At 35.5% G+C, this 72,089-nt stretch overlaps 2 protein-coding genes and 1 non-coding gene across 3 annotated transcripts; 2 read left to right on the forward strand and 1 right to left on the reverse strand.

Annotated features, from left to right (window-relative positions):
* Positions 1-31,201: 31,201 nt before the first annotated feature.
* Positions 31,202-45,989, reverse strand: LOC131154133 (serine carboxypeptidase-like 31). The gene is made up of 10 exons (XM_058106670.1): positions 45,974-45,989; positions 34,464-34,571; positions 34,143-34,238; positions 33,836-33,928; positions 33,673-33,773; positions 33,137-33,424; positions 32,687-32,817; positions 32,417-32,512; positions 32,224-32,329; positions 31,202-31,675 (listed from the first exon to the last, which is right to left on the reverse strand). Exons 3-10 carry the CDS (start codon positions 34,228-34,230, stop codon positions 31,532-31,534), a joined length of 1,047 nt encoding a protein of 348 aa, XP_057962653.1. The 5' UTR covers positions 34,231-34,238; positions 34,464-34,571; positions 45,974-45,989; the 3' UTR covers positions 31,202-31,531.
* Positions 45,748-47,333, forward strand: LOC131154132 (caffeoylshikimate esterase). Its single transcript, XM_058106668.1, has one exon. The coding sequence runs from the start codon at positions 46,181-46,183 to the stop codon at positions 47,126-47,128; it is 948 nt and encodes a 315-aa protein (XP_057962651.1). The 5' UTR covers positions 45,748-46,180; the 3' UTR covers positions 47,129-47,333.
* A 23,977-nt stretch (positions 47,334-71,310) lies between these two features.
* LOC131154613 (small nucleolar RNA R71) lies at positions 71,311-71,417 on the forward strand. The gene has a single exon (XR_009136531.1). It is a non-coding gene; the product is annotated as a small nucleolar RNA R71 (small nucleolar RNA).
* Positions 71,418-72,089: the final 672 nt, after the last annotated feature.

The raw sequence follows: 72,089 nt of genomic DNA on the forward strand, positions 1-72,089 counted from the left end.
GAGCGTGAATTTCTACATATGTTTTGTCCCTCACAAAGAACTCAATTTTTGCAGGAACAGATTATTCAGTTTATGCAGAAGGGTGATGAGACGTTTCAGGCTTGCTTGGAGAGATTCAAGGATCTACTAAGTACTTGTCTACATCATGGGTTTGTATCATGGAGGTTAGTTAATTGTTTTTATACTGCTCTTACCCTTGATTGCAAGCATTTTTTCTAGACCATGTGCAATGGACAACCCTTCAGCGAGGAACCAGATCAGGTACTATCATTCTTCAATTACCTAGCTAAAAGTGTCCCATAGTGGACTACACGATATAATCAGGCGCCCATGACAGTACATCCTATTAGCACAATTAGTGGTGGAGATGCATATGAGCCAACATACTACCCTGACACTCTTCCGCCTCAATATCAACCACAACAAATCCCTCAGAGCTGTGCGCTGTTAGGACTTCTTGATGATAGCATGACACAGATAGAGAATATGCTCCAGTAGTTTATGCATATTCAAGTCAGTCATTATAATGAATTTCGAGACACCATTAATGCGATGAGCACGCAGTTGGACATCTTAAAAAAAGAGAAATTTCCCATGAAACCTCAGCTTAGTCCTTAAGAATACCAGCAGCAACAACAACAAGTACATAATGTTTCTCTTAAGACAGCAGAGGCCGCCATCACTTTGAGAATCTTGAAAGAAGTTTCCCAACCTGAGATGTCCATCTCCAGACAACCAGTTGTCCCAGCACCGGAAGTTACGATTGAAACAGATGAAGTCAAAGAAAAACTAGAGGAAGTGGGCCTAGAAGTGAAGTAGTCAGTTAATGAGGAGGCTGCTACTAATAAGGAGTACCAACCTGTGGTACCTCATCCTTAGAGCTTGGCAACCGTGGAACTGTCACTCTTGAATGAATTAAATGTCAAGGAGCCCAATGCTGAAGCAAATCCTTGCAGTGGTAAGATAATTGGTACACCTGATAAAGAGAGTGAGCATAATGGTGAATGTTTAATTTTCAAGGAACCAAGTAAGACTTTTAATGCTAATGCTTCTAAAGAACTAAAGGTAACTATTCCAACAACTTTTCCTCAAACACCAATTTGTAAAGAATTAAATTTCCTAGAAAATATGCTAAATAAAGACTCTTTCTTGTTAAAACATGAGAGTCGATCTGCACACGTATTGTCTAGTATTTTAACGAGTATTAATTCATTTTGAGGCTAACTTTCGTACAGGTATAAAGACTGATTCATTGTGATGACTCAAATTTAGAGACCCACTAGGTCAATGTATAGACCTGTACCCGCCAGATGAAATTCCTCCAGAGCCTCCACCAGACAACTGTGATGTTTTTCTTTCCCTTCTTTTCATTTTTTTTTACCTTATTTTATTTTTAGTTAAATTTTAGGTACATTTTCTTGTAGTTCGTCTTTTCTTTTCCATTAATTCACTACTCAGGTATGCCCTACTTCTCTCGTGCACAGTTTTTCAAGGAATATTCAAGGACACGACACATGTTCTCTACGTATAAAGATTCTTCAATCATTTAATGCCTCAAATGTATTCACGCCAAGTTTGTGAATAAGTTTATCTAGGGTGGTCTCGGTTGGATATGGTGAGTAGGTAAGAAGATGCTTGGGTGAAGGACCCGACACCTCATAGATAGGCTAGATCCTTCTCAAACTAGTCCACTCCATATTCTTAGCGTTTGTTCCTTTTAATATGTGGGATGTTTGATCACAACACTCCTCCTTACATATGACGAGTGAACCCATTCCTTTTGAGTGTTGGGGGTAACACCACTCGATAAGCAACTAGACCTATTTTTTCTAGGATCTCAATTGGCCCAATGTACCGAGGGCTTAGTTTCCCCTTCTTCCCAAACCTCACTACTCCTTTCATCAGAGCGATCTTCAAGAATACCATATCTCTTGCCTCGAACTCTAGCTCTCTATAGTCGATGCACATCCTCATCGACCCGTCCTTTTTCTTTACAAATAGCACCGGTGCTCCCTCAAGTTGAAACACTCGGTCAAATGTACCTCTTATCTAGAAGCTCTTGAAACTACTCCTTCAACTCTCTAAATTCTACTGGAGTCATACGATATGAAGCTTTCGATATTGGCATCGTACCTAGAACCAACTCTATAACAAAATCCACCTCACGATCTAGAGGTAATCCCGGTAAGTTCTCTGGAAACACGTTTGAGAACTCGCACACTACAGGAATCTCCTTCATTTTACATTCTTCTTCTGGCGTGTCTTTCACAAAAGCCAGGTACCCTTGGCACCCCTCCAGGAGTAACTTCCTAGCCTACATAGCTGAAAGGATCCATGGTGCTAAATGCACACACGATCCTAAGAACTTGGTCTAAACACCACCTCTCTCATGTGGCAATCGATACTGGCATAATTGGTAGATAACGAGTCCATTCCAAGGATGATATCGAAGCCATGCACGTCAAATATGATAAGACTAACTAGTAGTATCCGCACAGTTTAACGAATCCTCGCAAGATAAAGGAATGTGTTGCCCCTGAATCAAATAATATAATAGCTCTATTGGAAAGCATGTAAATGATACCTGTGACTACATCTCCAGTGTTCTTGGCATCACCAGGAGTTAGGGAATACACCCTTTCCTGGGTTGTACCCCCTTGATGACCACCACGCTACGCCTGCGTACTTCCTCTATATGGTTGTTGTGGGGCTCTACTGTTCCCCAGTAGGCTACAATCTTTAATCCAATGCCCCAGGTCACCACACCGAAAGCAAACCTCTGTACTCCACCTACAATCCCCAAAGTGCTTCTTACTACATGTAGGGCAATCAAGAGTGGTTGAGGAACTCTGAAATGCACCACTGCTATTCTTGTTTTTTTACAGTTGCCCTACCTAGCACCATAAGAATAGCTGGGAGGCACTGTCCTCTTATTCGGGATATGGACCTCAGAATCCTCCAACAGACTCTCCTCTACTACAGTGGCTTTGTCTACTAGAGTAGTAAAGTCCTACAGCTGCAAAATAGTTGTCTACTTACGAATCTCCTTTTTCATACCTCTCTGAAACTTCCAGGTCTTCATTGCCTCATCTGGAATCATGAATGGAGTAAATCGGGATAGCTCCTAGAATCTAGCAGCGTACTACTAAACTATCAGCTGCCCCTAATTTAGACTCATAAATTCCTCCATCTTTGTGTTTTTGACCATGGCTGGGAAGTACCGTTCAAATAATATTTCTCTAAAATGGCCCCACGTTATCACTACTAGAATAGGTCAATGCTCCTCCAGCATCTTTACTGATTTCCACCATCTCCGTGCCTTGCCTATCAAATTGAACGTTGCAAAGGCTACCTTCTGCTTTTCAGTGTAGTTCAGAACATCTAGGATTTTCTCGATCTCTTGGATCCAATTCTCAACTCGAAGCAGATCTACAACAAGAGGCTTTAGTCGAGTGAACTGATCTAGAATAGCTCAACTCAACTATAGGACGGTCCTGCCCCCTATTCGTTCGCAAAACCTCAACCATAAGCTATTGCGCAAAGTCCCATAGTACCATAGTAGAGTCACTGCTAACTTTATAGTCAACACCCTCATTACTATTGCCTCCAACATTGGTAGCATTTTCCTTGGATTCCATCCTGAAAAGCAATTGTGAACATCGATTGGAAGCTTAATAACCTACTTATCAATTAATACCACAATACTATAAACTCACTTTTGTAAATCCACATTCCTACTACTAATGTACCCTGATAGTTCAACATTCTCATTCTAGCTCAAGTTTCGCCCCTCTACTTGGAAATGAAAATGTCAATTGATTGTCGTGATTTTCCAAACCCTCGATTGATCCAGAAAAACACAGAAGTATGTTAATGGATTTTTATCTCCAGGTATACAAAGCTAAACTCAAAGATCTTATTCTCATCCTATACTCTGGTAAAGTCTAGTCAATAGAACCTAGCAACCTAAGCTCTGAATATTCCATAACCAGGCAGTGTGAATCACATCACACTTCCGACTAGTTTAGGCGCTCTGATACCAACTTGTAACGCCCTAACCCTTTATACTGCCCCAGAGTGCTACTACACCTATATAACACACCTGCCTCTGATAAACATACATATACAACCCGCTCTGAAAGGGACATATGGGTGTTTCATACTAATTTGTATTCTCAAGCACAGTGAAAAACATAAACATTCATATGGAATCTAATAGACATACCAGAGTTCTAACTGTATCCTCACATACAATCATACGTACTTAAAACATAATATGTTCTTACAAATCTCAAAAAAAAAAAACATTCTAAACTAAGTTTGTTACATATACAAAACACTTGCATAAACTACACATAATACTATGCCCTAAGTCCCTCTAGAACCTAAGACCTGTGCCCTGTAGGACCTAAAACAAAGGTTGTATGTTGGGGTGAGACACTTCTTAGTAAGGTAGAAGATATTACATCATTGTATGACAACATATGTTTAAACCAGTAGAAATCGGTTACATACTTAGAGCATTCTCAATCCTGTAATATAGGATATATATATATAGATATAATTCTGGCAATAGATAGTTTAGGGTCGTAATGAGCAAGAGTTCTCAAGGTTAGGGTAGGGCATAAGCCCATACATTGTACAATCCCTCCGCCCGGTACTCAAACCTGTGACTTTGCCCATTTTAGTTTTTAAATCATGTATATGCATATTTAGAACACCGTCCAGCTTAGAAACAATCATAACTAATGCCAACACTACCCTTTGGTGTGGGTTGTGCGATCATAAGCCCTAAACCAGCCCTACCTTGCGCAGGCACTATCAGGCATTATACATATTATAGTCCAACTGAATCTAATCCACTTGATCCATTAATCCACCAGTTGCCACACCTATCTAGCCGACTATCTCGATACCCACACTAAAAAACAGATGTGTGGTTGCACTGTACCCAAATTACAGCAACAATACCGCGCTTAAGCTTTTTAAAGCTTCATATAACATTGAGATTTTTAAGGTTCTCATAGTAAAAAGTTGCGGTCCCAATATCATATATACAATTTACAATAAGACAATTTAACTTGTTTCCAATTCATAAATCACCTGTATTATTCCAGTATTTTCACAAACCCATTCATCCATACTGTGGTATCAACTGGCACACACACTCTCGGTTTAACCCTATTTCACATATAGAGCTCAGTATCTAATCGGAACCTGTTTTCCACATTTTCTAATAACAATTTGGAACTTCAGTTCTCATAATTTACATACGTGCTAGTCAGTTCATCACACTTTATTTCATATCATATGTCACACTCATTTGATCAAAATATGCTATATATAGTATAAGACTCAAAAATATCATTTAAACAGGAAAAAAAAGGTTCCAGCCATCTCCTAAGTTAAATTTAATACAAATAAAGTAGTTTTGTAAAGTTTGGAGATCATATGCCAAAACCTAACTTTTTACCAAAACTATAATATCGTAAAACTGACATTTTTAATTGGTGAAACTTTGCAAATAAGCAGTCATATCAATCATATAAACATAAGCTAAATTTTTAGCAGTTTAATTTTCCAAAAAGACTTACGTTAACAAATCCCCTTACCTTTCCCTGAACACTAAAACACGAACTATATAGTTCCAAAACAACTAACTGAGTTCCCAAAACCTAAAAACCAAAGAACAATATTTCAACACAATCCTATTTACTATAGATCTACCGAACCAAAAACGAACTTAGACCCTTTGTTGACCTTATCAGTCACGCCCAGTTTTGATTATGACAAATACTCTTTGTATCTAATGGGTGTTTCAGGTTGTGTGCAAGAACTAGGATTGTTAAGATCAAGACAGGCACAAAGCAAGTAAAGTTCGAAAACCGATTATCGATCTTAATTGTAATATAGCTCATTTGTGAAGATTGGTCTGTAATAGTAAGTAGGGCTCTAGTTTGTAACAAGATCACACACATCACATGTATGATTTATTTCGTAAGCTCAAACAAACTGTAAATGAGAAATGACCTTAGAAAGACCTTAAGGTTTTCCCTTCGGTCAACCGATACCGGAATTTTTCGGTGTCTTAATTTTGGACATAAATGAACCTAGGACACGCACTTGAATAGGGTTTGTATGTTTCGAAACGGGACCGAGATGCACACTTGGTGCACTTTTGGTCGACCGAACCAGGCAGTTCATTCTACCCTGGTCGACCGAACCAAGCCTGGGTCAACAGTTGACCAAGGTCATGGTCGACTGAACCAGATAGTTCAAAAAGCCTTGGTCGATCGAAACCTCCCTAGGTCAACATTTTGACCATCTGGTCAACCGAGCCATTTTTGTACTCCAATTACCTGGTCGACCAAGGGTCCTCGGGAGAAATCCCAACGGTCTGGTCAACCGAACCAGTCAGTTCAAAATGGCCCGGTCGACCGAACCTCGATAAAATAGTAAAATCGCCTTTGGAAAGGCACTTTCAGTCGACCGACCATTCAGTTCAAAATCCCTTTGGTCAACCGAACAATATGAGATCTAGTCGACCGAAACCTTTCTAGTCGACCGGACCTCTCGGGTTGCCCTGATTTTTTTACTGCGGTTAATTTTTTAAAACAGGATTAAACTAATTAAAAGGTCATTAAACTTTCCTAATAATTACTAAAAGGTCCCCAACGGTCATAACTCATAGGGTGTCTATATATACCCCCTCATTTGGGAAAATTAGGACGAGACTAGAAGATTTGATTAAGAAAAAATCTTTGAAAATCCAAAATCCTATACTACTCATTTTCCTACTCCAACAACTCATACTTACCTTCTTCAATTTCTTAAATCATTTGTAAGTTTATTGAGTATTTATATTAATACGTTTGCTCTCCCATTTTGTGTAAGATTGATTTTATTTTTACGAGAGCTAAACCTAAGTATTCTTAGGGGACTTTGTTAATAAGTCTCTTCTAAGAAGACTTTGATTTAATCTTCTAAGGTTGTACATTCATTGCAATATCTTGAGAAGATCGTATAGTATTTTGGTTGCAAAAATACTTTCAAATATCTATTGTGCTTTAATTGAAAAACATATTTGAAGAGATATTTGTCTATGAGATAGTGATCTTTGTTGCAATATTCTTTCACTCATATATTATTTGTTGAATACAAAGATTGCACATCTTTTGCAAATCAAGCATATACATTACTTGATATTTACATGCTTGAGACATCCTGCTGATTGAAATATTTGAGACTTGGTATCTTTGTATGAGCTGTTAGATTGAGCACATATTGTGATACAAAGATCATACTGGTTGATACTCTCACGCACTCATTACATTGATAGTAAATATATATATCTGAGAGTTAAAATACTAGACCACACTAAGCTTACATATTATATCATATTGTGGTGTATGTTATTGCGCATATTTGGGTACATATCTGCTTTACAAGAAAGCACAATCACTGTACCACTTTATTGTAATACACATTTGTTGTGGGAGACTAGCCTTGGAATAGTCCCAGATTGGCTTAGACCCGGTTAGGAAAGCTAGGTGCGTCATCCTATTAAGGCGTGTAGGTTGAGGTCAGCCCCGCTAATTGACCTGGTTTAGGTTGAGGTCAGCCCCGCTAATTGACCTGGTTAAGGTTAAGGTCAGCCCTGTATTAATTTAACCTGATTGTAATCGGTACCGCTCCACCCTTAAGTGAGCTATTAGTGAAATCCTCGAGCTTGCGAGCTAGAGGCGGGGACGTAGGCACTATTGGCCAAACCCCGATAATATATCATGTGCCTTGTTTATATTTCTATACTTTATATTTACCGCACATGTATGCTATGGTGTGAATGATGCGTTTGATTTAATTTCCAAATCATTTTTATCTACGCATTTGGAAATTGTATAGACAAACCCTAGGTTTTGTATATATTGCTGTTGGATATATTAACCTAGGAGAAAAGTTTAAATTTCCAATTCACCTCCCCCCCCCCCCTCTCTTGGGAATACACCAATTCTAACACCTTTACCTCAATTTTAGGATAAAACCCAAAAATCCTCAAAACAAAGATTCAATCTGCTAGAATCGTAGAGGTTTTCCTCCTAATCCACGTGGTAACCTCCGATCATTGAAACGGGCGATGAATGGCTAAGGATTGAAAAGAGAGAGAGAGAGAGAGAGAGAGAGAGAGAGAGAGAGAGAGAGAGAGAGAGAGAGAGAGAGAGAGAGAGAGAGAGAGAGAGAGAGAGAGTCTCCTTCGAGTTCTAGAGATAGAGAAAGGGAGTTTTGAGTTTCTTAACCATGAAGCAATGAATAAGATATTTACAATTCAGTTGACCCAGCCAGACTCGTTGATGAAGTGGAGCGCTCGTCGACGAGTAGAAGAAGGTCGTTCGTTGACGACGGAGTTGGCCTCGTCGACGAGCCTGAGATTTCAAAATCCCAGAAATCTCTTTGTATGCTCTCATCAACGATCCTTTGAACTCACTGATGAGCCATAGAAGAGACTTTGTCGACGAGAGAAGGAGCCTCGGATGAGCCCTGTTGTTTTCACCTTTTTAAATTCGTACCCCTTTTCTTATTTGTTTAATCCACATTTCTTGGCTCGAGTTCTTATAGTGCTATCCCAATACTGGCCTAATAACTGTTATTTTATATGAACTCAACTAACGTCAGATAATTAATCCACGTACCCCCAAAATCCAATACACACGCCCGCAGCATATCCTCTAGAATTTGAATGGTCCTCTCTGACTGACCATCGGTCTCCAAGTGAAAAGCAATAGTGAAAGTGAGTTGAGATCCCAATGCTTTCTATAGACTCTTCCAAAATTGGGAAGTAAATCGCAAGTCTCTATTTGAAATGATAGACACAAGTACCCCGTGCAGTCTAACCATCTCTGCACATAAAACTTTGCCAGCCTATTCATGGAATAACTAACTTTAACTGGGATAAAATGGGCAGTCTTCTTTAGTCTATCAACAACTACCTAGGATAGCATTCTGTCCATGAAGTGCCGATGGCAATCCCATGAAAAAGTCCATGGAAATGTGCTCCCACTTCCACTAAGGAATGAGAAGTGGTTCTAATGGTCCTACTGGTCTCTAGTGCTCGGCCTTCACCTACTGGCACATCAAGCACTGCTCAATAAAACGGGCAATCTCTCTTTTTATGTTAGACCACTAGAAAGATTTTCACAGATCTATGTACATCTTTGTGCTCCCTAGATGCACTGTATATAGAGAGTGATGTGCCTCTTCCAAGATGGTCCTTTTAATCTCAGCATCAATTGGTACGCATATCCCAGTGTGAAATCTCAACACCCCATTGTCAAAAACATTGAAATCTGCCTTCAACCCATCTTGTACTCCATTCACAATCTCTACTAGCTTTGCATCTTTCATTTAAGTTGTCCTTATCCTTTCCCATAAGGTTGGTTGCATTACCAGGCTAGCAATGAACACCTGGTGATTTCCTTCCACTAATTCCACATCCAAACTTTCCAGGTCCATTATGATCTAATGCGGAACTCCAATTGCTGAGACTGGCACATTCACTGACTTCCAACTCAAAGCATTAGCTACCACATTAGCTTTTCTTGGGTGGTAACTAATGGTACAGTCATAGTCCTTTATTAACTCTAGCTATCTCCGCTACCTCATGTTTAACCCTTTCTAAGTCAAAAAGTACTTAAGACTCTTGTGATCAGTAAAGATCTCGCACCTTTCACCGTACAGATAGTGCCTCCAGATTGTTAATGCATAGACTACTGCTGCCAATTCCATGTTATGCGTCAGATAGTTCTTGTATTCCTTGAGTTGGCGAGAAGCATACGCCGATAACCTTTCCTTGCTGCATTAAGACACACCCGAGCCCTTTCTTAGATGTGTCACTGTAGATCACAAATGTAGAGACCCGAAGAATTATAACAATTAAATAATAAAAGAAGTAGAGAAGAATGAAATTTCTTAAAGCAGGGTCTCGTCGATGAGTGAAGAAGTGCTCATTGATGAGTAGGATTCTTAGGCTCGTCGACGGGGACATAAATCTCGTCGATGAGAAGTTATCGAGAGGACTGTTTCTAGACTCTAAAACTTGTCGACAAGGAGAAGGTTTTCGTCGACGAGCGCCCTTTATTAACTCGTTGATGAGGAGTTGTGGCTCGTCGACAAGGCCACGTGGACAAGCTTTCTATATAAGCTCAAGAACTCATTTTTTCTTCCAAAAAATTTATAGAAACTATCTTTCTCTCTCTCTCTCTCTCTCTCTCTCTCTCTCTCTCTCTCTCTCTCTCTTCTACAACTCTCTCTTCCTTCTCTCTAGAAATCCAGCCTCGTTCTTCGTTGGATCGATGATCCGAATCTGCCACGTTACTCCTGGGAAGATTCTCTACAAATTTGCTAAAGTGATTTGTTGGTTAGGCTAACTTGGGAACCATCCCAAAATTTGGGTAAGTTAGTTAATCCTAGTTTCATTGGGTTTTTGGTGTTTCTGGACTGAGGAGAATATGTTAAGAAATATAATACTGAAGTTTTGTTGGGAAAAATGTTAATTTCAATGTGCTGTGCTAGGAACACTACAGGTGTAGGATTTTGGTATTTTGTGGGCTTCTCAACAAGTCAAGTAAGGGGATAAACTAAATCAGAAATTTTTATGAAAATATTTATTATTTTACAGCAATAAATTTCATGAAAATATGTATATTATAGAATTATGTCTGGAAAAATACTGTTATGAACAAGGATATGATTTAAACTTTCAAAAATTATGATTTTAAAACAGATTTTACATTCAGAATGTTACCCATTTCTGTGTTGCATGAGTTTAAATTTCCATGTAATTATGTATATCAGAATAATATATTTTCCCAAATCAAGCATGATATGATAATTTTCAAAGCAATTATAAAACAACACAGGAACCATGATTTTATGATTGTAATATTAAATAGTACAAAGAAATTATGTTCAGTATATTATGATATTTCGGCGCAGAAGCCATGAGTCATGTTATGTTATGCTAGCACAGATGTCATGATTCATGTTCGCGCGGATGTCATAATCATGTATGATAAGACAGAATTCATGAAATATTATCATGTCAGATATTATTATGAAATATGAAATAGTTATGTTCAATATATGAAACTTATTATATGATATCAAAATGTAGGTGGTATGGTTTAATTCAGTTTCAGGAGCACGGTACCGTAGTTATATGTTCAAAATTGTGATAGCGCTACCACATAACCAGTAGTGTGGGAGATGGCTATCGATGTGGCTTCAGTGTAAAGTGGAGTTGTCCCCCTGGTAGTCTTGGACCAGTAGTGGCAGGCCCATTGTACTTACAAACTTATGATTAACCTAGCATGGTTGGCCATCCATTGCTAGGTCCCGCCTTCGGGTTGCACAACTTCGTCATGTGGGGGTAAGACATGACATCAGCTAGCTATCCATCCGGGGCATTATCCTTGTATTGTACAGTTATAAGATGATTTTCATGTTTAGTAATTTAGTACATTATATTATGTTATGAGGAATCATGTTTTATTCAGATATGATATCAACAATTTTAACCATATATGATGTATGTACTGATATTATGTATAACACAAATAACACGAAAACACTCATGTTGCCACACACTGATGTTAGTTTATTTCCCTTACTGAGAGGTGTCTCACCCCAGCTATATAAACATTTTAGGAGTTCCAGATAGAAGAGCGGATAAAGATCTGCAGCGGTAGAGGTCGGCTATCCTACCCTGTCAGAAGGGTAAGTCATTATGCTAGGGTGTTTGGGTTATGACCCTAGGGCACATTTTTGGCCTTTTGGGATTGGTATATGTATTTGATAGGTTTGGTAAAACTTTGGTATTGTATTGGTTGGATGACTTGTTATGTATATGTTTTTATGTTTTCCGCTGCTTAGGTATCAGAGTTGTATTTTAAGTATATCCCTAGTACCCATAGGTCTAGGTTGATTATGTTTTATCAGCTGAATAGGATAACATGATTATTATATTAAATGTTAATACAAAAATTAATAAAAATGATTACGGTAAAATAGACATGTCGTTACAATTTGGTATCAGAGCCTAGGTGGCTAGGTTCTGTAGACTCTAGAGTGCAGCGGTGGTGGTTTTGCAGTTTAGAGGCAGGACTTCCGTGATGGTTTCTATATCTTTCCTAGGGTGACGATTTCAAAAAAGTCATAGTAAACTATTGCCGGGTTGTGTTTCTAAAGTGTGGGATTGAATCTTGAAATAAGATAAGGATATCAAGATAGGGGATTTTGGTTAGATGCATAAGTTATAAGGATAGGGTCCCTAAGTCATATTTATCATCTTTTCAGGATGGACCCTGGAGGAGGTAGTGCCCATGCGAGCGGTAGTGACAGTGTAGGGCCCTCGAGTGAAGGGGGGCTGATTTTGATGCGGTATTATGCAGTGTGGCTCAACAAGTTATGGCTGAGATCGCTAGGAGCGCCAAAGAGCATGGAGATATGTCTGCAAGCCATGGGTGCACGATAAAGAAATTTACTAAGATGAATCCTCCATAATTTTCAGGAAGAGTTGATCCTACAGCTACTGAGAATTGAATGTAGAAGATCGAGAAGGTGTTGGCAATATTACAGAGCACAGAGGAGTAGAGGTTCCTCTTCGCCACCTATAAACTGACAATGGAGGCCAAGAGGTGGTGGACTGCGGTGAAATTTTTGGAATAGAAAAGGACGACGCTGATAGTTATGACATGGGACCGATTTAAGGAATTATTCTTTGACAAATATTTCTCAGCCACTGTCAAGGAAGCTAAATTGGAAGAGTTCCTAAATTTGAAGTAGGGGCAACAATCAGTCCAGCAGTACACGGCAAGGTTGATCAAATAGTTTCACTTCGCCCCATTTATTATACCCGACAAAGCAAAGAAAGCAAGACAGTTTGAAAGGGGTTTGAGGTGTGAGATCTATAGGCAAGTTATGGTATTGAAAGTATAGGACTTTTCTGAGTTAGTTGATAAAGCAGCTTTGGCTGAGGCTAGTGAGCGGTTAGGTGCAAAGGAACAGGGACAAAAGAAGAGGTACACACCTTCAATCTTCCAGCAGGGAGAGGCATCTGGGGGAGTGCCGAGCAAGGAAATATGTGCCTCAACCTACTCTGTATGTTAGATATGTGGAAAAAGGCATCTGGGGGAGTGCCGAACAGGGAGAGGTGTATGCTATCGTTATGGAGGTTTGGGGCATGTGGCATGAGATTGTCTTACACCTATTGGTACTGCTCCTACTCCCAGTAAGTTCAGGGGAGGTTACCAGGTGCGTCGTGGAAGTGAGCAGAGGAATGCAGCCCCAGCGAGGGTTTATGCTCTGACGCTAGGAGACGTTAAGACTGCTGCAGACGTCGTGACAGGTAGCCTTACTATTTTTTCATGTCATGCTATTGTTTTATTTGATTTGAGTGCTACTCATTCTTTCGTGTCTGTGAATTTCATTAAATTGTCTAGAGGCGAGACCCAATTAAGAGATGTAGAAATGTTTGTAGCTTCACCGACTGGTTCAGTGGTAAAATGTCATAGGGTGCTTAGAGGTTAACTCGTAGAAATTCAGAGGAGAGTACTACTTGCTGATTTAATTGTACTTGACATGCATGGGTTCGATGTAATACTGGGTATGGATTGACTGGAAGCTAACTATGCTAATACTGACTATCATTTGAAAGAGGTGATCTTCAAACCACCAAGCAAGCAAGAATTCAGGTTTGTGGGTCGCAGGTGTGTTCCCCACCTCAATTAGTGTCAGCTATGCAAGTGAGAAGGCTACTCTTGGATGGTTGTTAGGGGCTTATGGCTTTTGTAAAGGAGGTGTCAGAAAATGGAGTGAAGCTTAGCAATACATCAGTGGTTCAAGAGTTTCCAAATGTTTTTTCAGAAGAATTTCTAGAATTGCCTCTTGACCATGATGTATATTTCACTATCAATTTATTTCCTAGGACGACATTGATCTTTAAAGCTCCTTACCGGCTGGCTCTAGCAGAATTGGGGGAATTAAAGGACCAATTGCAAGATCTATTGAATAAAGGGTTTATTAGACCTAGTGTATCGCCTTGTGGAGCTCCTGTGTTATTTGTGAAAAAAAAATGGGTCTATAAGGATGTGTATAGATTATAGGGAAATAAACAAAGTGACAATTAAGAACAAATATCCTCTACCTCGTATAGATGATTTATTTGATCAACTTCAGGGCACACGAGTTTATTCCAAGATCAACCTCAAATCAGGTTATCACCAGGTGAAAGTAAAATTAGAAGATGTCTCGAAGATAGCCTTCAGGACCAGATATGGGCATTATGAATTCCTCATTATACATTTTGGTCTAACAAATGCTCCTGCTACATTCATGGATTTGATGAATAGAATCTTTCATCAGTATTTAGACCAGTTTGTTGTAGTTTTCATTGATGATATACTGGTCTATTCGAGGAGTTTTGAGGAGTATGAGGCACACTTACGGCATTAGTTATGATTGTTTCTAAGCTGGACGGTATTCTAAATATGCATATACATGATTTAAAAACTAAAACGGGCAAAGTCACAAGTTTGAGTACTAGGCGGAGGAATTGTACAGTGTATGGGCCTATACCCTACCCTAAACTCGGGACTTAACCATGGTTGGCCTATCAGACTAAGTCAAACTAATTCTCGTCTTTAGTACGATTGGCCATACGCAACCTAGTCCAGACCCAGAGGCGGTCAACACCTCTCCACAGGCCCAATCGACTTCCAATACCAACACTCTCCCCAAGTAGTGTGGTTGCACTAACTCATATCCTAGCAACGGTACCATACTCAAAAATACATCACTGGTCCATCAAGGTTCTCATTTCTACAATTCCACAGAAATCTCAATATAAAAATTGTCATTTCATTTCTCAAAATCAAAAATATCATGTCTGTATAAATCAAATTTCTCTGTATCAAAATATCATGTCTATATTTTCAATATTCCCATAAACTAGTACAAATCACATTTCTTATGCCACAAAAATTTTAAGTAATATTTCATAAAATAATAATTGCTCAGATAAATATATAATAACCCAAAACCAGTATTTTCAAATGTTGGACACATTAGAAAACCATATACAAAATTATCATTTTTCTCATGCTTTAAATTAATCAGTAATTTTCAAAATGTCTGACATAATTTCTTTCCCTTACCTATTTATTGAGAAAGTGCCAGCAAGGATCCTAAACCAATGCCTATGGTGTTCAGAGCACAAACTCCTATATTCATTACCTTAATTTAATCAGCTTAACCCCAAAATAATAACTATTTAACATTCCTAAGCCCACACACTTCCATTAACCGATTAAATTCCAAAAACAACAAACACAATTCATTTCCTTACCTCAACCTTGGAGTGGTGCCTAAGACCCCCAAACAGCTAATCTGCTCTTATTAAATTGCAGAAAAACGTTGCTAGGATCTCGAAATAACGTTTCTCCTTCAATTCGGGCTTAAATCAGACAAAAAATCGAAGAGAGAGGGAGAGGATACCGCAGCCCTAAAAGAGAGAGGGAGAGGAGAGAAGTTTTCCTTTCAAAAAAATGAGTTGAAGCCTATTTATAAGTTTTGGACCCAGGAAACCATCAACGGTTAGGTTTTTAACCAAACATTAATTCTACTGTTTTACCCTTACTAAGCCTCAGTAACTCAAAATCATCAACGGTTTTCTGAGCTTACCCAAAACCGTCGACGGTTTGGTCTACTCCAAACCAAATTTCCTCCTTTCTTATTTATTTTTGTTTTTATTATTTTTCGGGTTTCTACATTTTTTCCTCCTTATAAAAATTTTGTCCTCGAAATTTGTTGTCTATCTCTTGTACTATCATTTAAGGAAAATCACTTACAATTTTATTAATTACCCTCACTTATAGCGGAGGAACACCGTGGTCATATAAATGGATCTAGGAGATTACAATAACCAAATTAAAAATTCTCTCAAAACCCCTCATAACCTAGAACCAAAAACACTAACTTATAACCAACTACCCTACACTATACACGACAGAGTCAAAAACAATTATTTACCTTTACCTTTATCAATTCAACGCTGGGTCCCACTGAATAGGTGTGGATATCTCTTACGCATTTTCTTCTCCAGCTCCTATGAAGCTTCCTCAACTGCGTGATTACGCCAGAGTACCTTTACCAATGGGATCCTTTTTGTGCGTAATTCCTATTCCTTTCGGTCCATAATCTAAATGGGCAACTCTTCATATGATAGTGTATCTTTGAGTTCCATTGATTCATAACTGATCACGTGTGAAGGATCTAGGACGTACTTCCTCAACATAGATACATGGAAAACGTCATGGATCCTAGATAGTGTCGGAGGTAATACAAACCTTTAAGTAACTGGACTAACCCTTTCCAATATCTCAAATGATCCAACATACCTAGGGATTAGCTTATCCTTTTTCCCAAATCTCATAATTCCTTTCATCGGTGCAACTCTTAAGAGCACATGATCTCCTACACCAAACTCCAGCTCTCGTCGGCGCCTATCTACAAAGCTTTTCTATCGACTCTGAGCGGTCTTAATTTTGTCTTAGATGAGTCCGATTTTTCTTAGAAGTCTGTTGTGCTATTTTTGGCCCCAAAATCTGCTTTTCACCAATTTCATCCCAATATAGTGGGGATCAACACCTATCCTTATACAAGCCTCATATGGTGTCATCCCAATACTGGCCTAGTAGCTGTTATTATAAGCAAACTCAACTAGTGGCATATATTGGATCCAACTACCACCAAAGTCCAATACACAGGCCCGCAGCATATCTTCCAATATCTGTATAGTCCTCTCTGTTTTTCCATCAGTCTGAGGATGAAATGTTGTACTGAATGTTAGCTAAGAACCCAATGCTCCTTGTAAACTCTTCCAGAATTGAGATGTAAACTGTGGGTCCCAGTCAAAGATGATAGACACTGGTGCTCCATACAATCTAGCAATCTCATGTATGTATAGCTTTGCCAATCTACTCATGGAGTAGTTAACTCTGATGGGAAGAAAATAGGCAGTCTTTGTCAATCGGTCAACGACTACCCAAATGGTGCCCTATCCATGAAGTGTCGGTGGTAACCTTGTGAAGAAATCCATAGAAATGTGCTCCTACTTCCATTCAAGGATATGAAGTGGTTGCAATTGTCCCGCTGGTCTCTGATGCTCAACCTTTACCTGCTGACATGTTAAACATTGTTCTACATATTGGGCAATTTCTCTTTTCATATTGTTCCACCAGAAGGATACTCGTAAATACCTGTACATTTTCGTGCTTCCTTGGTGTACTATATACAGGGAACGATGCGCCTCTTCCAAAATAATCCTTTTAATTTTAGCGTCATTAGGTACACATAACCTGCTATGAAACCTCAAAGTTTTGTCATCGAAAATATTAAAATCTGTCTCTAACCTGCTCTGTACTTTATCCCTAATTTTTACCAATTCTATATCTTGCATCTGTGCAATCTTAATTCTCTCCAATAAAGTTGGCTGAAGTACCAAATTAGCAATAAATTCCTGGTGATTTCCCTCTACCAGCTCCACACCGAGTCTTTCTAAATTCATTATGATCTGATGTTGCACTACCATTGCTGATACTGAGGCACTCACTGACTTTCGACTCAAGGCATCAGCTACCATATTAGCCTTCCCTGGGTGATAACTGATCGTACATTCGTAATCTTTAATCAACTTCAGCCACCTCCTCTGCCTCATATTTAACTCCTTATGCATGAAGAAATATTTCAAACTTTTATGATCTATAAATATTTGACATTTCCCATCATACAGATAATGCCTCTAGATTTTCAATGCATACACCACTGCGGCCAACTCCAAATCATGCATTGGGTAGTTCTTCTCATACTCCTTAAGTTGTCAAGAAGCATATGCAATAACCTTCCCCTGCTGCATCAAGACACACCCAAGTCCCTTCTGAGACGCATCACTGCAGATCACAAATCCACCATCTCCTGATGGAATAGTCAAAATCGATGCAGTGACTAGTCGCTACTTCAACTTTTGAAAGCTCTGCTCACAATCGTCATTTCACTCAAACTTAACATTCTTCCTTGTTAGTCATGTTAGAGGCCCTGATAGCCTAGAAAATTTCTTTACAAACCGAAAATAGTATATTGCCAGACCCAAGATGTATAGACCCAGAAAATTATAATGATTAAATAATTAGGAAGATAATAAATGGAATAAATAAATAAATAGTAAGGGAAAAGGGGGAATTTTGAAAGGAAAAGAACATCAAACCTTGTTAATGAATCTCCTGTCTTCGTCGACGAGTATTCTTCTAGAGATCGTCAACGAAGTTCAGTCCCTTGTTGATGAAGAGATCCCGAGTGAGTGAATTTTAGATTTTAAGTTTCATCTACGAATGCATCCTCTCATTGACGAAGTCCCTTCTGTGGTTCGTCGATGAATCATGTCTTCTCGTTGATGAAGCCATGTGGTAACATCGCATATAAAAGGATTAGAGGAAGCTTCTTTATGAAGAAATCCATTTCTCCTTTGATTTTCTCTCTTTAGAATGTTTCTTCTGCCTTCTCTCTTCAAGTTCGGCCCGGATTCAACCTGAATCAACAAACGGAAACTACTACGGTGTTCTAGGGGAGGTTCTTTACACCTCTAGCGGAGTAGATTTCCAAACTATGCTTTTCAGAAAAAGCTCCAAAGTTGAGATAAGGGTTAGGATACCTAGTTTTTGGGGTTTTAAAGGTTTTTTTTAGCTTTGTGGGTTGAGAAAATGCTGAAATAGTAGGTTATTTGGGGTTTATCTGATTAAACTAGGGTTTTTGATCTAGGGTTCGAGTAAGCGCCACATGCATCATTTTAGGGCTCCTATTGGCGTAGTTCAAGAAACCAGGTAAGGGGAATATATTAAATCAAGATTTTTATGAAATTAAATGGTAAAAATGGAAAATTTATGTATATATATATATATATATATGTATATGTATATGATTTTAATGTGAGTTCTGAAAAGCCAACCGTTTGAAATGTAAATTTCGGAGCCTAGGGTTGTGTTACTAATTATTATTTGCGAAAAAGAAAAGATAAAATGGCAGATTTTCTAGATAATTGTGTAAGAAATTAAATGTATATTTTCAGTATATTAACGATGATTATAGGTTAGTTTATTTTACAATAAATGTATGAATATATGTTGTTGAATTGTGTGAATGTGTGAGTACGAGATAAACTAATCACTTGAGGGCTTACTGAGTAAGGTAGGAACTCTGATATGCTTTAGATATGATCATAGGTTGCTTAAAGTATCAGAGCAGAGGGGTGCTACTTGTATGGCCGTGTAATCACCCCAATCCTTCGAAACTCTCGTTGGTAAAATACTTTGCATGTGTTTGATTAGGAGCAGAGAATAATTTTATAATTATGGTTTCATTTGAAAATAATGAATGTATATATATATATTGTACACAAATCTTATGTTGGCCACACACTGCATTAATGTATTCCTTCCTTACTGAGATGTGTCTCACCCAATAGTTGAATTTATCTTTTTGAAACCTTCATGTGATTGAGCTTAGCGAGCTCGAGCCTGGTATAGCATTTTTGAAAGAAAGAGCGGGTATAAACTGTGGTTATAATTTTGGGGTTGTAATATATTTATGTTTTCAAAGATGTTTATGGATGTTTGATAATACTGGGTGTTGGGTTATGTTTTTGAGATGTAAATGGGTGTAGAAACTCTTGTCTATTTTTTAGGACTTGTTATTATTTCTACCGCGTGATTGAGATTATGATAACAGATACAGGAGATATATTTCATATAACACTCTGGACCCTAGTTTTGGGTTCGGGGCGTTACATTTTGGTATCAGAGCCATGTTTTGGGATTCTGCAGACTCAAGGATGATTAATACTAGAGTAAAGGAATAAGTGATAATGAGGATAGGAAGTGGGTAAGTTAGGTGTTGAGAAGTGTAGGATTTTGTTTTGTAGCCTAGAAGAGGAAATACGTCGACAATTTCTTGTGATTTTTCCGAACCAGTCAATAGCCTTAGAAAAGCCACGATAAACCTTAGATGATTTCGTTTCTAAGCTGCGAGACTAGTCCTAAATTGAAATTTTATATATATATATTGGAAATTAGATTAATGTTGGTCCTAAATTAAGACTGATTTCATAATCTCAATCACGCAGCGGAAATAATAACAAGTCCTCAAAAATATACCAGAGTTTCTACACCCATTTACATCTCAAAAACATAACCCAGCACCCAGTATTATCAAACATCCATAAACATCTCTGAAAACATAAATATATTACAACCCCAAAATAATAACCATAGTTTATACCCTCTTTTTCTTTCAAAAATGCTATACCAGCCTCGAGCTCTCTAAACGCAATCATGCTAAGGTCCTGAAAAAGATAAATTCAACTATCGGGTGAGACACGTCTCAGTAAGGAAGGAATAAATTAATGCAGTGTGTGACCAACATGAGATTTGTGTATAATATACATATATATTCATTATTTTCAAATGAAACCATAATTATAAAACCATTCTTTTCTCCTAATCAAACACATGCAAAGTATTTTACCAACGAGAGTTCCCAAGGATTGGGGTTATTACCCGCCCATACAAGTAGTACCCCTCTGCTCTGATACTTTAAGCAACCTACAGTCACATTTGAAGAATATAAGGGCACTTACCTTGCTCAGTAAGCTCTCAGGTGATTAGTTTATCTCGTACTCATACATTCACACAATTTAACAACATATATTCATACATTTACTGTAAAAAAAAAACCAACCCATAATCATCCTTAATATACTGAAAATATACATTTAATTTCTTATACAATTATCTAGAAAATCTGCCATTTTATCTTTCCTTTTTCACAATTAATAACTAGTAACACAGGCGTAGGCTCAAAAATTTACATTTCAAACAGTTGGATTTTTAGAAATCACATGAAAATCATATACATATATACACAAATTTTTCATTTTTACCGGTTAATTTCATAAAAATCCTAATTTAATTTATTCCTCTTACCTGATTTCTTGAAATAAGACAACAAGAACCCCAAAATGATGTCTGTGGCGCCCACCCGAACACTGGATCAAAAACCCTAGTTTAATCAGATAAACCCCAAATAACCTACTATTTTAACATTTTCTCACGCCACAAACCTCAAATAAACCTTTAAACCCCCAAAAAATAGGAATCCTAACCCTTACCTCAACTTTGGAGCGTTTTCTGAAAAGCCTAGTTTGGAAATCTGCTATGCTAGATGTGTAGAGAATCTCCCCTAGAACACTGTAGTTGTTTCTATTTGTTGATTTGGGCTGAATCCGAGCTGGATTTGAAGAGAAAAAGCGGAGTAAACGTTCTAAAGAGAGAAAATGGAAGGAGAAATGGATTTCTTTGCAAAGAAGCTTCCTTGGATCCTTTTATACGCGATGTTGTCACGTGGCTTCGTCAACGAGAAGACAGGAGTCGTCAACAAACCACAGAAGGGACTTCGTCGGTGAGAGGATGCGTTTGTCGACAAAACTTAAAATTTGAAATTCACTCACTCAAGATCTCTTCATCGATGAGGGACTGAACTTCGTCGACGATGTCTAGAAGAACACTCGTCGATGAAGACAAGAGATTCGTCAACGAGGTCTACTATTCTTTTCCTTTCAAGATTCCCCCTTTTTCCTTATTCTTTATTTATCTATTCCATTTAATATCTTCCTAATTATTTAATCATTATAATTTTTTGGGTCTCTACATTCTCCCCTCCTTTAGAAAATTTCGTCCTCAAAATTTTGCTAATCATTTGTTTTCACATTTCTACAATTGTTAACTCATTGTCTCATACAGTTCAATAATATCACCAGATAAACTTTTGCATTATCTATAATTAAGTAAAATCACCATTATCTTAAATATAAATTCATACCTGCCCCCTTGGCTTTATCTACCTCATCCAGGACCATCATGCAGACACGTGCTTGTCCACCACTACCTCGGGGTACTTGCTGATTTCCCCGAATCTTACTAGGTGCAAGTGCAATAGGCAGCAATTCATGACAGTTCCTCCTTATGTGCCCTGGTTTACCGCATCTATAGCAATTAGGAGTCCTGATCCAGTATTCACCCCCATGCCTCTTATTACATTTATAACATATATGGTAAGATAGATTATCCTAATAACCATGATCTGCCACTTCCTACCTTAGGCCCATAGTATTCTTCTCTCTCTTCTATGATCCCTGACTACCCTCTACTTGAGAACCGGAAGGTGCAGGCCTCTTCCTTTGCTCTATTGGCTCTGTACAGCCCTAGATGCTCTTCTCTAGCACCGAAGCCTTGTCCACCAAGTCTAAAAAATTCTGGACTTGGAACCCCACTACAAGCTCATAAAGCCTTCGTCTCTGACCTTTTTCAAACTTCCTGGCCTTCCTCGCCTCATTTGGGATCAGGAACGAAGCAAAACATGATAGTTCAACAAACTTAGTCGCATATTCCCCCACAGTCATATTCCCCTATGCGAGATTAGTAAATTCCTCAATATTTTCCTCCCTAATAGATAAGAAGAAATACCTATCGAAGAATAACTCCTTAAATCGGTCCCACGTTAGAGCTATCTTTACTAACATCTGTTCCTCTAGCAGCTTCACAGAAAGCCACCAGCATTTCGCATCTTCTGCCATCTTAAATGCAGTATAGTGGACTTTCTACTCGTCCGTGTAACAAAGCACTTCCAGTATTTCCTCAATTTGCTAAACCCAGTTTTTTGTAGTCAATGGATTAGATCCTCCCTCAAAAGTTGGAGGGTTTAGTCTCATAAACTCCTTGATGCTACAACCCTGATCTACCACTGGACAGTTGTGCCCTCTAGTATCCTTCCTCATTTTTTCCCTAACCTATCGGGCTATACCCCTCAACATCATGGAGGTATCAATATTATCTTCACTAGAAGTCTCTGAATCATTTCTTCCTTCAGCCTCCATATCCTCATCCCTTGGATCCATCTTGGAAATAGAACAAAAAAAGGATAAGAATTCTATTATCATAACCCTATCAACACAATCATTAATTTAATTTCCAATATATGCCCAACTTTCAATTTAGGACCGTCTCAAATCTCAGAAATGAAATCATATAAAGTTTACCATTGCTTTTCTAAGGCCATTAACTACTTTAGAAAAATTACAGGAAATCGTCAACGTATTTCCGCCTCCAGGCTACAAAACAAAATCCTACACTTCTCAACACCTAGCTTACCCACTTCCTAATCCTATACTCTGGTATTAATCATCTTTGAGTTTCCAGAATCCCAAAACTAGGCTCTAATACCAAAACGTAACGCCTCGAACCCAAAACTAGGGTCCCAAGTGTTATACGAAATATATCTCCTGTATTTGATATCATAATCTCAATCATCTAGCGAAAGTAATGACAAGTCCTAAAAAATATACCAGAGTTTCTACACCCATTTACATCTCAAAAACATAACTCAACACCCAGTATTATCAAATATCCATAAACATCTATAAAAACATAAATATATTACAACCCCAAAATAATAACCATAGTTTATACCCTCTCTTTCTTCCAAAAATGCTATACCAGCCTCGAGCTATCTATGCTCAATCACGCGAAGGTCCTTAAAAAGATAAGTTCAACTATCGGGTGAGACACATTTCAATGAGGAAGGAATACATTAAAGCAATGTGTGGTTAAGATTTGTGTACAATATACGCATACATTCATTATTTTCAAATGAAACCATAATTATAAAACCATTCTCTGCTCCTAATCAAACACGTGCAAAGTATTTTACCAACGAGAGTTTCCAAGAATTAGGGTGATTACCCATCCATACAAGTAGCACCCCTCTGCTCTAATACTTTAAGCAACCTATGGTCACATTTGAAGCATATCAGGGCACTTACCTTACTCAGTAAGCCCTCAGGTGATTAGTTTATCTCGTACTCACACATTCACACAATTTAACAACATATATTTATACATTTACTATAAAATAAACCAACCCAAAATCATCGTTAATATACTGAAAATATACATTTAATTTCTTACACAATTATCTATAAAATCTGTCATTTTATCTTTCCTTTTTAGCAAATAATAACTAGTAACACAACCCTAGGTTTAGAAATTTACATTTCAAACGGTTGGCTTTTCAAAACTCACATGAAAATCATATACATATATACACAATTTTTTCATTTTTACCAATTAATTTTATAAAAATCCTGATTTAATATATCCCCCTTACCTGATTTCTTGAACTATGCCAATAGGAACCCCAAAAGATGCCCCTGGCAATTTCTTAAAACTTCCCAGCTATTGTTGAACCTATAACTTTGATATCACTTCTTGACATTCGTTCAACTTGAAAACGCACAAAGGAAGCACACAATCAAACACGAACAAATCAACAACCACAAATGCAATCACTCGACGATGAAATATACTCAAGAAGCAATCAAACAATAATAAGAAGAATCAAAAATACAACTAGAACGCATAAGATTTATATGGTTCGACAATAGCCTACATCCACGGGAGCAGCAACTGCGGTTTCATTATGATCAATGTCGAAGCTACAATCTTTGAAGCTTACTTGAAGCTTAATCCATATAAGGTTACATAATGATGTTTATATAAAACTTAATGCCTATAGAAAAGTTCTAGTAAACCTAAAGTGATCCCTCGAGGAAAATCCTCCAGATAAACCCAATCTACAAGCCTCTGAATTCAAATTACACCTTCAACGGTTTTGTGCTGAGCAAAGGTTCTCCTACGTACTTCATAAAACCTCTTCTCATGCAATTATTCCTCGCTTCATGTAACTTTCTCCGGTACATGTGATCCGCTCTGAATATGAGCCACATCCCCAATAAATATAAACTAGATATCAATATTAAGATTCATCAATTCAAAATTTTCCTTTTAAATATGTCTTCCTACGGTTGTTTAATTCTTACCATAGAGATGTTTGCTACCAATGTAAATGGAGTGAAATTAAAATAAAAGGGTATTAAGTTATCATTATTATTATTTTAATTAACAGATATTTACTATGTTACGCCTTTGATAGTCTAAGGAGGGTGTAAATGTTGTTTCCAAAAGCTTAAGGAGTTATTTGTAATAGGTAGTATAGTTTGAAGGATATAAGTGAAATTTTTTTTTTAAATAAGAGGTCTTTTCACGTTTAAAACCATAATGTTAACTTCAAATAATTTTGAATTAAAAATTTCAAAATTTTCTAACTATTAATCAAAGATTTTTTTACAAAATTAAATAAATACAAATATAATGACCCACAATGTTATCAATATTAATATCATTAAATTGTGCATCCATTGCTTGATTTTCTCATTGCATATCATTACAAATGAAAGGTATGATTTTCTCACAACATGTCATTATAAATGAAAGATAACTTCCAATAATAAATTTGCTAAATTTATTCTCTCTAAATTCTTGGATATATATGCGCGCGCACACTCTTATTAATGTTGAGTTAATTAATATTTTAATCACTTGTTATGTTACTTAAATATTATAACTTCTCCCAAGAGGATTCTTATATATTAGAGAAACGAATGCAAGGTCTTATTAGTATTTCACCTAATTGTTTAGGGATTGGTTATTTTAAATTAAAAAATATCAAATTGCTTTTATTATTTAGCCTAAATAACAAAACATTTAAAGTTCTAATTATTCAATTTATGCAATTATATATCCAAATTTAGTAATTTATCTTGCTCCATGTTAAAAGATAAATACATTATTAATTTAAAATTGAACATATTAATATTTTTCAATAAATATATTAAAAATTAATAAATACACAAGTTTCTACACATATAAATTAATATCTAGTTATAATTTTTTGCTTCAATTTATATATTGGAGCATTGAATTGGCATTGGAATATTGAATCTTTCATTTATATTTGTAATTTAAAATTCAAATGTGGTAAGTGACTTATGAGTTTAAATTGATTTGTGGTTGACTATACATCACTTTCCTTTTTATGCAATTTAATTAATATATGTTTAGGTAGTTAATCCTTTTGACGTTAGCCCATGTTGAGCCATTATCATGATGATATTGATTTAAACATATATATTAAATACCCATATCAATTAAAGATTAAGGTCATTTATTTCCATTAAGATATGTTATAAATAAAATTTGTGGATTAGAGAGTGGGTATTGTGAGGGAATGGAGGATCTAAGCTTCAATTTTAATAATATTAAAAATTAGATGGAATCGTCACTAACCTGTTATTTTCCTAGGTGCTGTTAGATCATTTAATTACTACTCGTTGATTGGTCTCTAAACTAATCCTATGCCAAGGAACCAATAGTCTCAGTTTCCATTTACTAGAGTTAGATCGTGAGTTCAGTTATGCAAAGGGAAGATACTAGCACCTTCTACACACCATTTTACGAATGGTACCCAATTAATTATGAATTATCTCTAAATTAAATATAATTGTCTTTAATTAACTCCTTTAAAATAAATGAAATAAATAAAAATCTAAAGAGAAAATGAAAAATAAAGTGTGATTTATGAATGTCTAATAAGGCCTCCAAAAGAGGGGATTTTTGTTAGATAAACGCTCCTCAAAACTAATATAGGTGAAGTCTGAAATAGTTTTTTATCCTTCATTTAATCATTGAGACGCACACACAAAAATAAATTATATATATAAATAACTATCAAGTAAAATCATCAAATTTTAACAAAAAAAAGCCTTAAAATATTCCCAGATTTTTTTCCAAAATTTATAGAATTTTTCTGAAAATTTTTCAACATCTTTTTCTAAAATTTTCTGAGATTTTTAAAGACTTTTCCTCAATTTTTACTTTTTTTTATATCCAAGTCAAAATAACCCAAATATTTTTTTATTTTTTTTCTAATTTTTAAAACATTTTTCCTATTTTTTTATTTTATATATATATATATATATAATTCAATTAAAAATCAATTTCAAACAAAAATTAAACTAAAGTGGCGTGTCAAAAATCATATCCATTCAATCAGTCTTAACCCAGTTTGGCCCATGCGTCCGCGAGCCGTGGAGATACATAGTTCTTATTTTTTTCATGTATTTAGTTTTTTGCATTGTATTTTTTCATTTTGTTGCATTAATAAATTTTGTTTATTTGTGTTATATAAATCCCAAACAAAATGAAGTATCTGCACGTGGAAGAGGTATTAGTACTTACATAACATTTCACGAACAATACCAATTAAGCATGGATTTCACTAATTAAAGGAAAGGGTCCTTAATTCCAATTACATTATTGCTTTTATTTAATATAAAATCTCAATCAAATCTCATAATAATCCGATCAAATATGCACGATTCTCTCACATAAGAATCTTTACTCCTTTTAGTAATAAGATTGATTTGAAAAATTATTTATCACTAAAAGGCTCTTGAGCACATTGCATTCAAGAAGAATGATATAATGAATGAGTTTAGAAGTAGATATAAACAAGATATCAACATTAAGATTCATCAATTCAAAATTTTCCTTTTAAAATGTCTTCCTAAATTATGTTTATCATAGCATAGAATTGGGCCGGGCTTTGAAATTGTACAATGTAAAATTGTATAAAATTTCTTTCAGATCCATACAAATCTAAATTCAAGTTTTGAAATTCATGATTCAAACATTACTTTATAATCCAACAAATCTAAATTCAAGTTTCGAAATTCATGATTCAAACATTACTTTATAGTCAGACAAATTTAGTAAAGTACATAATTGTTTTAGACTTTTGCACACTGCATTTGTGTCAAAGAGAGTGAGACCACACATGTGATCTAAAGTTATACTAGTTTTAAAATTGTGGGGAATAAAGGAGATAGGGAAACAAGCATATAAATAGTTAAAATTTAAAACTTTGTATGTTTAATTTATGTCTACATAAGTAAAATAAGGTTAACCTATCTTCATGGCTGTAAAAAAAAAAAAAAATTATTAACATGTAATAGTAAAATTTAATAGATTATTGTTATGGGTATGGCATATAAATGGTTAATATTTTTCTTAGAAAAAATTACTTCTATAAGTCTAAGAAATTTTATTATTAATAAATTTTACTAAATGAGTGGAAAATGCCCATAAGGAAGGGGGGGAAAAGAAAATAAATCACTTGTGGGCTCTCACGACAAAAAATAAATAAATAAATAAGTAAAAGAAATAACATATTAAAAACATAGAAAAATTAATTGCATTATGAGAATTTTAAATAAAATAAAAATTTGTGGAATTAAATAATTAATTTTATAAAAATATACAATATCCACATTACATGAGTAATATATCCAATTCATAATATAGCATATATTATATATTGCAATTTTTACCCGTATGCGTACCATATATTTTATGAAATTACATTGTCCTATCCAAAAAAATTTTAATCAAAAAATAATTTAAACTTAATAAATGAAATAGGTTTTTATTTATTAATAAAATTTAACGCATTTTATACATGTTAAACATAAATGACACTTGACCTTTCTAGCAACTCTGACAATCCTACAGTTGTTTAATTCTTGCCATAGAGATGTTGCTGCCACGTTAGAGAAATTAAAATAAAAGGATAATAAAATATTATTATTATTATTACTATTATTATTAACAGATATTTACTCTGTTGTGCCTTTGATAGTCTAAGGAACCCGTAAATGTCGCTTCTAAAAGCTTAAGAAAGTATTTGTAATGGACGGTATAGTTTAAAGGATATAAGTGAATTTTTTTCATTTTATTTTAAATAAGAGGTCTTTTCATATCTAAAACCACTTCAAATAATTTTGAATTAAAAAAATTTAAAATTTTCTAACTATTAATCAAAGATTTTTTACAAAACTAATTGAATACGATGTTATTAACATTAATATCATTAAATCATGTGTCCATTGCTTGATTTTCTCAAAGCATATCATTAAAAATGAAAGGTATGATTTTCTCACAATAAATCATTACAAATGAAAAGTGACTTTCTATAATAAATTTGTTAAATTTATTCTCTCTAAATTTGTTAAATTTATTAATGTTAAATTAATTAATATTTTAATCATTTGTTACGTTACTTAAATATTATAGCTTATCCCGAGAGGATTCTTATATAATTAGAGAAATGAATGCAAGGTCTTATTAGTATTTCACCTAATTGTTTAGGGATTGGTTATTTTAAATTAAAACATATCAAATTGCTTTTTATTATTTAGCCTAAATAACAAAATATTCAAAGTTCTAATTATTCAATTTATGCAATTATATATCTAAATTTAGTAATTTATCTTGTTCCATGTTAAACGATAATTACATTATTAATTTAAACATTATCATATTAATATTTTCAAGTAAATATTTTAAAAATTAATAAATACACAGGTTTCTACAAATATAAATTGATATCTTGCTTCAATTCATATATTGGAGCATTGAATTGGTTATATTTTTAAGTTAAAATTTAAATTTGGTAAGTGACTTTTGAGTTTAAATTGATTTGTGGTCGACTATGCGTTACTTTCCATTTTATGCAATTTAATTAATATATGTTTACATAGTTAATCCAGCCCAAATTGAGCCATTATCATGATGATATTGATTTAAACAGATATATTAATTACCCATATCAATTAAATATTAAGGTCATTTATTTCCATTAAGATATGTTATAAATAAAATTTGTGGATCAGAGAGTGGGTATTTTGAGGAAATAGAGGATCTAAGTTTCAAAAAAAAATTCTATAAACCAAATATATAATTTTATTTTGATTTAGAATTTTTAGGGAAAAAAAAAAAGGATTTTTTTTCGTTATTTTTTTTAAATAAAGAAGCTCCTAAATTTATTCCAGCAAATTATTTTGATTTGTAATTTTTCAAATTTGTATTTTTGGAAAGAGAATATTTATTTACCTTGTTTTTTACATGAAAATCTACCTTGCAACAAACTAATTAATTTTTTTTTTAAAGGATGAAGCTCATGTATTTTTTCAAAGAGTTATTTTTTTCATTTAAAATTTTATATAAAAACTAACTTCTTATATGTTTTAAGGTTTGCAAGCAATTTGTTATTATCTTAAAAATTATTATGCTTAAATATAAACAAACTGATGACAAATTACAAACCCGTGACTATAATACTATGTATTAGAAATACTTGACACTAAAATAATTTAATGCTTCCGTGTCTTGTACTTGAATTTGTGTGAATTTACACAAAATTCAATATAATTTTATCATATATTTTATCCAAATTCATAAAAATTCAATCCAAAAGTCCTCCCAAACACAAGGTTAATTAAAACTTTCGCACATGCTCATTATAATCTCTAAATTTCATATGTGATGTTTGTAGCTAATTAATATTTCAAAGAACATCTAAATTTGCTAAGCCTATTCTTGGGAGATGTTTTGGAATTAGATTTAAGGGGGGGAAAAAAATGTAACACAAGATTGTATTGACGTCACAGGACCATCATGGGCACATGTGTCAACCAGCTGCGCTTCCAAGATCTCGACTCTCGACACAAATCAACTCAAGAATGACGGTCGGCTCAGGACCAACGGCTGGCTCGAGGTGAAATACTAAGTCTTAACTCATCAAATTAGCATTAGTGTAAGCTCGAGGTCGAGGTTAAAGATCAAGTCTTAAGCTTGGGGCTAAAGGTTGACCCAAAAGCCAAGATGAAAAAGAAATTTGTAACTCTGAATTTCAATTCCATTCCTTGCAAAGTCAAGCTTGTATTTAAGCAAACACCCATGTCAAAGATACTTGGGAGATTTCCTAAAAGTATCCAACTAATTTACGATCCACTCTCCATCATAAATTTTTTTTTTTAAAAAAAAATAATAAAAATCTCAAGACTGCGTTTGGAAGCACAGATGTTTGACCTTAGATTTGAATTTGAGTGAATTTGAACAAATTTCAATACAATTTCATATTACATCTTATTCAAATTCAATTCAAATCTAAATTCGAAGTCTCTCCTAATTAACAGTTAGATGAACAAGCATTGAATGGATGATTATTACTCTTTTTTTTTTTCCCATGATGACTGTTAGAAACTCAACATAAAAACAAAACAAAAATAAAAAACAAAAAATACCAGAGAGGGAGCAACACAATCATTTCATTAACATGGTCTACCAACAAAAACCAGCTCCCATGAGATAATCGAGCAGAAATATTCTGCCAATTTTTTGACTGATGGGTGGGGTGAACTCCCATGGCTTGTCTTACAATACAGGACTCTTCATATATTAAGATCAGCAAAAGATTTATCCAAGGAAAAGGGCATTTTTGCCTTTATTATTTCAATTAACTTCCCAAACTTTTTTTATCATAATACATATTACGAAGCTGTTCATGCTTTGGTATCTTCTTTCGGATTCTGCATGTTACTCCAGGCCTAGTCAGTAGAACCGCTGCTAGCCTCATTTTGTCATTTCAATGGCGGAGAGTTCTTGAAAAGGAAGGATGAGAAGAATGCAAGTGAACTGCGGGGCTTGAAAATGGGCACAGCATGGCCAGCTCCTCTGAATGTCGCAAATGTAAGGCCCTTGTATTTTTGAAACCAGCCAATCACCTGATCGACAAAGTCCTACCCTTGTTAACTAAAGCAACATGCTTTCTGTATAGGCAATGCAATACTCACGCACATTACTGTTGATGCCAACAACACAAAAAGACTTGCAAATAATTTGGCCTGCACAGCTCATTTGGTTCTCAAGCCATGACTAGGACCCCATCATCATCATCATCTCTCCCTCTCTCCTCTCTCTCTCTAAAAGATTATAAGCTTAATTTTACTTTTTGGTGACATCTACCATGACTGATCTTTAAGTGGCTCGGACAAGGAGAAATTTTATAATTAATGACACCGATGAAAATGAGAACCACCCTTTTCTTAGTATGGCCATTGCCCAGAGTTAGTCTATAAAGGGAAGAATATATTACCAATCAGCAAAAATAGAGTATATGTTCAAAAACGTATTAAAGGACATAAACAGGAATATTTAAATGGAGCACAGATGGAATAAAACATTGGCATAAAATCACTAGTGAAGAAAATATAGAATAATATGATTAGATTTTAATTATAATTTTACGTATGAAGAAATAAGGATTAATTACCTGCATCTCATGGTACCACGGCCTCCATGCTTGAGTGATTGGTAGGCTCATAGACTTTATGCTGTACCTTGTGGACAAAACTGGAACTCTTCCATCTGTATCTCCACTGGAGCAACCAATTGCAAACATCATAAAGGATAAAGAAAATCTAATAACATTCTCCAGAAACTGAAACGTGATTGCCAATGTGTACCTGTAGATCCATATTTTTAGTCCTCCTCTAATAAGCTTCTTGTATATAGGAACCATGGATGGTTTTGAGTCTGACCAGGCACTAAACATTGTATCACTGCATCCACCCAAGCTAGAATAAATGCTCAATCTAAGCATAGAAACCCGAGAACTTGTTCTCTTCATTATAAAATTCCAGCACATGTTAAGTCATTTTATGGAATTTATGCATCAATGTCCTAGTGGACGGTGACAACCATCAGAAAGCATCAGAGTGGGAGAAGTTGTTTACTTGCAGATGCTCCAGTTCTTGAGTACATGACCATCACTGACATGGAGCGCTTTCTGAACATCTGGTCTGTTGTAGAAGATTTTTGCATAATCATCAAGGCATGGGTCATAACCACCCATAATCCTTGGCATCTAAACCATCACCATCAGGTAAATAAGTTCAAGAGGCTCAAAAAATTCATACAAATAATAATTTTCTTTTGTAACTAAATGACAAATGGCCTAGAACTTGATCAACATGCCATCTTACCAACTTTGAGGCCATTACCAGGTTTAAGACTCTAGTTAAACAATATGATGTGTAAGCAAATGCCAATTTTATAGTTTAGTATGAGTTGATATCTAGAAAGGTCTCCTGCATTGTATGGCCCAACAAAATATATATATATATATATATATATATACAATGCCACAACAAAACATTATTTTCTAATTTTGAATTATTATTTACCATCGTAGTTGTCTGCTGAAACATGAATTGCATTGATTTGTCATCTGAACCTGTTGAGTTGCGAACACAGACAGGGGTATACAGGCTGTACATATCTATCTCTTTGTACTGTGCATATACTTCACCTACAGCTCGACTACAATTCTCATTACTCCAAGTATTGTTGCTGTTGAAATCACAATTTTCTATGATAATCTGGTGAGTTTCATCAGATACCACAGCATGGCTCCAAGCATAATCCACAAAACCTCTCCAGTCCTCAGCATCCAAAGTTTCAGGATTACCCAACTGCAATTCAACAAAAATATCAGATTGATTTATACCCTTCCTCACTAAATAATAGATAGTACAAGCATAAACACTATGTCTGAGGATAAAACCAAGCTAAAACAAGCTAGATATATTTGAGAATAATACTCATGGAAATGTTAAAGCAGTTGAGCAATAACTATGCAATTGACTAGAGGAAAGTCCAATAGTATGAGTATATATTTTCTATATTTTTTTTAACGATTACAACTAGGCAAGGACCATACCAAGATACCCCTGAGATTTATGTGAAGGTAAGGATTATTGTTCTTGTCATAGATGAGCTCAGCCAGCTCTGGAATATATTTTCCTGGTAAGTGTTGAATGACTAGGGTCTGCATTAGAAGTTCAGTTGACATAAAACATAGAAGGGCTAGTAAGGTGAAATACCTGCATAGCTTTCTCCGGCAATATAAAATCTCCGCCTTCTATACAACGGGAACTTTACGAACCACTTATGTAGGAAAACATAAGCATCATTTGCTAATGCAAATAAACCAAAATATACAAAGCATAGCAGAATAATTAGACTCATAACCCGCTGATAAATCAATCATACAGACAATTCATAAATAAGCTTCTAGGCACATCGAACCAAATGTCTCAGATATGCTCAGACAAAAGCCAACTCCTACTCAAAATATAATTGCAAATGACAAAAATTCTCACATGCATATGGAATTCAAATATGGCGTACCTGTAAAGTTATCTCCAATATTATCATAATCACTAGATGAATTTGAATAAGAAAAGCCAACTCCTACTGGAGATTCCAAAAACAACATATTGGCTTCTGCATCATAATAGAGGTTTTTTAAAACAATCTTATTATTATCAATGAATTAACGTTTGTACAATAGTGAATGTAGGAATATGTGATATCTCTGTGTGACTCTGTGTGTGCTTATGCATCTGTGCATATATGGATGCATATGTCATAATTGTACATAGATCACGCAACTGCACATAAGCGTACATGGCCTATGTATGCTTATAAGTGTGATTGTAGATCTCATACCTTTATTCCATGAGTAAGGATTAAATTTAAGTCCATGTCCATTTCTGTCCACAATAAAGGGACCAATCTCTTGTGTTGCTCCATATCCCACAGAGGAGCATCCAGGTCCTGAAACATAAAGAATCTCGTCGCCTTACCAGATAACATGGAATCAAAGCACCAAATGGAGTTGTTAAATGTGACTTTATCAGCTGAGTTGGAAATGAGGAAGATTGCCTCACTATTACAGAAAAATTAATATTTAAAAAAAAAAGAATGATAACCAAGATATAGACTTAAGAGTACCAGAAAAGCATAAAGCTTGCTGTGTGCCTGTGTGGCTCATGTTTGTGTGTGTTGGTTATGTAGATCAATATATAGATGGATTATGATAGACCTTTGGTCAGAGGCTTGTTGAGGTGGTTGGCAAAGAAGACAATTGCAAGCTGATTAATATTTCCCACACTGGTTTCTATGGGTATTAGAGAATGTGAAGCAATAGAATTTTTTTTTTTTTACTTGACCATGGCAAAACTCTGTAAAGCAGCATTTTCCAATACCGCCTAGAAGCATCCATTACTGGAGTGCCAGAACAGGGAGGATGCAATAGCTGGATGAACAAATGATGTAGCACTTTTAAGATTTGCCATCACAGGCACTAGTTTGAAATATTCCATAACTGTCTAATCAGTGATGAATGAAGATGGTTTAATAGATGGCCCCAAATATTCCATGTGTGCTCACCTCCATTAAGCCAAAGCACTAAAGGCTTCTCATGGGGTCGAGATGAGGCCTCATAGAACCAGTAGAAAAGTGCTCTCCCATACTCTTCATTCACTGTGATATAACCAGCATAGTGCCGGAAATCTACGTTTGGCTGACCAGGCAAGTCAGTCACAAGATCCTCTTTTCCCCATGAGTTCAAACCCCTATGCCAATGCTCACTGCCTACAACAGCATTGACATATAATAAAGGAATAAGAATGAAACTAAGGGAAATCATCAGCTTGAAAACAAAATTCATTGAAACGCAAAAACCAAATTAGAGTCCAGAGGCAGTTCCTACAAGACACAATGAAAACAAACCAAGCCCACCTACCTATATATACTCATGATTACCTGTATCCTCAATCCGTTATCAAGAGAATTATTTTTTTTAAATGAGATGTAGATGAAGAGTCCTACATAAAGATATTTCTTTTATTGGGTTGACCACTCGAAACTTGATGTGGGATTTAGGCAGATTTTTATTGCTAAGCAATTAAGTGGAGCATCCGTCTTTTTTTTTTTTCTTTTTTTTTTTTTTTGTTCCCCTAGATGTTGAATCTTACACATGAACATCATTGGGACCCTTGAAGTAGATTTTTTATCACAATTCTTACCAACTTTTAACTTCAACACCAAATTCTGCTTGAATTAGAAATGTTTACCTGTACCTCAAAATGTTTTACTAACTTTCATTATCCATTTTAGAAAACTACTTGCAAATCCATCAATCCACTGATTTTTTGATTTTATTCTTTAATTAAAAATTATTGTTCAGTTTCTTATTACTATTGTTAACATAGTCAATATAAACAATAATAAATATTTTTATTAAAATAAACATTTAATACATTGACAATTCAATGCAAACAACATTTAATGTTCAGCCTTAAAAACATTTTCAGGCACAAAAAAAAAAAAAATCAAATAACATTTTATTTTAAACAATATTTAATCTAAACACCACTTAATATTGGAGCTAGACAATTTAATGTCAGCCTTAAAGAACGTTTTTTAGGCAAAAAAAAAAAAAATCAAAGAACATTTAATTAAAAATAATATTTCACGCAAACACTACTTAATATTGGAGTAATGGCAGCCTTTCAACGGTTAGCTCTATAGAGCTTCCAATATATATATCCCAAAAGTAGACCCTTGCGAAGCAAAGTTTTATTCTACTCTTTGTTTAAAATATATTAGTCTATTAAAATTTATTGATGAGTCAAAGTTGTTTTATTCATTAAACAGTTTGCACAGAAAAGCAAACAAAAGTAGAAGAAGCCCTTGCAACTATACACAAAAAATAACAACTAAAATAAACTCTTCGATGCCAACTCCTATAAAAATTTTGAAGGAAAGTCTCACCCCTTCAATAGCTCTATGGTTCCTCACACTTCTAAAGATCTAAAAAAATGACAAGGAAAAAGAAATTCAATTTTCTTTCTCTACCCGTAAAAGCCCTTGCTATGAAGAAAGATCCTTTTTCAGGAAATAGAAGTCCACCCAATGATTCCCACCATTGCAAACTAAAAATTTTATTGAATTTCTAACTATAGGCATGATTCATCGCCTCCCAATAATCATCCATAATAAACAATATTTATTCTATGTAAACATACACACACTCGCGCTTAATATAGGCTATAAAGTTATTAATTAAATAGTGTTTATTATAAGCAACATTTAATACATATTTAAACAGAATTCTAAGGCGAAAACATTTAATATAAACAATACTATTTTACAATATTAATTAAAACTAATATTTAATAATTAATATAAACAATACAGACTGTTTATATTAAATGTAAACAATATTTTTTAACATTTATGCAATCATAAATGGGCGCACGTGCATATACTGTTGTATTACACACCACTAAAGGTGTAGGAATAAAAATGACATCTATAACAGCCATTACAAACCACAATCGCCACGAAACTGTTATTGGGAAAATTTACTTTGTTTATTTTTATACTTTTCCTTCTTATTGTCTCTCAATTTTTCTTTCATAAATCAATCTCACCTTATGTAAAGAGGGGAAGACAATTTTGAGGCTGATAACAATTCAAAATTATTCATTTCTTGTAATATTCGCAAGAGATGCAATCGTAAATAGTTTGATACAAACAATGTTCTGTTAAAAAAATTATTGATTTTCATAATATAATTAATTTAATATTTCTTTTATATATTGTTTAACCTCAACCTCCTTTTCTTCTCCAGTTTGTCTTGTTCAAGGTGTTAACAGTTAATTCTTTATTTTTTTAATGATTAAAAGGGCAGCCCAGTCCACAAAGTTCCCATTAATGCAGGGCCTAGGGAAGGGCAGACCATTACGGGTCTATATTAGATAGCTTTATCTTTCTATTTTTGTAAGAGGTTGTTTCCACGCCTCGAACCCATGACCTCTAGATCACACAGTGACAACTATACCATTGCGTCAATATTATTTTTTAATGATTACAACATTGTAATTTCAAAGTTTAGGTTATATTATATATCTTGATAGTCTAGATTTATTAGATTTCACTTACTTTAACTATTAAAATAATAGAACTTGTTTAGTTTATTTATATTTTATGTGCCTTGTAGATTATGGCATATATCCTATTAGAAGCAAATGCAATTTGTTAAACTAATTTATTAATCACATATATGGTTAATGAAAAGTTAAAAAGAGATAATTTTTCCGTTAATAGTTTAACACTAACATAAAATTGTTTACTCTTAGTAAGTTGATCAAACGGATCTGAAATATCTAAAAATCATTTTAAGAATGGTCAGGGGGCTAAAGAATGTAAAACATTTACCAATATAGATAAGGTTATGTATGCTTGAAAAAGAAACTCATAGCCTTCAGCCTTTCACTATATAACGTAGGCTACTCCCATTTACAAATACACTTGTTCTAATTACCACTATGCTACCCACTACTGCTATTTAAAATTGTGGTTCAAATAAAATTTAATGAAAGTCTCTGCCTTTTGTTTATAAATTTATGGCGATTCCTGTTTTTTTTTTTCTTTTCTTTTCCTCCTTTTTTCTGTCAATTGGAAACCTGCTGGGCCTAGGTTACACAACGGGAGGTAACCCATCTCATACCCATTCACTTACCCCATGCAGGATTTGAACCTAAGACCTCCAAACATAGGAGTCCCATGCGTTAACCACTAAGATATCCCTAAGGGAACAATTTAACGGTGATTCTAACATGTCAAAGAATGGCTTGTTACAAATGAGCAAACAAGGTTAATTTGAACATAAAAAAAAAAAAATCAGAAGGTCATAACTGGACAACTCTATATGATACAAAAGTTTTGAAACAATATAAAACATGCATATATTATAATGAAGTAGGCCATTCCCTAAATTAGAACAATCAAAATTTCACATATTCTAGTATCACAAAATTTTGTGACTCTGGCAGTAGGTTCACGGATTCAACCAACAATTCCTTGGAATCTTTGTTGATTCCTGAGTATTCCCACATTCACATTTTGTAATCAGGAACCCCATTCCCAGGAGTGGTAGATATTCCCACAAATCTCTTCAACACCGGCATCCCTAGGTTGGCATCCACACTCCCAACCAAGGAGAATCACCAAAAAATTATGAGGGACAAAAAAGAACCAAGTTATATTTTAGAAATCCAAAAATATCCTGATTATGGAATAACTTGCACCTGATTAAACAACATAGCTTGACTCACGTGTATTTAGAAAATAGTTGCACTATTGAGTTAGCCTTTGAATTATGTTGTAATTTATAATTCATATTTTTAATTATTGCTTTTGATATTGTGCTTTGATGAGTTTAGTAATTTTTAATGTAGTATTTTATCCACTGAATTTTGTGATCAAATAATATATAAAATATTTTTTTTGTGAAGTACACTTGTCCAACTTGAGGATATTATGGGAATAGAAATTTTTTATCATTCCCAGGCATAAACCAAACATGGAATATCTCATGCCCTAGAATCCATTCATGATATGCTTCTAATCCAAATGTGAGAATCCGGAATCCTATATTCCCAGGAATCTTGCATCCTGGATATCAAGATTCGTAGGAATCTCCGCAAACTAAAACATTATGGTCTTCTTTTTTCTTCACTTTCTCTGTTACCTCCAACACAACTCCTATTCCGACAAGTCCCAACAGTCAACAGGAAACACAATCACCAAATACAGCTCATTGGTGGTTTATCCATTAATTGAAGCAGTCAGAGGACAGGAAAAAGTCGCAAAATCTCCAGGAAAGACAATGATGCCAAGAGTAAACGCAGCTTGTAATCATTCACAACTTTAAGTCAACACATGAAACAAGTGTGAATTTTTCATTTTATCATAAATTTGATGATCTGCTAGGTTATAAAATTCAGAATGATCAATACTGTAAACAGAGGACTAGAAACAGATGATTAGTTTGATATGGCTCTCTGGAATATTAAAAGATACCATATGCCCATCATACACCATAGAGGAGACTTATGCCCCAGTTTCAGGATATATCAGAGAAAGGACTGTCTTGGAATAAAGTTAAGCTATATTACCCTATGGTCATGACATCACTATTTTTCCCTTTTCAATTCTTTCTTTTTTTCCTTTTTTTCTTTTTTAGTAAGATGATTAGATGAATTTCATTGAAAAAGACGAAGCTACAATCTTTACACGATTACAGACACTAGAAGCATTACATAAATCCATAAGGAATAGTGACGTGAAGTAAGGATGTTCCCTTCTTTATGTCAATAGTTATGGTGGTGAAGCAAAAAACAGTTAATTGATGTTCACTACAGAGAGCCAAATCAAGCTATGGCAATTTGTTTGCACATATTGACTGTGATCTTCCTGATCACTTTTCATAAGAGTGCCAAGTGAAAAGAAATTATGGTATATATTCCCAATTGATGGTGCTTTTAAAATAAGAAAAAAGAAAAAGAAAAAGGAAAGAAAGGTAAGCTGCTTTTGGGAATCTCATCATCAAAAAGTAGAAAGCTGGGCTTTTGTGGCAGACCTTGTGTATGTTGACTCTTGAATCAAAAGAAGTTGAGGTGGAAATGGACAACAGACAATCAAGTTGGTTGTTGATCTATGACTTGGATTGCAAACTCTTTTCAACTGAATAACAAGATGGGAAATCATCTCATCTCTTAGTGATTTGACTAATCTTTTAATTGTTTAGAAATTACTCATCGAAAGATGTAACAATTCATCCAATAGCACATTTCTAATAATCATCATCACAGACTTCATGATCCTCGTACGTTAAATTACTTTGGACCTTGATATATTTTTATCCATCGGCATCCTATTCATCGGCATAAATTTTTAAAATTGATCTTCTTGCATTAAATTGCTTCGAACCTCAATATACATGTTTATCCAATAGCATACTACATCATCATAGACTTCTGAATTGATTCTCTTACATTAGATTTCTTTGAACCTCAATGTATTTTTATCCAGCTGCCCATTCATAATAATCAACATCACAGATTTCTAAGTTTAAATTGCTTTGAAAGATCCAAACTTCATATTTATATGCCCTGTAGCTACTTATTCTTAGATCCCTTCATCACCCGGAATTCCATTCCTCTCAATATAACCACTCCACTAAAAGCCTAAAAGCTGTTCAAGAACTAGCTTTGGACTTTGTGGGAAAAAAAAAGAGACCTACACACTGACCTACACGCGTAATGGTTTACAACAGTCAATCATATATCAGTTGAAGCTAGACACCTCTTGGTGTGGTTTTTGGTGCCCAAAGATGATGATGTTTACATGGTCTAATTCTCTCATACATAGACAAGTGGTAGGCATAAACATATTCCATGTCTAATGCGGAGTGAAAAGAAATTAAACAATTTCACTAGATATCATTGTGAACAAATTAAAATATATTTAAGTGACCACTAGAATCCCTTAGTGCAACAACAACATGCATATGAAGTGGAATTATATCCTTGCACATACATGCAGAATAATTAAGCTTTTATTGGCCAATGGATATCCTCCTATTGACTTAGCAGACCAACAACAATACCATTTCCTTTTATGTTGGTTCATTGTTACTAAGGTGGGGTTTATTTAAAGAATGAAAGAGAAGCACAAATATGTGCTGATCTTACAGTGATTCATCTCATCAATTCATCTAATATGTCAAAATATTGTGAAGTTAAAACCCTGCGTTTCTTCGTTGATGCTGTACTCCAAATCATTTGTCATGCGAGCAATCTAGACCAGCACAAAACACTTTAGTTTGTGCAAGTGACTGAGCATCAAACTTGACAAGTAGCTTTCTTCACCTTGAGGCCAATTTACAAGACTCTCGTTTCCTATTTGATCAACTTCAACAGGCAACCAACAACTAAATATATGGGTTCAAAAGGTGGTTCTGTGAAATTAATTATTACATGATTGATCGATAAATCAAGTTCGCAATTTGCGATTCTTTCAACATTCTAGGAATGAGATGTCCATGGAATCTTCTTTGCATTTGTTTTGTGGTTGGAGTCTGATGTTCCAATTATCTCACATCCCTGGAAATGAGGTCTGCCCACAACAACAAGCCTTAAGTCCCACTAGGTGGGGACGGCTACATAAATCATTTTCCGCTAATTCACCCGATTGAGAGCATTTTCTTCCACTATAAGGACTATTAAATCCTTCCCTACTACCTTACTCCAAGTTATTTTAGGACTACCTTATCCCTTTTCATGCCAGAAGCAATAACTAACTCACTCCTCCCCACAGGTTCTCTATTAGACCCACGTTTCAAATGCCTAAACCATCTAAGTCATCTCTCCCTTATCTTGTCTTTGACTTGTGTTATGCTTAAATTATTGAGTATATGTTCGATCCTTAGTTTATCTTTTAATGTTATACCACTCATCCACCTTAACATTCGCATTTCAGCAACTTTTACTTTTTGTTTATGTTGTTTCTTAATTACTCAACATTTTAAACCATAAAGCATAGCCGGCATTATAGCTGTCTTATAAAACTTTTCTTTTAATTTTAAGAATTTTCTACAACCACACAACATTCCTAACTCACTTCTCCATTTTACTCAACCTGCTTCATTTCTATATATTCATGTTCTTCAATTTCCCCTTTTGCTTGCATAATAGATCCACATTGTCCACAAAACATGGGAATTCCATTCTCGTTGTCCCTGATGGGAAACTTTCATGGGAATCTTATCTTTGGGACTAAACTACCCCATTGGCCAATTCAACATTAATGTCCTCATATATTATTACATGCAATTATTATATCTATAATAATTACTTATTACAACAATATAAAGAGAAATCAATAAGAAAAAATTAAAGTAGCAATATTATTATTACTGTTATTATGATGCTACAATAATATAACATGACGATGGTTAAAATTTTGAGACCACATTGCCCCCATTATTTGGGTTAATTGGATTATAATGCATTAATTTCCTAGATTTATCATGGTTGAAATTTTTAACACATGGACTTAATTTGATAAATATTCTTATTATTTTATGCTGCAAATATAATTATTTTTCCTACATTGTTCATACAAAAATCACGGGTATGATGGTAATCTCTCACAAGTGTGTCAAGTTTCTCATATTGAACCAAATACTAGCATGGCCATGGAAATCTTACAACATGAACTAAGAAAACATATTTTCATGAGGCAGGCATTTAGAATGAGGAGAATGAGATTCCCAAGAATGTCATTCTATGGGAACATTCTTTATCCAGCAAACCATACACTGCTGAATAAGAAGTGAGGAAATACTGTTTTAGCACTTCAAGGGCGCTACAATAGGATAAGATATGCAAATAAACACCATCTACTAATTGTTCAAAATTAAGGGGAGCTTCTACTTAGAGGCGATTAAGTGCACAGTCCAAAAAAAATGAACATCTTCTACTCTGATGGCATCTAGAGTCACTCAAACAATGTGACGTCTTGCACCAGGTAAATCCTTAACCCTCCCTTTTTACTCTCGTGAATGATAATTTATGGCCAATCCCAAGTTTATGACTTGTGATTCCAAAGCCAAAGCATAATCATACACTAGCAACTTCACACAAGGCAAAGCTTGGTTTTTTGAGGGATCAAGTGGAAAAGTTGACATATAAGTCACACTACAAAAATTACTTTGTAAATTCAGTTGATGGCATTACATTTGGCAATTTTTGTAATAGTACATAATACGTTCACTGCTGCCATTTTAAAGTTTAAAATATAATTATTATATGCCTTTTATCTCTAAATTTGTCAATGAAGATCATACAGTAATCACCCAAGAAAATGCCGACTGAAAACTATGCAACTCAAAATCTCAGACTTAACCATCTCCAATCTCAAAACATTTCTCAATAATAGCTGAACCAAACCTAACACGCATCCAATAGTGCATGATATGAAGAGAAGTACTCTTCCTTCAAACACAGTAAAAAACAGGCAAATAGGCAGTTAGGTGCGACTATCAAAACTTTATTATCAAATTTTCATTATGTGAGAAGCAAATTTTAGTGCACACAACAAATAAGAACAAGAATTTTTTTCTTAAAAAGACATGCCACGCATCCCTCAATCAAACAACCCAAATGATTGAGTTTTTATTGATCGCCTTGAAGAAGTATCACAACTGAAAAATGCTCCATTTAAACCCAGCTCAAAGTTTTAGCATGTATGAGTTTGTGTTTTATAAGCCTACCATCAGTTTTCACTTGCTGTCTCTCTCATTAGCCTCTTATCTAAGATGCACCAATTTGTTTGCCAATTCTGAAACATGAGTAGTCACATCAGCAAACATGACAAATCTTCCATAAAGTGTTAAGAGACCAGAAACGAATCCTGATATGATAATCCTCATCTTGATGCCATTCTTTATTTTTCTCTAGATTAAGTGTCTGTTGATCTAACCTAAGACCTAAGAGTCAAGATAAAGAGCACAAGTTTCTTTTTTGGTAGAAATGATTTTGTACTGTTGACAAAAAAAATGATTTTATACTGAATTTGGCTCGATTTCTGATAGTTATCAACTACATGATGACCAAGCAACCTTGAAGAGAGACTACCTATAAACTTGTAATGGAATACATAGTCTTATCATGACACCATGCTTGCCAATAGATTGACAAAAATTCATGGTTTACCAGTTGTATAGTGACAAATGACAACTGAATCCAGAAGACTGTACAGAAACCCACTACATTTAGCTGAGATCCATGCATGCCCACCGCCCAGTTGGATACCTAATTCATTTATGAGAATAAAGGAAGATTACTTGGCACAACTGGTTTTGTTAGCACTGCCAATCCAGCAGCTGGACTTCGCTGATTAAGGGTTCCCCCTAGAGCAGTAGTACCATAATTGTGCCTAAAATGAATTGAACCTGCCTTTATGTTCATGGTATATGGACCCAATTGTGCCACTACAATATGTTTCAACAACCGGCTGGTGTTTTGTGTTTGCACTTTCCAAAGAATCTTTCATTGGCTGATTAGGGCCACCTTTTGACCACAGTTATCCAGAACTAGTGGAATTGGTAGTCAAAATGCAACCAAGAGATCAGTAGAATTGAATTTGGTTTATACCAGCCTCAAAAAATGAAGCCTCACTGTTTTTTATTTATTTAAAATGTTCCTGATTATCCCATAGAGAATGCCATTATGGGCAAGGCATAACCCAAGTTGGCCCAATTTACACTAGTATCAATCCTCATGATGAATGGATAAACAAAAGCGCACATTCTTCTTGCAAACGCTGAAAGATGCTCTCTCTTTCAACAGCTGGTCAAGAAGCCTAAAAGGGCCCTTATTCACTAAATAAAATTATTGTCTAATCACCACTATTAGACTCCCACAAATGCTACTCCCAGTTTTGAAAGGTATCAATGTTGTTTCAATTCATTCTTTTTTCTTTTTCTTTAATTTCGATTTTTTTTTATTTTATTTTTTGAGAAACATGCTTTCTCCCTTCAAACCTTTATCAATTGCCACTTATCACTTCTTCACATCTCCCATAAACTAGTATTGTATTACTTTAAAAGAATCCCTTTCACTTCCGTTCTTGTTTATGCAGAGAGCTCTCTCACTTAATGCCAAGCTTGAGAAAGAAAAAGAGATTGTGCTAACATGGTCCAGTGTCAGGATTGTCAGGCAAAAACATCACACTAGCATCATTTTTTGTTCTTTTGTTTTATTTTTATTTTTTTTGGGGGGGGGGGTTGTGGGGAATGGAGCATATTAGAATCAGTTAATCAAAATCTATTTTGATACTCTTTTCTAATTCCGCTGCAAAAAATTTATCCATTATCTAGCTAAAATAAAATAAGAAAATCAAGATCAAATTACCATCATACTCTTTTTTTCAAAGGAAATTTATCCAAATTCATTTTGGTCAACCCACACATCCCGTTCAAACCACCCAGCACTCAGAAACGAGCCCTAATTTAGCTTTAATGTCGATGAAATTCCAATATCTCCCGAGGGTTCCCTATAATATTACAGACCTCTCTTGTGGAGTTTGTGGGAGAGATATCATGATGTCCAAATCTCTCCCTAGGAAGAACTTAAAAATCTAGCACAATTATCGGCCTGTAATGCCCCCCAATTTTGAAACGCTCACTAAATTTAAAAATATCAGGCAACATAAAAGCAAGCATTAACTATATGAAACAGAAGCCACATGCGCATAATAATAATAGTAGTAAAACAAAACAAAACAAAAGTAAAAGCAAAAGCAAAAACAGAAAAAGGCACCTATGTTGGGGCTTGAAGATTGGTCTGCAACAATCCAATTTTGATCTTCAAGCCTTCAACTCAGCTAACCAGGTCAAAAACTCAGTACGATTCAGCCGAGTCACCAACCCAGTCCAAGTCCAGCCACCCAAATCCAACCACAAGTCTTCCATAACGTAGTTAAACCCCACCTCTCCTCACCAGAGTCACCACCATCCAAAACCCAACATGGAGCAAAACCTTCAAAAGCTGCTCCATTTTTGGGGCAAAACCCCAGAACATGAAGAAGACTACTACAATCTCCAAGGCATTCGCGCATCCAAATCTTTCTACACCTCACCCAGAGGCCTATCCCTCTTCGCCAGATCATGGGTCCCTCTCTCCACCCCTCCACGTGGCATCATCTGCATGGTCCACGGCTACGGCAACGACATCAGCTGGTCATTTCAGTCCACCCCTGTCTTCCTCGCCCAAAATGGTTTCGCCTGCTTCGCCCTCGACCTCGAAGGCCATGGCCGATCACAGGGCCTCAAGGCCTTCGTCCCACATGTCAACCTTGTCGTCGATGATTGCACTTCCTTCTTCGCCTCCGTACAGAAAGACCCCCAATATCAGGGGCTGCCGTCGTTCCTCTACGGCGAGTCCATGGGCGGCGCCATATGCCTGTTGATCCATTTTGCGAACCCTAGCGCCTTCCGCGGCGCAATTCTCGTCGCCCCCATGTGTAAAATTTCCGATAACGTGAGACCCAGATGGCCGATTCCTCAGATTCTCATGTTCCTCGCGAGATTTTTCCCCACTCTGCCCGTAGTTCCCACCACGGATCTCTTGGACAAGTCCGTGAAGGTTGCGGAGAAGAAGATCGTCGCCGGGATGAACCCGATGAGGTATCGGGGGAGGCCTAGACTGGGAACTGTGGCGGAGCTTTTGAGGGTTACCGATTATTTGAGCTCTCGACTGTGGGACGTGGAGATTCCGTTCATCGTGCTCCATGGGAGTGCAGACACTGTGACGGATCCAGAAGTGAGCAGGGCTTTGTATGAGGAGGCGAGGAGCAGAGACAAGAGCATGAAGATTTATGATGGGATGATGCATTCTCTGCTGTTTGGGGAGACGGATGAGAATGTTGAGATTGTTCGCCGTGATATTCTCACGTGGTTGGAGAATCGATGCTGAGGAGAGAATTTAATCGTGTTCTTGAATCTTAAAATTGAAGTTTGCAATATGTTTTACAGACTGTAGCATTGATTTCCATTGATTTTACAGCTTTTTTCGGGTTTCAAAATGCAGGAGATGTGTGTCAATGTAGATGAAACCCAGAATTTTTTCACTCAAAAGGATTGATTTGCTACTGCATCATAAGATTTTATGTTCATTGCAATTTGTTCCTTGATCATATGCGACTGGTTTGATGCAAAGAAGAAAAGCACTTGCATATTTTTCTCCCAACATGAGAAATTTCTTTTGTATATTTAGATCTCTGTAGGCAATGAACAAGATAGAAAGCTAGAGAGAAGTATTATCAGCAATTCAGCATCATAATTCATACAATTTTCATCTCTCTCTCTCTCTTTGTGGTTGGCAGTTTCATCTAATACCGTTAGTGCAATTACGTAATTTGAATGTTACTCCATCTTCTTTGGCGGAAATATATGCATTTTCTCATCAATTGGGAAAACTAATAAGAATAAGGTTTGGAATCATGTTGAATTTGCCCACAAAGTGCCATTGTCAAAGCAGGCCTTAAGCTAAGCGCTTCGTCTCTTACCTCCCTTCGGAAGGTCACTCTCCTCTCCACGAGGATTCTCTTGGATTTTGGAAGTGAGGATAGGGGATTGGGGCAAGGGTTGGAAGTGGGGTTGGGGGTAGTTTATATTAAGAATTCCACTTGTAAAGTTTGTCTTACCTTGGAAAAAGTAAGTATTTGATGGATGCTTATGTAAATGGTGTAGTTCAAGATCTAATAGGCTTAAATTTTTTGTTTAAGTTGGTACTCACTCATGTGTATCAAGTACGTCTATGAGCTCCTTTGATGCTAACAATTGGTATCAGAATTAGAATAAAACAGAGTAGATACAGTTGATACATACTAATCATTCTAAACCTTTTGTTTTGTTGGTTGCTATTAAATATATAAAAAATAACAGGACCTAGTGCAGCAGTAGAAGAAACTTTGTTCACACGAATTCCAACCCCTTCGCCTTTGACATCATCGTCAAAGACGATAACTAATGCTCGATTTGAGCTAGAAAAATTCGATGGTACCAATAATTTTGGTATATGGTAATGTAAGGTGATGGACATCTTGTATCAGGAAGAATTAGATATTGTTTTAGATGATAAACCAGTGAATATGGGTGACAGAGATTAAGAAAAAATCAATCATCAGGCATGTGATAAGATTCGTCTATGTCTCACTAAGAATCAAAAATATTGTCTTATGCGGGAGACAACTGTAAAGAAATTGTGGAAGACATTGGAAGATACATTTATGACCAAGAGTCTGGAAAATTAGCTCTATTTGAAAAAGAAATTGTTTTGCTTCCAATATCAATCAGGTATTCGATTAATGGCCACATAAATGTTTTCAATAAAATTTTGGTCAATTTGTTAAATTTGGATGAAAAGGCGAAAGATGAGGATAAAGCCATATTGTTATTAAATTCTCTCCCTGATGATTATGAACATTTGACCACCACTTTATTGTATGGGAAAGATAAAGTTACTTTTGATGTTGTTTGTACTGCATTGATTAGTACTGAATGCCGAAAGAATGATCAAAGGGTCCATAAGGAAATAGCAAAAACACTAACAATAAAGGGACATTCTCAGAGTCGTATGCTTGGAAGGAAGAGTAAATCTCATGGGAGACCTGCTAAATATGAATGTGCCTTTTGTCATAAGAAAGGACATTGGAAAAAAGAATGCCCTAAATAACAGCAAAAGAATAAAGGCAAAGCACATTCTAAAGCTAATATAGTCAATGATGATGGAAGTGAGTCAGATTTTTCTCTTGTTGGAACATCTTCGTCACATTTTTTTGATGAGTGGATTTTGGATTCTGGTTGTTCCTATCACATGTGTCCCAATAGGGAATGATTTTCTAATTTTGAAGAATTAGATGGTGAAATTGTTTTTATGGGAAATGATAATACCTATAAAACAACTGGAATAGAATCAATATAGTTGAAATGTCAAGATGGAACTGTTAAAACCTTAACTGAAGTTAGGTATGTTCCAAGCCTAAAGAAAAATCTGATTTCATTGGGTGCCTTGGAATCTAAAGGGTTCACTATCATTTTGAAAGATAGAACCTTAAAGATTAAATCAGGTGCGCTGGTGGTGATGAAAGGAATAAAGAAAAATAACTTGTATTATTTATAAGATAGTACAGTTATTGGCTCTGCAGCTATTGTTTCTGAGAAAAATGCAAGTTCAGATACAATCAGATTATGGCATATGCAATTGGCACATGCAGGAGAAAAATCTTTGCAATAATTAGCTAAGTGAGGTTTGTTGAAGGGTGCAAAGGTATGTAAACTTGAATTTTGTGAGCATTGCATTCTGGTAAACAGACTAGAGTGAAATTTGGCACTGTAATTCACCAGACTAAAGGTATTTTAGACTACATCCACACAGATGTATGGTATCCCACAAAAACGGCTTCATTGGGTGGTATGCATTATTTTGTCGCTTTTGTTGATGATTTTTTCAAGAGAGTTTGGGTGTATTCTATGAAGCATAAAAATGAAGTGTGATATTTTCCTTAAGTGGAAAAAATTGGTTGAAACTCAAATTGGCAGAAAGATTAAACGGCTCAAATCAAATAATGGTGGTGAATACACAAGTGACTTGTTTATGAAGGTATGTCGGGAGGAAGGTATTGCTCAACACTTCACAGTTAGAGATACACCACAGTAGAATGGGGTGGCAGAGCGCATGAATCAAACTTTGCTAGGGTGTGGGAGTGTGTGACTGAGGCTAAAGAAGGATCATCCAAGCTGCCAAGATGGATCCAAATATGGTCAAGACGTGGAAGGTAGGATTGGTTTGGAGGCGCCATTTGGTATATAATCTGAGATACGTAAGGCAGTCCACTTGAGCAAACTCTTGGAGAATTTGTCCCATAAGGGAGAAGATGGCTTCCGTTCAAAGGGGAGCAGTTGAAACTCACAAGTGAAGGGAAGATAGTTGAAAATTTCACTTGTGAAGTTTGACCCACATTAGAAAAAATGAGTATTTGATGGGTGCTTATGTACATAGTGTAGCCCAAGTGAACGGTGCAAAACTGCAAGTGTATAGTATCGTAGTTTTATAGTAAAATGATGAGAAGAGTATTGTCCTCAGGGATTGATGACTTACTTTTGTCAAGTACCAAAATTATACTAATCTTGAATTTATTTAGAAAAGAAATTAAGATTTTTGTAAGTGCAAATTGAAATAAAATCACTTTAAAAAAACTATTCAAAGGAAAATAAAACTGTTTTCCAAGTATCAAATTAATGAGAAAGAAAACTTCTATGAAATCAATTTAACCTAGTCTCTCACTATACTTTACTCATCTAACTAATAGGAATTAATTTTCTCTATTTGTTGGCAAATCTCAAATTCATCCAAAAGTTTTTTTCGATAGTCAATTGAAAACTATTATTGTTCATCATTCAATACAAGAGTATACAAATTAATAAAACAAGAACGCAATAAAACCCACAATTTTAATACTACATGGGTTCATACAAATCTCTCAATGTCCATAATTACCTATGCCAAAATATCCAAGTTTTATCCTATAATTTTCTATCTCGGTAGCAAATCATAGAATCAAAATCATCTAATTAATGGTCAGTTAATCAGAAGCGATAAGCTCAGAACAAATCAGACAAATATGGAAAAAAATTACTTCAAATTAGCATAGGCAAGCAAGCATAGTTTCAAATCAATTTTCTTAAAAATAAGAAAATTAATTCATACTGAAAATAAAATCTCACATAAATGAATTCATCATATTCTATTTTCTCCAGAGGATAGAAAAAAACAACATCCACAGCACAGCCGAGGTGCGCAACCTTCCTATTCCCCCAAGGAAATTTTTTTCTTTCCCGCCAGCCACTCTCCCCACACGCTGCTGTGCGTGTTCTCTCCTTTTTTTCAACGCTGTCTCCCCTTCCCATAAAAGAAGACATCCGCCCCTTTCTTTATTAAAAGAAAACCCTATTTTGTTAAAAAAAAAAAAAATTAAAAGCTAAAACTTAGCCTACAATTCTTGACTTTTCAAAATAAATCTTCCAAGCTTCTCATTTTTGCCTATGTGCAATTCGGCCCCAGGAAGAGAGACCCAGGCCCAGCGCCTCACGCAGCTCTCACATTGCATGGGTTTTTTTTTCTCTTCTTCTTCTTCTCACGTGGTCACATCAGATGGTCCCATTGCTTCTTCTTCTTTTTTCATTTCGAGGCCTTAGCCTCCAATACCAAGCCCAAATCACTTTTCTTCTTTTGCCCGAAGGTGTACACGGCCCAATGGCTTTTCCATGCATAAAGCCTAGCACAACCGCACGGCCTCCCAATTTCAAAGTCCAGCCTCTTTTTTTTTTTTTTTTTTTACATCACGCACAAGCTCGCGATTATTTAACAGCTCACAACTCTCGACTTGTATTTCATGCATGGCTTGTACATGACTTCTCTTCATGAGCGTGCATGACACTTAATTTGGACTCCAGCTCACATACACGGCACCTCTTCGTGCTCACGAACTGCGTAGTGTATGCAATGTCTCCTTGTGTAGTGCACGACTTCTCCAATATTTTTAATTTCGGATTTAATTTCTAAAAATTTTCTTTTTTTTCTTCAAATCTGCAATAAAATTAAATGACTGCAGTGAGATCTAAAATCGGCAAAAATTAAATAAAATTAAACAAAAGTTTAAGGTTAAGAAGTGCTAAATTATTCTAATTTATGCCACTCATCAAACACCCCCGAACTTAAAACTATTTTTATCCTCAAACAAAAGAAAATAAAATAAAAGACCACTATAGACAATATCAACTAAACCCCATGGAGTAGTATCATCACTCACCAAGCCACAATCTGAATTTAGATTTCATCACTAGTATCTTACTCTTTTAACATCAAAGATAATAGGAAAATCAATCAAAAATTTAACAATTTGTCAAGCAAGACTTAAGTATTTTCTTCAACCTGAGGCTAAGACCTTGAGTGTGTGTGTATTAAAGTCAATTTAACCCAAAACCACTTAGAAAATTCAGATAATAATAGAACAACTGAAACAGAAGAATTCTCTTAAAACTTAACCCCATAAGTCCAATTTTCAGAAATCCTCTCCACTAATGTAGTCAAACGCCAAAATCAGAGATCAAAAGATCTTTAATCAAGGTTGTAATGACAGGCCACTGGGTGAGGGCTACGAAAGAAATGGATAAGGAAAATTAAAGCAAACTGAGAAAAATACTTGGTGGAAAGAATAATCAAAGAGATATCCACATGATTCAAGCCATAACTCTCTCTCGACAATATGCTCATACTAATGACAATATTGTTATTGTAACCAATGAAGTAGTACCACGTGCACCTTTAACAACATCTGAAATGATCCATACTCCACTTATTGAGACTTCTCTCTTTCTTTCTTTCTTTTTTTTTTTTTAGGACGACTGGGAAAGCTTGTTTTGGTTATGAAAAAAAAAAAAAAAATTGCCTAGATCATATCTCTAATATTTGGTATCAACTAGGATTTCGCCTCAAGGATTCATCAACGGATTCTAGAGCAAAGCAAGATTGAACTCCTTTGACCCAATCAATTCTACTCATTCTCTTTATAAGCAAAATGGAATAAAGAAAAAAAAACGACTATGTGCGCAATTATGTTCAAGGACAAATATTTAAATCAAGGTACCCACAAAACTCAGCTTGACATAAAAGAAATTTTTGAAAATTTTTCTCAATCCCATCCTCAATCACAAATTTCAAAGTCATAGAGAATTCAATCATACTCAATTACATGCTTGATAAGAGAATCCAACAACTCAAGACTTATACAATCACAATTAAAAAAATTCATAAGAAAAGTAAACATAACCGACAATCAAGAAGACCAAATCACACCCCCCAAACTTAAACTAAACAATGTCCTCATTGTAATTCAATGGTGAGAAAGATTGAAGAAAAGAAAGAAGCTTCCCTGGTTTCTTGGTGAATCAGTCAAAGAATTAAATTTTCAGCTCTTCATTCATGCTAAATAAACCTGCATCAGAAATCCAAATTATTCAAAAATGAATAAATACATAAATAAAGTAATAAAAATAAAAGAAGAAATGAAAGAAAATTCTTTGGGTTGCCTCCCATAAGTGTTTGTTTTAACGTCTCCAGCCAAACTTTTCAATCTTCATCAATTAGGATCTCCAAGAGGAATAAATGCACGGTTCCTCTCCACTTGTTCTCCATAATAGTGCTTCAATCTATGACTATTAACTTTGAATATATTCCTTGTCTTGTCCTTCAAGTCTATTGCTCCAAAAGGGAAAACTTTGTCAATTGTATAAGGACCTATCTATCTTGACCTTAACTTGCCCGGGAAGAGTTTTAATCTTGAGTTGAAGAGTAAAACATGTTGTCCTAAAGCAAACTCAAGCCTAAGAATTTGTTTGTCATGCCACTTTTTCATCTGTTCTTTGTAGATTTTTGCATTTTCATACACATCATTCCGGAACTCATCCACCTCATTCAATTGAAGAAGTTGCTTTTCCCTTACTACCTTCAAATCAAAATTAAGTTTCTTTAAAGCCCAATAGGCTTTATGCTCCAACTCAACAGGGAGATGACACACTTTTCCAAACACTAATTGGTAAGGGGACATCCCGATAGATGTTTTAAAAGCAGTGTGGTATGCCCACAAAGCATCATCAAGCTTCTTTGCCCAATCCTTTCTATTGGAGATGGCCGTCTTCTCAAGGATTTTCTTGAGTTCTCGATTTAAAATTTCAACTTGGCCATTAGTTTGAGGATGGTAGCCAAGTGCTATCTTGTGCTTCACACCATATTTAGAAAGAAGGTTGTCAAATAACTTGTTGCAAGAGTGGGTCCCTTCATCACTAATAATAGCTCGTGGGGTGCCAAATCTTGTGAATATATTCTTATGCAGAAATTTGAGCACTACCTTTGCATCGTTTGTTGTTGCAGCAATTGCTTCCACCCATTTTGACACATAATCAACTACTAACAAGATATAAACATAGCCAAAAGAAGGAGGGAACAGACTCATAAAATCTATTCCCCAAACATCAAATAACTTAACCTCTAAGATATTTTTCAATGGTAGCTCCTGACGTCTTGAAATATTTCCCATACGTCGGCACCGGTCACAAGTTCTCACCAAAGTATAACCATCACAAAAAATAGAAGGCCAAAAGAAGCCACTTTGGAGTACTTTAGCTGTTATTCGTGTTGCTCCAAAGTGTCCTCCATATGATGAGGAATGGCAAAGATGAAGAATGGCTTGCATCTCTTCTTCTAGCACACATCTTCGGATGATTTGATTAGGGCATCTTTTGAATAGCAAAGGCTCATCTCAAAGATAATATTTCACATCATGTAGAAACTTCTTGCGTTGATGATAAGTGAGATCTGGTGGCAATACTTTGCAAGCTAGGTAGTTTACAATATATCAGCGTACCAAGGAAGCTTGATTTCATATGCAAACAACTGCTCATCAGGGAATGCCTCTTGGATCATTGAATCTGGTTTTACTTCCTTTTGCTCCAACTAAGAGAGATGATCAGCAATTGAATTTTCACTTCCTTTCTTATCGCGAACCTCCAAATCAAATTCTTGTAGAAGCGGGATCCAATGAACCAACCTAAGCTTAGCATCCTTCTTTCCAAACAAATAGCAAAGTGATGCATGATCAGTGAACACTATCACCTTTGTACCATTGAGATAAGACTAAAATTTGTCACAAGAGAACACCACAGCAAGCATCTCCTTCTCAGTTGTTGTATAATTTAATTGAGCATCATTCAATGTCCGTCTTGCATAGTATATGGCCCTAAACAGTTTGTCTCACCTTTGTCCTAGTACTGCTCCAATTGCAAAGTCACTTGCATCACACATGACTTCAAAAGGTTGACTCAAATCAGGTGCAATCATAACTGGTGCTAAAATTAGTTTCTCCTTGATTGATTTAAAGGCCTACAAACAAACATCATTAAAGTTAAATGTAGAATTTTTTTCAAGAAGATTGCATAAAGGTTTAGAGAGTTTAGAAAAATCCTTTATAAATCTTCTGTAAAATCTCGCATGTCTCAAAAAGCTTCTGATTCCCTTCACATTCTTTGGGGGTGGTAGTTTTTCTATGGTCGCAGTTTTAGCTCGATCAACTTCAATTCCTTTAGATGAAACTTTATGGCCAAGCACAATCTTTTCTTGAACCATGAAATGACACTTCTCCCAATTTAGGACTAGATTTTTAGCCAAGTTATGCAAACAATTATCAAAATATGTACCAAAAACTGAAAAGTCATCCATGAAAATTTCCATTATCTCTTCCACCATATTAGAAAAGATAGTCATCATGCAATGTTGAAATGTCGCTGGGGCATCCTCCTAAAAGCAAATGTTCCATAGGGGCATATGAATGTAGTTTTCTTCTAATCTTCGGGGCTATGGCAATCTGGTTATACCCTGAATAACCATCTAAGAAGCAATAATAGGAATATCTGGCCAATCGATCCAGCATTTGATCAATGAAGGGAAGTGGAAAATAATCCTTCCTTGTTGCCTTATTCAACTTGCGGTAATCCATACATACACGCTACCCCGTGACTACTCTTATAGGAATAAACTCATTGTTGTCATTTTTCACCACCGTCATTCCAACTTTCTATGGTACAACCTGCACTGGACTTACCTATGAGCTGTCTGAAATAGCATAAATAACTCCAACATTGAGGAGTTTCAAAATTTCAGCTCTCACAACTTCCTTCATTGCTGGATTTAATCTTCTTTGGTGCTCGATCGATGGTTTTAAAGTTCCTCCATTAAAATCTTGAGCATTCAAATTGAAGGACTTATACCTTTTATGTCAAAAATAGTCCATCCCAAGGCTGTTCTATGCTCCCTCAACACACGCAGCAGCTTTTCCTCTTCTTCAGATGTGAGTGATGCCACGATAATCACTAGAAAGGTGTCATTATCCCCTAAGAATGCATAGAGAAGATGCTCAAGTAATTGCTTCAACTCTGGAGTTGTAGTTTGCTGCATCTTTTCTTTAAAAACTACAGAATCTGTCTCTACTACCATAGGTTCTATCCTCCCCACTTCATTACTAAGTGTTGTAATCTACTGCAAGGCTCCCAAGGCAAATACATAGTGGAGAAACTCCTCACTAACAAAAGGTAAATCAGATTCACAAACAGCAGAGTTGTTACAATCATAAGCATGAAATGAAGTGGTGATACATCATTCTAAGTGATCGGCTGGTACATCTTCTTGAAAGGCTTCTTCTACACATTGCTAAAAGACATCTACCCGAAAGCAAGTGCTTGGATCTTCTGGGAATCTCATGGCTTGGTAGATGTTGAACATGACCTCTTCCTTGTTTACTCTTAATAGTAGCTCACATTTTTTGAACATCAATTAAAGCCCTTCCAGTGGTCAAGAATGGTCAGCTAAGAATTAGTGGGACTTCTTGGTCTTCTTGCCCTATCTAACACCACAAAATCAGCAGGAAAAATAAATTTTTCCACCTTCACCAACACATCTTCTATGATTCCACATGGATACTTGATGGACCGGTTTACTAGTTGCAAAGAAATGGTTGTTTGTTTCATCTCTCCAAGTCCCAATTTCCTACAAACATAAAGTGGCATAAGCTTCAATATCACATATAACTTTATTAAAAAATGAATTTCCAATAGTGCAAGGTAAAGTGAAACTCCCTGGATTTTTAATTTTTGAGGTAATTTCTTTTGAAGAACAGCACTGCATTCTTCAGTAAGCTTCAATGTTTCAAACTCCTCCAACCTTCTTTTCTTGGAAATGATGTCCTTCAAGAATTTGACATAGTTTGGCATTTGTTCCAAGGCATCTACAAAAGGAATGTTTATGTAAATTTTCTTAAAAATATCCAAAAACTTAGAAAATTTCTTATCCAATATTTGTTTTTGAAAACATTGAGGATAAGGAAGTGGAGTAGAGAGAATAGGAGGATTGACAGGAAATGGAATTGCTAGAGGTGTGTCCATCTCTCTTGGTGTATCATTCACAATCTCTTCTTTTTCCATTTTATTCTTGTTTTGGCCATTATTTTCAACTATAGGTGTGGACATGGTTTCCTTTGATGGTGATCTCTCAATTTCCCTTCCACTCCTAAGTTTGATGGCCTTGCATTGTTCCTTTGGATTCCCTTCTGTGTTGCTAGGAAAATTTCCTCTTTATTGGGCATTTATGGTCTTGGTTAGTTGCCCAATTTGCATTTCAAGATTCTTCATTGTTGGAATTGGTGTGATCCCAAGAGGGGGGGTGAATTAGGTTTTAAAAATATTTTTGGCTAATTTAAACGTTTCGCGGATTCACCACAATTCATATCTGATTCAACATAATGACATGTTTGTAAATAATAAAACTATGAGTGCGAACATACACGTGCAGCATATCTCATTTAAATAAACGTGTGCATGTAAATAATTATAACTGTAAATGGACAAGCATACAAATATGGAAATTACAATGCGGAAAGTAAATGAGATAGGGAGAGATGAACACACAATATTTATTATTAAGGTTTGGCCAAACCAGCCTACGTCCCTGCCTTGGGCATACCCCCCAAGGATTACATTATCCCTTCTCACTTAAATAGGCGGAGCAAAAGTCATTTATATCCTCTCCTTACGGGGCAAGGAAAAATCTCAATTCAATTTTTGGACTGAACCGAACCACTCTCACTTACTGGGCTGGACTCCCCAAGTTCAATTCTAGGCTAAACCCAACCGATACAATGAAACATTTTTGTACATGATAAAATGTTTCTAAATACAAGCAGAGATGTACAACGTTTAAGCTCTAAATACACGCACTCTAACATGATACGAGTTAAACTCAGTAGAGTAAAGGGTGCTTATCTAAATAATTTTACACCAATAGATATATATATATATATATATATATATATATATATATATATATATGAAATATGAGTATTATTTGAAGAATTTCCTTAGATGTCTGAAGAATAAGTTCCGTCGTCTGAAGATTTATGGGTGAAGGACAGAAACTAGCAGAAGCATCTCAGATGACTGAACCTTGACCTCGGTCATCTGAACTTGACACTTCGGTCGTCTGGCCCTATGTCCAAGCTATTTTTTTGAAGGATAAAAATGACTTCAGTCATCTGAGCCCTTGACCTCAGTCATCTAAACTTGCGGGAAATATTAAAAATGTAATTTTTATTGATCAAACACACGAGCTATCTTATGATCCAACGGTTGAGATCAATTCTAAGGGTAAGACACTATATATACTGAATATCTAAACCCTAGTTCACAAGCCAAGAAAAACAAAAAGAAAAGAGAACACCTTTTGAAAGCAAATTGAGAACGTTGAGCACTTTGCTATTCGATTGCCTACACTTCAACTTACTCTTATCAAGCTTGGGCAAATCTACTCCAGAAATCAAAAGGGTTTTATTCACACAACTTTATTTCCATCTTGGTATTGAGGTTTGGTTGATTCATTTAGTTTTTTTCAAGGGATTCTCATATCAACATCTATCATTGAATATCTTTATAGAAACTTGATATTAAGTTTTGTTTTCATATTCATATAAAGATCGTTTTTGACTAGTTGAATACTTGAGAAAGTCTTTAATTGGCCATTGTTTAAAGAGTGATCGTTCAAGTGTGTTCAAAGTTAAAGACATGATTTTTGGGTTACTTCTAAACTAGTTGATTAGATATCCTAAGAAGTGCATAACTAAATCTATACATATTGAAGGATATTTTCTGAAAATCATATATTAAGTATTTGATACTTGGTATTCTCATCACATACATACATACATACATACATATATATATACATACATATATATATATATATATATATATATATGTATATATATTAGGACAAATACTACCAAGATCACATTGAGATCGAACTCTTGAGAGAAATATTGTTTTGACAAGGTGTGTGTCAAATCTATGCAATCTTCAAAGCTATTTTTGTATTCAAAGATTTAACCTAAGTTTCTCCAAAATATTGATTCATACAAACATTTTGGGAGATTTGATAAAAAGGAAATTGTGTGTTGAAGCATATCATACATAAACAATTGTATCGTTTCACACATTCTGAGCTTCAAGTTATATCATATGTTTATGTATTAGGAATTTGAATTATACTCACGAGCTTTTGTTTGGAAGCATTTTTTAGTGTTTTTACAGATTCTATTATATACACGGTTAGGTGTGTGAACCGGTGTTTGAGGAGAGAGTTGTATCTCTTGTAAGAAGCAGAGCATAAGGGAACTGTGCCTCTTGTAAGCAGTGGATTGTAAGGGAAGCTCCGTCCCAATTTAAGGAGCAAGGATTTTAGTGAAATCCTTGAGTGGTTGCTCAAGACGAGGACGTAGGCCGAGTTGGCTAAACCTTGTAAAAACTGCATTTGTCTTCTCTCTTCCCTTTACTCTTTACTTTCGGCACTACATTTAAATTGTTCGTCTTGCATGTGTAGGTTGAATAACATTGCACACAATTAATTGGGTAATAAGAACTCATTGCTAAATATACAAGTAGGGATTAAGTGGTAAATAGATTCAACGAATTTTAAAATACCCAATTCACCCCCCCCCCCTTTCTTGGGATTACACCTAATTCCACAATTGGTATCAGAGAGGGTTTACATAGACTTAATAGTTAATTTGTAAAAAGATCACATGGCACATATCGGTGTAACTCCATTTGGTTAGGGACACTCATCCACTAGACCACCCATTTTCTGTGGTGTAAACTACACCTATTGGAAATATAGGATAAGCATATATCTATTGAACGTAGATTGGAAGGTTTGGAAACTAGTGACTAAGGGAAATCACATTCCCATGAAAGTAATTGATAAGACCAATGTACTTAAAATTGAAGATGAATTTACAGAGGAAGACTGGAAATCAGTACAAATCAATGCTACTACCATGAACTTGCTTTTTTGTGCATTAGACGTAAATGAATTTAATAGGGTAATGGAATGTAACTCGGCTAAAGAAATTTAGGAAAAGTTAGAAGTTACATACGTAGGCACTAAGGAAGTCAAGGAAAGTAGGATTGACATGCTCACCTGTGAATATGAAGCATTTAAAATGACAATTGATGAATCTATACAATCCATGTACACTAGATTCACACACATCATTAACTCTCTTAATGCTCTTGAAAAAACTTACCCTACTTATGAGTTGATCAGGAAAATACTCAGGGGATTACCTCCAGTGTGGGAAGCGAAAGCTACAGAAATAGCAGAAGGGAAAAATCTCAAGGAGATGTCGGTGGATGAACTCATTGGATTGCTCATCACCTATAAGCTGGCAATAAACGAGAGGAATATTGAGCAAAGCAAAGCAAAGAAGGTCACTACACTTAAGGCATCATCAAGCTATTCAAGTGAAGGAAGTGATTCCGAAGCGGATGATGACATGGCCTTGCTAAAAAAGAAGTTTGGGAAGTTCTTGAAGAAGAGCAAGAAGTTCAATAGAAAATTCCGGAACTCTAAATTAGAAAGAGGAAAGCCTAGCATGAAGAAAAAAAAGGAGGATCCACCAACATGCTACAACTGCCGAGAAGTTGGACACATCAAGCCTGAGTGCCCCAAACTAGTGAAAGCCTCAACGAAAAAGAAGAAGGCACTGAAATTCGGTTGGGATACTCACAACACTAGCAGTTGAGAATCTGAATCCAACGATGACGAGGTTGCCAATCTGTGTCTAATGGCACATGATGACATTGAGGTACAATCATCATTTTCATCATCTTAGTATTATTCTAGTGAGTCTGAAAATGAAAGTGATATGATTTCATATGATGAACTGAAACAAGAATACTTGTACTTTATTAAAATACTTGAGAAGAAAACTGTCACGCCCTAAACCCACAAATGGGTCCCAGGTGTGATTATAGTAACCTAACTTGTCTCTGTATCAATTAAAACATACATGATACAATAGAAAAAGAGGGTTCGACCCCGTGGGGTACACGGATGCCCTTAAAACATAAACATACACATCCATACTCATCAGATACACAGCGAAATATGGTCTTTCTATACATGAACAGTACCATACCTGAGTCTATACAAAGCTAGGATATACATTCCTATAATTACAAAACATACTTTGAGCGTCTACAAAACCATCCCGACAACCCAGATACAAAAACTCGTACCTAACAGGCACTAGTAGTAGCTAACGACACCCCCACTTCCAATTTCTAGGATGCTAAACACGGCTAGTTGAAGGACCTGAAAAACATTGTATGTACATTATGGGTGAGACACCTCTCAGTAAGGAAGAAAGCAGGTTATATCAGTGTATGGCATACCAGTGTTATTTTACACAAACATAACACAATACAATATGATACAGTTCGAACACATTTCCATACAATTCCATACAGTTCCAGTATTTTCACAATTCCATTCCAGTACATACGATACCCAAAACATACGGTCACTTTCATCACACTCATACACAACTACGCTGTGAAACCCGAAGCTTCACAACGATTACATTGCCAATACGATGTAGCTCACACAAGTACACAACTACTCCATGAACTCAAGTTTCACAGTGATTACATTGCCAACACGCAACTACTCCATGAACTCAAAGCTTCACAGCAATTACATTGCCATACAAGGTGGCTCACACCCTTCGGTGACCAACCGGATGACATGGTGATATTTCACACCCTCGGATATAGAGCCGGACACTTTCGCCCACGGTTTTGACACTAGTACATGGCGCAACGTACGGTAATTAGCCGCCACATAGCTGTTTCGGCGTATGATAATTAGCCGCCACTAGCCGATTTCACAAAACCTTGAATCATTTTGGAGTTTACACTCCTATACATATCAGCGTACGGTAATTAGCTGCAACATAGCTGTTTTACAAAATACCTGGAACAATTACATACAACCATACATACCACACTCATTTGGTTTACGGCAAATCATATCGTTTCCAATTCAAGTATACAGTTTTATACAAATATGGATAACAATCATCTCAATAATATAGTTTAAACAAAACAAATAGTTTTCCCAAACAAAGCAGAGATGATACCCGAAATCCCCAAATTTTCCCAAAAATTGTAACCCAAAAATCCCGTATTACACTCAATAGATTTCCCCACATAAGTTACCAAAACATACATACAATCATAGCCTATAAGCTTACCAATCCTGATTTCGAAAATAAACTTATATAAACTGAATCCCCTTACCTTAACCCGAATTCCAACTACGAACTCTATGGTCCCCGAAACTACAAACCGAGACTCCAAAACCTACAAACCACAGTACAATACCTACTTACAATTCATACTACTACACATATTTTGAATCAGAAAGGAAAATCGAGCCTTACCTCGATTTTGTCCTGAAACACGAAACTGCTCGAAACGAGATTCCGATCTACTAGAAACGTAAAGAATCCTTCCCTGATCCTTGCAGTAACATCAGATTTATGAATTCGGTGACGAACGATGAAGAAATAAAAGAGAGAGAGAGAGAGAGAGAGAGAGAGAGTGTGTGTGTGTGTGTGAGAGAGATTTTTAAGCAAACTTAACTTGGAAGCAACCCTTTTGGATATTTATAGCCCTTTGACTCAGGTGAATTTGTCGAGGAATTGACATCCTCGTCGACGAGTCCGCCATTACCTTCGTCGACGAGACGGTGGCCTCGTCAATGAGCCAAGGTTCTAGATTTTTCCTAAAATCCCTCGGGATCTCCTCGTCGATGAGATACTGAATTTCATAGCCAAGAATAGAAGGAACTTCGTCAACAAACTATGGCTTCATTGACTAAGCTTGCCCAAATTACCACTTTACCCTTCTTTCAAATATTAAACCCACATACTACGATTCGGGTTCTTACAAAAACAAAGAAAATTTCTGAGTTGAAAAGTAAAGTCAAAGAACTTGGAAGCTTACTTGAGCGTCAAAATGAATCTCACGCATCCTCCATAAAAGATAAAGATTTGAAAATTGAGGAGTTAGAAAAGGATTTGAAAGATAAATCTGAAATTATTTGTAAATTTACTGAGGGACAAAACAATTTTGAAAAACTCCTAGTATCTCAAAGAAATTCCCTAGAAAAGGAAGGGCTTGCCTTTAATGAGAAGAAAAATCTAAAGAATAGACATCTTTGCATGAGTTATTTTATAAGAGAGTCAAAGTCATATGTTCCATTTAAGAATTATTATAGAAATACTACATGCTTTAAATGTAGAAGGTTGGGTCAAATACAATTCGACTGTCCTTTCAAAAATAAAGATGTCAAAATCAAGAAAGAATGGAGATTCAAAGGAGAATATAGCACTAACCCCCCCTGGACCCAAGAAAATCTTGGTACCAAAGCTAGTTGTTTGATTGTGTCTTGCAGATATGCTTAAGATCAGCATCCTTAAAAGATAGATGGTATATGGATAGCGGATGCTCACGTCACATGACTGGGGACAAAGCGAAGTTCATATCCATCACACCCAAGGATGAAGGATTTGTCACTTTTAGAGATAATACTAAGGGAAGGATCAACGGTGTAGGTAAAGTCAGTAATGATTCCTCACTCATTATAGATGATGTTTTATTAGTTGAAGGTTTAAAACACAACTTATTGATCATAAGCCAACTATGTGATAAAGGTTAATATGAAAAGTGCACTGTTGAACACAAAACTGATAATAAGATATTGTTCACTGCTAAGCGTCATGAGAATGTATATACCACAAGCTTTGATAACTTAACTTCATAGAGCGTGACATGTTTATCTTCTATGAATGAAATAAGTTGGATTTGGCATAGGAGACTAGGACACGTAAACATGGATTTAATCTCAAAACTTGTTAAGAGAGAATTAGTTAAGGGACTGCCTAAGACTAAATTTTTTAAAGATAAAATATGTGATGCATGTCAACTGGGAAAACAAGCAAGAACAAGCTTTAAGAAGAAGAAAGAAATCTCCACCACTAGGCCACTCCAAATGTTACACTTAGACTTATGGTCCAAACCCAATTCAGAGCTTAGGAGGAAAATCATACGCCTTTTTCATAGTTGATGACTTTTCAAGATTCACATGGGTATTATTCTTAGGGCACAAAGATAAAGCATGTGAAAAATTCATAAACCTGTGCAATAAAATCCAAAATGAAAAGGGATATACAATCACTAAAATTAGAAGTGATAGGGGTAGAGAATTTAAAAATCAAGGCATGGAAGACTATTGTAATTCATTAGGAATTGCCCATAATTTTTCAGCACCTAGAACACCACAACAGAATGGTGTGGTTGAATGGAAGAATAGGTCCATACAAGAAATGGACAGAACTATGCTTAACGAACATAAACTACCTAAGTATTTCTGGGCTGAGGCAGTGAATACCGCCTACTATGTTCTAAACAAAGTATTGATCATACCATCACTTAATAAGAATCCTTACGAATTATGGAATGGCCATAGACCAAACATATCATATTTTCATGTCTTTGGCTACAAATCTTTTGTGCTTAGAGACAATGAACACCTGGGAAAGTTTGATGTGAAATCTGATGAAGGCATCTTCCTAGGGTATGCATTAGATAGTAATGCCTATAGAGTATATAACAAACGAACATTGACGGTCATAGAATCTATTCATGTAGTGTTTGATGAGTCAAATCCCTTCTCCAAAAGAACTGATGAAGATGAAATTAAATTAAACAAGGAATTTGAAGAACTATCAATTGAGAATGATTCAGAAAAGAAAAATGAACTTAAGGAACCATCCATTGAAATTGATCAAATTGAAAATGAGGTTAATGAACCACCTAGAGAATGGAAATATATAAAGAATCATCACATTGATCAAATAATAGATGAACCATTACGTGGAGTAGCCACTCGCTCCTCTCTTAGGAACATGATTAGTCATTTTGCATTTCTATCTCAAGAAGAACCTAAGAATGTGAGTGAAGCTATAGAGGATGAATCTTGGGTGTTGTCCATGCAAGAAGGGTTAAATCAGTTTGATAGGAATAAAGTATGGACACTAGTTCCCAGACCTGAGGATAAATCAATCATTGGAACTAAATGGATATATAAGAATAAGAAAGATGAACATGGAATAGTTGTGAGAAATAAGGCTAGATTAGTAGCTCAGGGATATAATCAAGAAGAAGGTATAGATTTTGAAGAAACATTTGCACCTGTAGCTAGAATGGAAGCAATTCGAATGCTTTTAGCATATGCGGCTTTTAAGGATTTCAAGCTATACCAAATGGACGTCAAAAATGCATTTTTAAATGGCTACATAAATGAAGAAGTGTATGTAGAACAACCCCCAGGCTTTGAAAGTCATAAGAATCCAGATCATGTGTATAGACTGACAAAAATCTTGTACAGTTTAAAGCAAGCTCCTAGAGCTTGGTATGAAAGGCTAAGCAGTTTTCTATTAGAAAATGGATTTATAAGAGGAAAGATAGATACAACCATGTTCATTAAGTCTAAGAAACATGATACTCTCCTAGTGCAAGTATATGTAGATGACATCATATTTGGCACTTCAAATAAAGAACTGTGTGATGAATTTGCCAATACCATGCAAAATGAATTTGAGATGAGCATGATGGGTGAACTAAATTTCTTCCTAGGACTTCAGATCAAACAAGCAAAGCATGGAATATTCATAAATCAATCAGACTATATTAGAGACCTACTCAAAAAGTTTAATATGGAAGATGGAAAAATACTAGGTACACCTATGAGCACTTCATTAAAATTAGACAAAGATGAACAAGGTATACCAGTAGATGTCAAACTTTATCATGGAATGATTGGTAGCTTATTATACCTGACTGCCAGTAGACCTGATATAATGTTTAGCGTATGTTTGTTTGTGCGCAAGTTTCAGTCTATACCAAAAGAGTCACATTTGTTTGTCGTTTTATGAATACTTAAATACCTGATAGGAACTGATGAAATTGGATTATGGTATCCGAAGTACACATATTTTGAGATCCTCAGCTATTCATATGCTAATTTTGCGAGTAGCAAAGTGGATAGGAAGAGCACAAGTGGTACTTGTCATTTCTTAGGAAATTCCTTAATCTCTTGGTTTTCCAAGAAGCAAAATTCGGTTGCTCTTTCCACAGCTGAGGCTGAATACATAGCGGCAGGTAGTTGTTGTCCTCAAACGCTTTACATGAAGCAACAACTAAAGGATTTTGGATTAAGGTATGAAACAATCCCTATTAGATGCGATAATATGAGTGCGATGAATATTTTAAAGAATCCCATATTATATTCACGAACTAAGCACATAGAAATACGACATCACTTTCTTTGTGATCATGTACAAAAAGGGGATGTGACACTAGAGTTTCTATGCACGAATAAACAATGGGCAGATATATTCACAAAACCACTTACGGAGGATAGGTTTATCTAAATTCGATGTGAATTAGGTCTCATGCATAATCGAGAGGTTGCCTAAAATTATATTAGATGATATAATTGAGGGGAAGCAATGTCACTTGCGATGTAATCACTTGGTATCATATTAATCAAATTTTCGGTATTGCATTAATCCACAATTGGTATCAAAAATTCGACATAACATTCAATCAACATTTGGTATCCTTATGTAATCTTTGAAATTTATGTGTTAGCAAGGGGGATAGTGGATGTCAAAAAGCATGAGAAGGGATTTTTCTTTACCTAATGGTTGAACACGTTTAAAACCTTAAGATTTCTAAGGGGAGAAGAACATAAGGGTACGTCTACTCATTTTTTATTATTTTACACCTTTTTGTTGATGTCAAAATGGGGAGAAAATTGGGAGCAAAAATAATAGAAATCAAGAGAAAAAGCATAAATAAGAGAAATCAAGAAATATCAGGAGCAAAAACTGTTGGCAAAACTAATTGTGCAAAAGGGGGAGAAGTATAATAACAAAAATTGTTGAAACATCAGAAGCATATTGTCATTCATTGAATATTTGATGCATTAATTGAGGGGGAGCCTTATTTGGTGCAACCCGTTATATATATTTTTGCTAGTGCATTTGTCATCATCAAAAAGGGGGAGATTGTTGACTCTATGAGTCCAATCCGGGTTTGATAATGACAAATCACTTAGTATTTGATCTGTGCATTGAGTTTTTGAACAGGAACCATATTAAGCATATACGAAAGGATAACGAGTCATGGAAGCCTTAAAGTAAAGCACACATATCTTGGCAAGATCCATGGAACTCAAAGAGTACGAGAATCAAGATGCAAGCGGCAAAGTTCAAGCATATCTTGGGAATGGGTACTTAGACCTCATGTATTTACATTTTTGTATGATTTAATTTGAGACTCAACATATACCTTCGAATGATTTTAGGACTCATGCATTTCATGAACATCATTAAGGGACATTCATGGACTTAGAAATAATGTCAAAACCCTGGAAAATGTTTTTATAAAAGAGCCAAGAAAGAAAGCAAAATAGATTTTTGAACCAGAAAGAAAAATATGCAAAAATTGGGAACTTCGGATGACTGACCTTTAAGTTCAGTTGACTGAAGAATTTCCTCATACGTCTGAAGAATAAGCTTAGTCATCTGAAGATTTATGGTTGAAGAACATAAACTGGCAGAAGCACCTCAGATGACTGAACCTTGACCTTGGTCGTCTGAACTTGACACTTCGGTCGTCTGACCCTTGACCTCGATCATCTGACCATATGTCCAGGCTATTTTTTCGAAGGATAAAAATAACTTCAGTCATTTGAGCCCTTGACCTCAGTCGTCTGAACTTGCGGGAAAGATTAAAAATGTAAATTGTATTGATCAAACACGCGAGCTATCTTATGATCCAATGGTTGAGATCAATTCTAAGGGTAAGACACTATATATACTGAATATCTAAACCTTAGTTCGCAAGCCAAGAAAAACAAGAAGAAAAGAGAACACCTTTTGAAAGCGAATTGAGAACGTTGAGCACTTGCTATACGATTGCCTACACTTCAACCTACTCTTATCAAGCTTGGGCAAATCTACTCCGAAAATCAAAAGGGTTTTATTCACACAACTTTATTTCCTCTTGGTATTGAGGTTTGGTTGATTCATTTAGTTTTTTTCAAGGGATTCTCATATCAACATCTATCATTGAATATCTTTATAAAACTTTGATATTGAGTTTTGTTTTCATATTCATATAAAGATCGTTTTTGACTAGTTGAATACTTGAGAAAGTCTTTATTTGGCCATTGTTTAAAGAGTGATCGTTCAAGTGTGTTCAAAGTTAAAGACGTGATTTTTGGGTTACTTCTAAACTAGTTGATTAGATATCCTAAGAAGTGCATAACTAGATCTGTACATATTGAAGGATATTTTCTGAAAATCATATATTAAGTATTTGATACTTGGTATTCTCATCACATAGATACATATATATATTAGGGCAAATACTACCAAGATCACATTGAGATCGAACTCTTGAGAGAAATATTGTTTTGACAAAGTGTGTGTCAAATCTTTGCAATCTTCAAAGCTATTTTTGTATTCAAAGATTTAACCTAAGTTTCTCCAAAATATTGATTCATACAAACATTTTGGGAGATTTGATAAACAGGGAATTGTGTGTTAAAGCATATCATACGTAAATGATTGTATCGTTTCATACATTCTGAGCTTCAAGTTATATCATATGTTAATGTATTAGGAATTTGAATTGTACTCATGATCTTTTGTTTGGAAGCATTTTTGAGTGTTTTTACATATTCTATTGTATACACGGTTCAATGTGTGAACCGGTGTTTGAGGAGAGAGATGTATCTCTTGTAAGCAGCGAAATAGGAGGGAGTTGTGCCTCTTATAAGCAGCGGATTGTAAAGCAAGCTCCGTCCCAATTTGAGGAGCAGGGATTTTAGTGAAATCCTTGAGTGGTTGCTCAAGGCGAGGACATAGGCCGAGTTGGCTAAACCTCGTAAAAGCTATGTTTGTCTTCTCTCTTCCCTTTACTCTTTACTTTCAACACTACATTTAAATTGTTCGTCTTGCATGTGTAGGTTGAATAACATTGCACACGGTTAATTAGGTAATAAGAACTCATTGCTAAACATACAAATAGGGATTAAGTGGTAAATAGATTCAACGAATTTTAAAATACCCAATTCAACCCCCCCCCCCCTCTTGGGATTACACCTAATTCAATGTTATTGTTCTCCTATAAATATTTTTGTAAATAAAGAATATTTGGAGAATCTAGGAATTTAAGCTCAAGAAAATATTTGTATTGTACATAATTTTCTTCCAAAAATATTTATCAAAAAAATAACCAGGAGAAAACCTAAGCAAATACTCTCAAAAATGTTTTTCAAAGATAAAAGCTATGTGAGAGTAAAAGAAAATAAAATGCTCTAAATAAAATACTTTCCTAAAAAATGATTTTGAAATAAATGCATGAAAGAGAGTTGAAGAGATTTGTATAAAAGATTTGGCCCCAAAAGAATGATTTTGGTAACAAAAAACGTTTTGGGAGTACTTTGATTAACAATGGATTAGAGAGAAAATTTGGGCTAATTAAAGTTGCTGATCTGGAGTTATGAGGGGGTATTTATAGATTTTTCAAAAATTATAACCATTGGGAAGACACTCAGTATTTTGAAAACGTTTAATTAAAAGTTAATGACGTTTTAGTGCTTTCAAAAAATTCCAACCCGAGAGTTTCGGTCGACCAGATTTGAGATTCGATCGACCATATCACTAAGTTCGGTCGACCATGGTATTTTTGAACTAAGGTTTTGGTTGACCAGATTAAGGTGATTTTGAACCCTTTGAGGTTCGGTCAACCAGAGCATATTCGGTTGACCAAATTTAGAGGTTCAGTCGACCAGGTTAGATTTGAACTAAGATTTCGGTCAATGAGGGCGTTATGAATTCCCCACGTGTCAGTTCAATCGACCATACAGTTCAAGTTCATTTTAAAATGGTCGACCGAATAGTCAACCTATTGACCCTATTAGGTTTGGTCGATTGAAGCTTCTACGTAGATTCGGGTTCAGTAGACTGAACACACTTAAAGTGTGCATTTAAGTCCTGATTTGAGTTTAAAGTTACGAGTAGGGACTTAGGGTCTATCTAAGGTCAAGACTCTCTAATTTAACCTAAAAAACCTTACGTCGGTTGACCGAAGTCAGCCCTATAGTCTGTCTATAGTCATTATTGAGCATTCAAACATATCATGCAAATGCATGCATTATTACAGACTAAAGATAAAAAATTAAATGCTTATACAAATACAATAAATGTCTTCGTATTTTGCTCTTTCTTTATGAGATACACCAAACTATGTGTATGCTTTAAGTCCCATCTTGGCTTCCATTTTCTAGTATCTTATGTTCGTGCTGAAATGAAAACCAATTTTCACACTAAATGCACACATAAGATACTAGTGGTTTGTCAGCATCAAAACAAGGATCGGACTTAAAAAGCCAACATTCATAGTGGCTCCCATATTGCTACAATGAGTCTCAATGTTATCCAACCATGAATCAGTATTTTTAAACCTTGCTTTTGTCTCCTCAACAAATGATACCATGGCATCCTCAAGTGACATCTTCTTCTCTCTTTGTTGACTTTCAAGTCCTGGAGGAGGTTGCAGCACATTCTTTGTATTTCCATAAGACAAGTTCTCATGATTTCGGAGCCTTGGATGGTAATATTGTGGCATAGGATTACCACGATAGTTGTAGTTCCAATTTTTGATGTATTGAACCTATTCTTGACTTGCTTCATTGCTCGGATCTGTCCTACTTGTAGCTGCCACATATTCTACACCTTGTGGTATCCTTTGGGATGTCAAAGCTGAAATGTGATGGGATAGAGAAGCAACTTGAGTTGAAAGGGAAGCAAACGGCTCCAAATCATGTATCCCAGCAACTTTCTTAGTCATAGTTCTTTTGGTTGGCCATTGATAGTTATTTGAGGTCATTTCTTCCAAAAGATAAGTAGCACCCTCAGCTGTCTTTAACATCAAAATTCTCCGTGACACAACATCAACTGAAGTCCGAGTTTGCCTATTTAACCTATTATAGAACATCTGAATTTGTAGCCTGGCAATCCATGTTGTGGGTTGCGTTGAATCAAATCTTTATACCTTTCCCAAGCTTCATAGAGTGATTCAAAATCATTTTGCTTGAATTGACCAATCTTACTCCTGAGTTGGGCTAATTTTGTAGGTGGAAAAAATTTAGCTAGAAACTTTTCTACCATGTCCTACCAACTAGTGATACTTCTCGGTTGTAAAGATTATAGCCAACCTCTTGCCTTGTTTCTCAAAGAAAAAGGGAGCAATCTCAGTCTAATGGTGTCTTCAGTAACACCATTGATCTTTCTAGTGTCACAAATCTCCAAAAACATCGCCAAATGAATATTATCATCAAGTGGTGATCCGCTAAATTGGGCTTGTTGCACCATGCTGATCAAGGCAGTTTGAGCTCAAAGTTGTTGGCATTAATGGTCTTGCGTCTAATACCTGAGTAGTTGTCATTCATAAATGGCCATACATAATCCTTTAAGGAGCGTGGCTACACATTCTTTTGTCTGTTATCCTTGGCTAGTACATTCTTCTTTCTTAGTGGTCTGAGAGTTCTTTCAATCACCGGATCAAAAGGAGTAATGTCGCGGGTTTTTGCACGACGCGTCCAACATCAAAAGCACACCTGAAATAAGAATAAAAATAAAAAGAAAAGTAAATAAATAAAAATAATTATTATTATTATAATAAAATTCTAAATTAAAACCAAGAATACTTTGTATCAATATTGGAAAAAATAAGAAGAAATCAATCCCTGGCAACGGCGCAAAAAACTTAATCGGTGCAAATTACATGTGCAC

The sequence above is a fragment of the Malania oleifera genome, chromosome 4 (genome assembly GCF_029873635.1).
Source record: "Malania oleifera isolate guangnan ecotype guangnan chromosome 4, ASM2987363v1, whole genome shotgun sequence".
NCBI lineage: Eukaryota > Viridiplantae > Streptophyta > Magnoliopsida > Santalales > Ximeniaceae > Malania > Malania oleifera.

Bases quoted from the DNA above. Each gene is read 5' to 3' on its own strand.
- LOC131154133 (XM_058106670.1), bottom strand. From the start codon at position 34,230: ATGTTGTTTTTGGAATCTCCAGTAGGAGTTGGCTTTTCTTATTCAAAT. The intron at 32,818-33,136 runs GTAAATAATAAT...GTGATGGTTTAG, and splicing joins TTCAGCAGACAACTACGATG to ATGCCAAGGATTATGGGTGG. The intron at 32,513-32,686 runs GTAAACAACTTC...GGGTGGATGCAG, and splicing joins AAGAACTGGAGCATCTGCAA to TGATACAATGTTTAGTGCCT.
- LOC131154132 (XM_058106668.1), top strand. From the start codon at position 46,181: ATGGAGCAAAACCTTCAAAAGCTGCTCCATTTTTGGGGCAAAACCCCA.